Genomic DNA, 72,089 nt, shown 5'->3' with positions numbered 1-72,089 from the left:
GGGAAATGAGCCTGGGTGTGTGTGTGCGTGTGTGTGTGTGTGTGTGTGTGTGCACGTGCGTGTGGGGGAATGCTGGATGTTTGAGATCATCCCCAGACGCTCAAGACTGTTTTGATTTACCACTTCATGGAGAACGTGAGCGTAATCCCCTCAGGATTCCCCCTCTAGAGGTCTTTAGCTGCCATAAGCCACCATTCAACAGGCAAAACCCAACATGGGCTCTATACAGCCTGCTGGTATTACTGGATGATTGGGGAGGGGAGAAGGCTTAATCTGCCCTTGTGGCTAACCTGTAAGTGAATAGAAACCTGCGGGGAAGCCGGCCATGAGACCGGGTTTGCTGACAAAGTATATTGTTTATCTTCTGGCTACATCGAAGGAAACCTGGGAAGGATTTGTAAACCAGGAGATGAATGACAAATTATTCAATTTGTGTCTCATTAATGGACTTAATAGTTTTTGAGCTTTCATGGAAAAAGTACCTATTAAACTTCCCGGAAAAGAAACCGACCTCCAAGATTTGTAATTGTAAAAATAACTTTGGCCCTTTTACGAGGTGTTGATAAACATGAGCTGACTGAATGTATTGGATACTTAGAGTCAGATACTGACAGATTGTCGGGAGCATTTTGTCCAGCTACATCAACTTACTAAGTATTTTAAAGCATTTTCGATGTCTTCACAGCAATAGTCAATACCGTATAGTTGTATTGAACTAAACTGAAATTGATTCCTGAAATGCTTTTTGCTTGTGATTGGTACTGTGTGCCGGCTGAAGACCCCCCCCCCCCCCCCCCGTCCCACTCAGCAAGTTGAAGTGAGCAGACCACACAAGTTTAATGTGACCGCTTTATCACTCCCTCCAAGAAGGATTTAAGCACAAATTTTAAGGTTCTTTCCCCCCATTTAACCAAGAGCTAAGCCTTCATTAAACTGTGACCAAGTTATTTTAGTTGCCTGTACCTAATCCCAAATTTAATCCTAAATTACACTGGATTCGGTTTCCTAAAAAGAAATTCAGTCACCATCGCTGCAAGAACGAGTGGATTTTGTCCCACGGCAAAAATGTTGAGCAAACATTTCACGCCAACACGTGAAAAAGGCACAGCGCTGAGCTTACATAACTCATTTAATCAATTAGTACGATTCCATATTCCATTCTCTAAGTCGCGACGTGCTTTAACTACCTAACATCCTGACTCCTCTGTGAATATTGACTGGATCAACTAATTGGACGTCCAAATCACTTAATGTTTAAGTTTAGTAGCTGGAGCACATGACGCAATGAAGTGAGCATTTAAAACAAATATGTAATGGGGGGAAACATTTTTGGGGGGAGTTATATCTGGCATCTCGCGTTGACGCGTTTGCCAAATTCTCCTGCCATTCAAGCGAATCCAGATGATGCACTAACTCCCTTTTAAGTGCTTGATCTGAAAGCAAGTATTGTTAAGAATAATAACATGGATGTGGGATGGATAACGCTGACAAGGAATTAGGTGACCTGAATGCGGTGCAGTAGCATGCCCTCCTTTCCAGCCAAAAGATTCATGTCACATTGCACATATTGGTGGATTACTGGCTAGTTTAAAGAGCTTAGGATGAGTTCCTCTGGTGTGCGATCAAGTCTGAGCGGTGCGCCTTTTATAATGCACAGGCGGAGAAGAAAAGGCTCCGTCACACCGGCTCTCTGTCCGTCTTGCTCTCAAGGTCTCTCGTCATTTGACAGTCTGAATGGCTTTGTGTGACAGCTGTAGCGACGCCGCACTGATTGCAGCCCAAGCCACATGGCGTTACCATGGAAATGGCACTCAGGTTACTCCTTTGTGCTTCGCTTTCTGGCAAGTCGATAGCAGCCATACCTGCACCAGATGTATGTATTCGTAGCTGCAGGTTTAGTGGTTTCAAGTGTTCAGTTAGAGTCGGTTTCACTGTATTGTCAGTCCTTGTTATGAAAAACAAGCTTTTTCTTTGACTCGTCGACACAAGACGGTAGTGAAAATTACATTTGAATAAATAATCAACAGCACATTCATCTATCCTGTTAATACCCTGTACTTAAACATATAATTACTGGACATCTTATCTAATTATTCACCATTTAAATACAACATATTCATTCTATACTTTCAATACTGTGTTGCACACAGGTATTTTCACACGTATAGTTTGCCTTCATTGTCAAAAACTATATATATTATTGCTTTTGAGCATTTCTAAGATAAGTGGGGAAATTACAGTTTTGCAATAGTGAACAGAAAATTTATAGAAAATAAAGCGACAATGGTTAATAAGAGTAGTAACACGAAGTAAATATGAATAAGAATAGGACACTATATAGTAGGAACTCGCTCATCTGTCGGTGTATCAAGCATCTTCTTCCCACCCGCCTCTACCACCAAGGAACAGCTCTCTACACCAGTCTACCCATCCTATTTCACGTCAGTTTATTGATCGGTCCAAGTCATGTGTGAGGTGAACACCCAGGTATTTACAGGATAATCCAATTCATCACATCATTAATGTGCAGAGCATCGAGCTCACAGCAGTGGACAAAATCCCTGATGACCATCAAATACAAGTACTGCTCTGAAACCTGTTCACTTCATAATTTCTTGTTGAAAATAAAAACAACATTGGACTTAGTTTTCCATGTAACTATGTAGGACTACACATTTTGAGGAAGTCGATACATCAACCTTGTATAAAGCTTTTTATGCAGGGAAACATATGGGACAGATTGTAAGTCTGCTTTTGTCATGATAACGTAAAATAATTATGTTTAACTTGACTGGATACCGAAAGCTAATAATTATTCAAACTACTATGTTTGCAAGTGGACACCAATGTATTTAGATATCCATTTATTTTCTCGGCTGGCTCAGACTCACGTCGGGTGAGAGTCAGTCCCAGTTGACCATGGGTGAAGGCAGGATACACCCCGAACAGGTCTCGACACACAGTCACAAACACTCACATTTATGCCTTCAGGCAAAAATAAAATCACCATTCAGCCTCATTTGCATGTTTTTGATGAAACTGATATACCTGGAGAAAACACACACAGGCAGACAATTACTAAATTACTCCTAAATCACCTCCCACTACAACGCCAAAGATAAACACAATGATCATAGTTGTGTGAAAGTGTTTCAGTGAGCATTGCAATCATTTGCATGATTGATTGAAAGTATGGTATAATCAAAAATCACATGTTTTGTTGACTTATATCTTTTATTTTAAAGGGATTCTGATAAAAAAATTGTATTGAAAAGTGTGATTATTCTCTTTTTGTCCTAAACACTTATAGCTTCGCACAGCGATTTTGTAGATATCTTGACTATTGTATCTAATTGAGGTGGATTTGACAAAGCGAGTGAGACGAGCATTAAACTATATTTATATTTGGAAAATTGTTGTGATTACCATCTATCTGACTGTATTGATAAGAAGTAAAAGAATTTAAGTTTCTGGAGTCAGACCTTATGACAGATTCATTGTAATGGATCACATTAAACTGCACAAGTGTATTTGTTAACTTTTTAAATCCAACAGTTAAGTGTTTTTTTTGTTGTTGTTTTTTTGTATCACGTCGTCTTTGAACTAAAAGACAAGTACTCAAATTACACGCGGTGTGAAAATGCGCTTCACTCCTGAGTGGTGGTGCGTCACCGATTTAGCCGCCGCAAAGAACCCCAACGTGTCATCGAGCAGCTCCTCGGGACTCATTGCCACACTCCTCAACCTAATCTGGAATTGGTGACGCTCAGTTTGAAGTTGTCTTTCGGGAGAGGGGAGGCTGCGGGACAATTATCTTGTATGTCCTCAAGAGGTCTGGCATTGTGGAGGAAAGGCTGAGTAAAAGAGATCAGAGGAGACGGGTACACACAGAAGTACATCTGAGGGCTTTGTAGATCCCAGGTATTACCAACTGTCTGAATTAACAGGATACACATACTTCACTAGACAGTCAACATGTCACGTCTTAACAGCGTTTGGCTTCACCTATGAGCCAAAATTCTTACATGAAGCCCCATGAGCTCCTCGCTGTTTCGCAAGCTTAGATGAGGTCTTAAGCCTCCACAGAAGATGAATGCCGAGTGCTAAATTAATTTGAGGCATTTTCTTTTGTGCGCTGACAAAAAGCGACCAGGTTGGTGCTGGTTTCCATAGCTGATGACAGATCATTGGGCTGCAGTGTTTGCCCAGGTGTCGGGCCTCCCCGCTGCAGACAGCAAAGGGTTTGTCCAGGTCTCCGAACTTCACTTCACTGAAGCTTCTGTGCCTTAATCGTACAGATCGCTTCATTCAGTGTGGCCATGAAAGAAACTTTTAAACAAAAATTATTGGGACAAAATAACAGCGGCTCTACCCCCCCACCCCTCCCCGACGAAATGTCGAAACATGTCCTGCATTCAAAACATTTCAGGCTGCAGAAAATAGGAAAAGACTTCTTCAAATCACTTTTGAAAGCAATGTTTGTTTTAAAAGAGCACTTTTATAAAAACATCCGACCTTTAGAGTCTCATAAAGTGCTCCAGATCCACTTTGTACATATTGTGTATGCAACATAATGTGCACAGTACTTATCCTCCTACAAACTGCACTAATTAACACTATATTGTAATTAGAGTGTGTTTGTATGCTTGCTGCCGACAAGGTGTTTTAATTGCTGAGCAGAGAATAAAAAGCCATACCCGGAGGTGTTTGGCAGATCCCCGCAGTGTTTGGTGTGGTCAGGAATTTCTTCAGGTATAAATGTATGAGTATTAATATGGTTTTGATCTGTGTGTCAGTGAAGTTTGCAGTGTTTGGTTAAGTTAAAACTTTTGGAGGCCAGTCCAAAAGTTTTTATCCCATCACTCAGTGGTGTCTGCATTTAGAAGACTTGGGTGGAGTGATGGCTGCACAGCTGGCAGCTACAATGCGTCTGGATCTATAAATTCCCTTCGGCTGCCATGCATGACATCCCTCACCTTCACCCAACCCCGTCTCTAATAGAGCTTTGACAGGTCTCAGTCTAAATGGGATGTTTTCTGATCACAGCGCCTGTTAAATTCCTAATATATGTTGTGTAATGTTGTGTGGGGTACTAGCTGACTTTTAAAAGCAAAACATATTTCTCCTGTCGTGAATTTGCAGGTGCTCTGAGTCATTTTTTTTTTTTTTTTTTTTTGTGCCTGGTTTGAGGGGGTGTAGTTTCTCCCACAGTCGGTGTCTCCTATGATGTGTGGAGCCTTTTGAAAAACACTCACCCCGGACCTGATCATGTGCTCACACGCTCCCCCTGCAAGTTTATATTTGTCTCTCTTTTCACTTTTAGAGAGAGTTGATATAAGAGAGCAAAAAAGCCACTGAATTTCTTGACAAACTTGAGAACAGAGCACAAGTTTCTCCGCATTGCGACGGCTTACTGGACAAAAGAGTAAGGGGATTCATTTTTCCACGGGGTGAGCAGAGAAGAATCAGAAGTCTCTGCCACTTAATTTGGCGGCTGAGACTTACCCTGCAAAGTTTTGTTTTTCTAAGCCGCCAACATAACAGAGTGTGCCCTGCCGTCAGCACCTTAAGCAAGTAAAAGCGCTTCCTTTATGAACTAAACCCGCCAGATATTTGCTTTGCGAAGCCCAGCGAGAAGAAAAGAGGAGGGTTTGCAGTGAATAACTTTTAAAACACTGCGTAAGAAACGAAAAAAGCAGCAGGAGACATGAAAGAGCAGGAGAAATGAATTGAATGTTGTTTTTTTCCGACTCTATGAAAAAAGGGGGCGATGGGATCTGAAGGCCTCTTTTGCAAAAAAAAAAAAAAAAAGCCTTAGCCAGGTGATTCATCACAGCACTCTGTCAAAAGAGCTTTCCACAACATGAGATGAACAATGACACTGTGATTGCAGGGACAGGAGAGCTCTTGATTGAAAGATATCGGCTATATGTTCAGCAGAGAGAGAGAGAGAGAGAGAGAGAGAGCGAGAGAGAGAGAGAGAGAGAGAGAGGAGGCCAAAAGGCAGGAGCATGGGTGAGGGAGGAGGGAGGGAGTGCGACTTGCTGATGGAAATCAAAAATCTTAACCTTTCGACATGGGTGTCAAGAGAGCTTTTTAGGGAGATCCGCGTAACGGGAGCCTCCAGATATAAATTAACCAAAACAATTTAACAGCTGCTTAACTGTGAACAGAGGAGCTGCCAGGCAGATGGATTGGAAATGTAGCGAGAGGAGAGCAACCTTCACACTGCATCCTGCTTTTGTGTGACGGTGAGTCCTCAGCTGTGGAGCGATGCTGAACAGATCGTGGACCCCTGCCAGATCTCATCGTCTCACATCCAAGCGAGACACTGGGCCCAATCTCACAAGTATTTACTGACATATTATGTCATAGACTATTATATTATATTATATTATATTATATTATATTATATTATATTATATTATATTATATTATATTATATTATATTATATTATATTATATTATATTATATTATATTATATTATATTATATTATATTATTTTATTTTATTTTATATTATATTATATTATATTATATTATATTATATTATATTATATTATATTATATTATATTATTTTATATTATATCATATCCTATCCTATCCTATCCTATCCTATCCTATCCTATAGTATACCTCACCAACACCTGTATTTAACAGTTTGGGTGGCATAGAGGGTAGTAATCCCATGCCATTATACCAAAAAATAACAGAAGGCTGCTGGAGACTGGATATGTGTGTTTTTTTGTAGCTTAACAAATCCATATTTTCTGGCATTTCATTGGTGCAAAGGCTTTCAGTTTGTATCTAATGTAGTTTAGATTTGTATAGTTCATCACACTTGATATTTGTTCAGGTTAACAATTTGTCTCGGGGAGTTGGTTCAGGCCAATTATTAGTCTACACATACAGTACTTACCTGAATTGATTAAGCTGGTGTTAAATAGTATGGAGCCATTACTGTCATAATTAAAATACAGAAAGTATTTTGTTATCAAAGAAAGATTTTGATTTCATAGCTGCAATCCTTCCAGAGCAGTTTGTATGCCATCTGCATTTCCACATTGAAATGATTCTAGTACAAAAATGACCAAAATGCAGCCTGGTGAAGTGTTATTGGGTTCTATTTCATTGAAAAGTACAACTAAATTAAAATGTCTTTATATGTCTCTTGGATAAATGTTTCCCAACTAGATTTAGAGCAGATGAAAGGAAAGGTTGTAAGGTTTCTTTTCACCGTCACCTTTTTGATATTTTAATGAAGTTTGAAATTCAACACTTCATTCAAATACTTGGGGTTTTCTGGGTAATATTCCTCCAATTTCCTCACGTAATCCATCAACATGCTTTTTGGGATAATGTGTCACTCAGGTGCGGATGTGTGTTTGGTTTGACTTTGTAATAAAATGGCCACTTTTCTTTTCAATAAATGTTTACTAGAAAAGGCTCCATCACCTTACAACGACACTCCCGATAAATCTTGGTGAATAGATTGCTACGTGTGTGTGAAGTACATACATTTATTCTTGAATCATTTCTTTTAAATGTACATGTTTCTGTTCTTCACACCAATAATATACAATATTTGTATAACAAATACACCAGATACAGAAAAGCGAGATACAAGGTATAACAAAAAAAAAAAACAGTATGAAAAACAAATATAACTTAATTGCCTCATCGTAATCCTCATCTCAGAGAGACTAAAGCACATGGTAAAAATGACAATAACACGATGTTAGACTAGATTTACGAAGTGAATATGGAAGACTTTAAACTCTTAAAAGTAGAGATACAGACACACAAGCCGCATCATGAACACACTATAATCCGATCCAGTGTTGCCAGATTTTAAGACTTAACAGAGGAAATAAGTTGTAATTTTTGTTGAGCACAGCAGGTTTTGTTTTACCTCTACGTTAACTTCTTGGTTGTATTTTGCAGCGGTGAAAAGCTCGACTGATATTCTGCGCTTCTAATCGAATGGGTCTTGGTTCATATAAACATAACATACGTGACATTGAGAAATTATTTCCATTTTAAGTGAAGAGTTGCATGCTGCATCAACATAAACTTGAGGGTAATTTTCGGAATAATATGAATTTAAAATGATCATACACATTTTACAGGAAAACCCAGCACTTGTGGTTTGGATATGTAACCACACAAATGCACTAAACAAATGTTTCTGATAAATAATGTTGCACCAATAGACATTTTAAAAGAATTCAATATCCCACTGCTATATTTTTGCACACTGTACAATACTATATATAAAGTTCATTATGTGTGTATATAATAAGAATTCTTTGCAATATTAAAAAAAAAAAAAAAAAAAACCTGCTCTGACAACACAAGAGATGTCTCCATTACACTGCAGCTAAACCTGCGTTTGTTTTTCTCTGACTGCCGCCCTCTGTGTCATGTCTCATCCCCTCCACCTTTATTCTGCACGTGTTAAAAGAGTAATCACCTTAGATACTATTTACAGTCAGGGCCGAGGACTACCATTACCCTTCCATCAATATCAGCACTTAAAGTTCATAAAACTGTGCGGCAGCTCTCCAGCCTGTAATTTTCATAGTCCCTAATTCACGGTGAGAAGAAATAATATTACAGGGTATTCAGCTAAGTAGTGATGACACTCACGCGTAATTGTGAGAGACAACAAGAACTCTCACTGCTTACAAAAGCTGTAATACGCTAAAGCCGATGGTATATAAGGAAGTGAGTGCATCATGGTGGTACAGTTACAAAATATTCTATGTGCAAAACCCCCTGGGTGGGTAGAAAAATACTCTCTGCACATGTACAATGAGGCCACTTTATTAGGAACATCCTACTGTTTACACATGCATCCTGATCCTGCAGACAGTGAGTCAGCAGTGAGCTTCCAATCCACTAAACGTTAGTACTGGCAAAACTTTAATTTAGGCAGCTTCAAACATGATATGATTGCTGATACCCGGCACGTCAGCTTCGGGAGCCGTGAGATTTGTGACTGTGCTCGCTTGACTCGGGCCAATTTTGCTCCAATAAGCGTCGAGTTTGCGGCGGATCTCCGGATCAGACCGGTTGAAGACAATAGCAGCTCAGAGATGTACAGAAAGACACGCCTGGTAAACCCTGATGTGACCGACGTGCTGCTGATGCAAAATCTGAAAACAACTATCTTCAGCGCAGCTATCAAACTACCCATCAGACACAGACTGTGCGCGTTATGAATAGGGACATTAAAACATTGTGAATCTTTGTGCACCTCATATTACAGATGCTTGTATGTTCTTGTTTTGGTGTAAAGGACTCAGAAGCCGCTGAATAGACACTATTTAATTTTTGGTTCCAGTGCTTCATGACCCGAAGTTGGAAAGAGCGCTGTAAACATTGGATGGATTGAGGTAGCTGCCAGTGGCTCAACAGAAAGTCTTCTAAACACCTCATGACCATAGTTGATTTCATTGTTGCTGCAACAGGCGGTGATAGAAAAGGGTGAGAAGTTGAGTAGTAGAGCCAATCTGATCTCCCTCGTCTGTGAGAAGAAGCGGTGAAGCTGCATCTATGTTGTATCTTTCACTGCTCAAGGCTGAAGATACTACGACTGCACAAAAGCAAAATTACTTTTTGTGAACTACTTCAGGTCAGGCTGCTTAGAAACTGGCAAAAAACATGACTTAAGGCACATTTAAATGCAGGAAATTGACACGTTAGTTCGTGTGGATTATAAAAATACCGTTTTATTGAGCTGGTAAATGGCAGTGATAGATTTAATCACTTCTTGCTGTCATGAGAACCATTCACCAGTTGGTGTATATAAGATTTTACCAGCATTAAATCGAATGATTCAAAGGAGATGAGCAAGACAAAGCTTGTAAAGCTGCTGAATGTAGTTTATGTAAACAGTAGAGTTAGGTTGTTGTAGTGAGTATGTTTAAATAAGGATTTTTTTTTTCATTTTGTGGCAGATAGTGGATACAACAGACTCTACAATAAATCCAACATATAATGATTTCTTTATTTCTACAACACGTATTAAAAACTGAATGCGTTGTAATGGAGACAGCCTTGTGGTGGTGTAATGGTTCAGACACTCACCTCACAGTGAGAATATTGAGGCCGAATGGGGATCTTCCTGCGCAGAGTTCAGGCTCCTCGTCCCCCTGATTGGCCCATCTTGTCTTCCAGGTTTCCCGCGAGCTCGGATCAAAACACCTTGTAACCATTTGCAGGCTCTAACAACATCTAACAGGAATGTTTCACGAATCCCCAAATCCTTATGTGCTAATTAATAACATCTCGTCTTACAATAAAGACACTTCATGGAATATGTTGTGATTTATGTAGGCGTGCTGTATTTTAACACTTAGGCGGCGATGACACCACTTGGCCGAGGCAGCGTGACCTGAGGCGTTTGAAAGTATGCAGGAAAGGAAATGCTTTTTGGCTTTTTCACTGATCAGACAGAAGATACACCATAACCTAACATCTTTTGTCAGCTATTAAAGTCTTGTGACTTGTGTTCAAATTAAACTGAAGATATTATTTTAATTATTTTAAAAGGCAACAAAGCCAATTCTACTGCGAGATTTAGATCTGCACAATCAAAGACAAATATGGAGCAGATAATCAACGCATCATTTATGAAATATGACAGTATAGTTACATGAATGAAACAACTGTTATGGATTTTATCTCGTCTCGGGAGCAATTCCGCTCAAGCTGCAGTGTGTAATTGTTCGTTGGCAGACATGTTCGTAAGGTGAGATAAATATTTGCTCTCCTGGACGATGTAAATATATCCTTATCACATATGTACCTAAATGACATATGATCAAGCTGAGGGGCCTAATTTTCCCAGAAAAGATGAGAATAAAAGAAAAAGACAAAAAAAAGGGGGGGAGGAACTACCATGTGAACATTGACATGCAAAAAATAGGACCACAAATTTGATCGAAAGTAATTTTTGCAGTCCTGTTAATTTAGTTTAGCTAAAACTACATATATAATTTTTTTTTAAATTTCCACCAGCTACAGAAACATTTTCAAACAATATCAAGGACATCAACATTTGAGCATATTATGGAACCAGAGGTTGACTTTCTTCAGACCAGACGGAAAACAATGGCCCCCACATTTCTACCCACCGTATTCTGTGATTTCCCAAAGCATTGCATTAATTATTGAAATGTGTTTTAGAGAAACTAATGGCACTCTTTTCCCCAGACAGATGTCGATATGGAGGATCGAGAAAATAGATGTTGCACTATAAAACTGTCAAACAACTCTTCAGGGGATGTAATTGCCTCTTCCTGCACCCTGGTCTTGTCATTCCCACCCCGAGTGTAGACACATTGAAAGCTTCCTCATTTCCCTCCAAAAATCCAACCAACTTACCAAACTCCTCTAGACTATCCTGAGATACTCATTTCCCCCCACACAGCATCACACATGATTGAAAAGCATCTGCGAAATGATAAAAGGCACCGTCATTGCCAAATTAGCACCACATTCAAAAGTTGTGAAAGGCTGCTGAATGTCAACAATGGAGGCTGAGCAGCAAAAGCTTAATTATCCTAAATTTGTGTGCGTGTGTGTGTGTGTGTGTGTGTGTGTACGGTGTGTGTGGTTTCTACCCCAGGTTTACCAATGATGTAATATCAAATGTCTGTATTTGCCCGTGGATAAGCATTACATCACTGATATTGCAGGCTGGCACTCAGACAGAGATGCTTTACAGAAACTGGAGGCATCAGTGCAGCTGAAGCAGCAGTCAGAGACTCTGTTAGTCACTCAGTCTGCAGCTCCACAGTGTATCAGCACTCCCCAAAGTGATGCTCAGGATCCCTCAGTGGGGATCTACTGCAAATGCTTCCTCTCCAGTGGAAATCTGGGGTTTGACTGTGAATTATCACAACAACAATGTGCTGCTTTCAGACGAAATATAAAAAGTACACCTCACTTAATGGTTGTTTGTGAGGCTTTAACGTGAATGTGAAGCAGGTTTATAGTAAGCAAGCAACAACAATACCTGCAGCAACAAAACACCTCACAGCTTTGTCGTTTTCATTTTTTTTTTATTATGCTGTCAATGTCATGTTTCACTGCTTGTTTGACAGTATGTTGTATGTTATGTCCTATCAATTTTCTGACTTATTATCAAAGCTCAGCCATCGAACAACTCATGAGGAAAAGCTGCGACTGTCTCGTATCTCATGCTAATAGTTTATAGCCTAGCAGATGAAAGCATCGACTGATTTGAGTGTAAATAAGTAAGTTTACTACTCTATTCATCTGTTTTCTTCATGGCTTTATTCAGCTCATGGCTGCAGGTGACTATGGGTTGAAAATGGTTGAAAAATATTTTCCATGTAAATGCTGATTAAATGCAACGTGATTTTCTTTTCATTTGTCCTTTGCAGATATTGTCTAATAAAGAAAATGTTATGATACTGGCTATTTACTTCTGCAAGGCAATCATTACTGTGTAACTGTTCAGATTTTCGAAGCGTACCCAAAGTAACGGTTCATTAGAACACAGAGGGAAACGACTCCAGTCCCAAGACAGCTCGTTTTGAAAGGCGTTCTCCTATTTAGCGTGGTTGATGTACAAGAAAATAACAACAAAAAAGCCTGTCTGATTTTTTTTGAAGACAAAAGCTTTTAAGGCTTTTAGAGCCGTCTGATTTTGTTCTTACCCAGGTCTGCGCTATCAAATGTGTTTATTCCTTTCTAACATTTTTGGGAGAATAATCATTATGTATTCATAGCAACGTTGCCTTGATGAATCAACTTGGCCTTTTTGTGTTATTATGAAGCAAAATTAGTCGCATACGGAAAAGTGTTGCTGTTAACATGCTAATGGTGAAAGTCAGCGTGGTTCAGACTGTTAGTTTTACCCTTCTGATGATTTTATATCTCAGCATATATAGAAACATGAAAGTCGGTTTAAAAAGCGAGGGATGAACCTTGGTTTGAATTTGAGGCAATATTTCAAAAATAATGACGACTCACTTCTCGGCGGTTGGAGACGTTGGAGAACGTGAGCTGCATCTCAACACTCACTTCAGCATGAGGTCTGGAGGCAAACCTTGTCAGAGATGGGAAAACTTTCCCAACATGCCTTGTTATGATAAAAAACGACAGGTGAAGAATAAAAGTGCATTTTTTTTTATCAAGTGTAACAGGTGAGACAATTGCAGGCTGTTTATAAAAACTCACCTGTTTATGACAATTGACCATTGTTTCAGAAGTTTGACATTAAACCCATTGCCCTCCTTGATCCCCTATTGTTCTCCGTCAGCATCCCACCCGAAAGGTAAAATATGAGGCAGACAAGAACAAGAATAAGCGGAAGACAAGAATTACCGGCATAAACAATGACACACAGTCTTGTTCTTTGACTCACTGCCTGGCAAAAAAAATGCCTTGTCATTTATCATTTTTGTAATTCATAATCCTAAATATTCCACCCTGTTTGGAAATGCAGACCGAAGCCTTTCTAAATTATGAGTCGGGCAGAAGCCGTTTTTGAACTTGGCTCAAATTAAGTTTGCTTTCGATGATCTCATTACACAATTTAAGTAATCACTGCAACAGAGACTCACACACATACTAACACACACATTTAGAAGAAGGCAGTCGGGAATGCAATATTGTGAAGTATTGATTTTTCATTTTCATGGTTTGGTAAGTTTCCGCCAAAGCGTTTGACAGACTGTGGATGAAAATGGCCATGCCCTGAGTTTAATTACTTGCATTGGAAACACATCCTGTGTTCAAAGGTTTGGTGCAGAGATCATAAAAAAAGAAAAAAAAATCATCCCTGATCATTTATGTAAAACTTCACAGTGGCCCTTCATCTTCAACAACAGCCAGCTCTACTTAGCAAGCCACAAGAAAGTGTGGCTGACAGTTTGCAGGAGCGCGCCTGTAATTCTTCCTGATACCTGTGCATTAAGCTACCTCTCCTGCATGGAGGAGCACATCAAAAGCAAATTGAATTTAGAACTAAAAACAAGGTGATCCAGTGTATGGTTAAGTCTGCAGATGATAAAGGTCGAGCCGGAAATTTGAAACAGAATGAGACTTCAAAATCACCATAATGGAAATGCACAAAAAGAAAAAAAAGAAAAAAAACCTGTGGCGGTTTTTTCCCAGAGTTCTGCAGGTGTCATGAATGATGCGATGTGGACAACCACGAAATATCAAGTGACACTATTATCACCGCGTACCTTCCGCGACCAATATTCAAAAGGCAGTGTGTGTCTGCTATGTTTGTGTGGCAGAGTAAATTGATCAGCGTGTGGATGTCAAAGAGCTGGTGTTATTCCCTTTTTGGAGCCACAGAGAGGGTCATTGTTTTATTGTGAATACATGAATACAGATGTATGGCTTTCTTCGGGGTTTTGCTTTCGATCCCGAACGCATCGGCACCGACCGTGAAACGTGCCTGGTCCTGCGCGCTGAGCTCAAACGTACAGGAATTATGAAGGGTAAAAGTTAAAATGTCGTGCCACGCCGATACCCCCAGACGCCATTCAACCACACAGCCATAATTAATACTTTATTCCCCTGCAGTTGCCTTCATGACTCGCAGATGTGGAGAAGATGGCCTGAGATTTGGAAACCACATGTAAGGAGGCAGAATGGAAGCGAGGTGTCGTGTTTACTTTCATAAATATGGCAATCCCCCCCGATCCCTCCCGGAGCCCCCCACCACCATCACCACCACCACCACTACCACCCTCCATATAGCCATTCTCTACCTAGCAATTAAATCCAGTTAGAGATTATGCTCAGCTGCATCCCAGTCTTCACAAGAGTCTCAGCCTCCAGCCTGGTCTTGATAATAACTATGGTCGACGGCGTTTCAGCCATTCATTTGATAAAGTGCTTTTCACCTCGCAGCTTTCATTATCCACAAAAAAAAAAAAAAAAGAACGTGCATGTGTAAGTTTGTTTGCTCAGCTCAGGAGTGAGTTCATTAAACAAGTGTCACGTCATTATTCCCAAATCAATTCTTCAATTATGATCCGGCCGCTGTAATGCGGTAATGGAAGGTGACCTCCGATCTATATACCAGTGCAGCGAGGTGATTAGATGCTGTTGGAAGCTATCCAGAGAAAAAGAGCAATAAGAAAGAAGAAGAAAAAAAAAAAAACAGGGCTTTTTTTTTTCTTTTTTTTTCCCAGAGTTAGATCGATCCTGTTGACTGAAAAGGCTGTGGTTCATAACAGACCATGTCTGCTAGCAACAGCTTAGCTGGTCCACTGAGGCGTCTGTCTGCACATCTTTTGGGAGGATCTTTAAAGAGGGCGAGCAAAGAAGTCAGAAGGGGAAAAAGATGTTTATTATGATGACCCACCTTGACACTGTGAAGCTTCTGCATGGCACAAAAAAACATGCTACTCCAGGGCTACACTTTCAACCTACAAGCAAACACCTAAATAAACACAGCGAGGGGGATATGCACATAAGATTTCAGCTCGCTGAAGCTTGTGCGTTATTTCCTCACATTTTTGTTTAGAGGGGGAATAAAAGGGGCTGGAAATGAAATTATTAGGAAAAAAAATCACAGTGTTATTAAAGAACAGATTGATGCAGAGCTGATAAATGTGACACAACTTCAGTCTCATCATTATTAAATGTTTTTCTTTGTATAAGTAAATGTCTTTTAGCTGTTTTAGCCATTTTTACACAAAATGCAACAATTTTGCTGCAAAATCACAAAAACCCGACAATCTCACCTCACAGAAGTTTTTTTTTTTTTTCTGTGTTTTGGTTGCATGTTCTCCCTTTACATACAAATACTTTGGTTTTCTCCCACAGTCCAAAATCACGTGTTTAAGACTGTTTCTGCCTCCTCTCTTGGGTTTGGAAGATGGATCGATAGATACAAATCAACGCTTTACACATACATGTTTACATCAGGAAACACGAGCTTGGTGAAGGAAAACGGAACGCACAGCCGATGTCACAATTCCGAAGTTCACTCGCCATTTATTTGTATCTGCAAGAATTAACCTTGGCAATGTACGGCAAGTAGTTGTGACTATTTTGTTGTGTCTGCCTCTCCTCTGAGGAGGGCAGAGTGTTTGGTGACCTCAGTGATAAGGAGCAGATATCAAGTCTGGTTTCGGGCCTCAAACAGAAGAGTGGGAAAACAAAACAATGGAAACTTGGAACACCTGCTTAAGGCGCTGCAAAACGTTCCCTGGTACTATTGATAATCTGTTCAAATGTTGGTTAAATTTTATTTATTTTGGGGGGTTTTTTGCACCGCTGCATGTATTTACCGTGGTATTAATGTCTTTGTTAAACGTGAATAATATGCATGAGGCATTTTCACGAGAAAGCTAAACAAAAACAGTCTTCATATATATGAAAGTAATAATCGTTCAAAGGGCACTTTGCAGCACAAAAGAAGTCCCAAGAAAACCACCAGGACAGGTACTGTACGTCACATTTTCACAATCTTTTCCTGTGTATTCATTTTGTGATATGCAAACACACAGCCACTATCGGCACACGCCGCTTTCATTGAGCCTTTCAGTAAACAAGCACTGAAAACATCACATAAATATGCGGGTGATTGATTTTCTTTCTTTGAGGGACGTCAGCCGGCGCACAGATTAAGACAAACCACCAACAGATAAACTGAAAAACAAGACAACGCAGATTGATTCTACCTATACTGTCATTTGAGGCTTTTAAGGTGATCCCGATTATTATTTATGACCGGGAGTAGACAGCAGCAAGCAGATGTCAAAATAACTTGCAGCACATCATTTATAACACAATTATCCATCCGCAGACACACACTCATCCCCCCCCGCACACGACAAGCTCCTCATGAGAAACATTGCTCACTGTACTGGCATGAGTTAGCAAATAATTGCTAGTCAGGGGAGGCGGTAGCTTATAATATGCATTGGGAATTTTAATCTTGACTTTTAATAAGCTTTTGACCTTCTTGCGTCTGTAGCCTATAATTAGAAATTCTGGCTGGGCCAGATTGACAGAATGCTGTGTCTTAGGGGAGGTAAAACCTTGTGTGACTGCGGTCAGCAGACCTTCTAAATCATGCGGCTGCATGAGAAATGTTTAATCTAACAAATTGGTTTCTGTTTCCTCTCTTTTTTTTTTTCATTCTTTCATGCAGTAGGTATTCTGAATATGGAGGTGATGTCATCATCTCATCCTTTTAAGAGTGACTGTGGACCATATATTCTGAGGGGGAGGCAGAGAACCAGGACCTAATGGTCTCTCCTCCTTCAGCCAAATCTAATTGTGCCCTTATCTTCTCCAAGTTTAACTGCCCTATTGAGCTGTCTGGACTTCAACTGTTGACTTTCCTTCTGTGCGTTTTTTGCATATGTGAAGTTATTTATCAAACACTGAAGGGCAGCCGTTCTTATTTCTGCGAGTGACGGACGTCGGTAAATGAATTCATGGCTCCTCAAACAGCAGCGGTTGCAGTTGTCTCGCATGCAAGTCAAAGATGAACTCTCTCTTCTTTTGTATCTGTCAGGTGGCACTAAATTTAGCGACTGGCGTTTATTTACCTCGTGCCCTTGCTGGCGTGTCCTTGCTTAAATGAAGCCAAACAGGAGTGTCACCATGCAGAGGACAGCGCTGCCCAGCCTCTCGGGAGTTGATGGATACGGTGGGGACGTGTAAGCCTGTGCTGGGCACATTAACAGAAACAGGAATGCATACATTTATGTGCTGGAGCAAACAGCCTCCTGCATGCAGACGCACACGCTACCCAGACATTATGGCTTGCAGTAATCCACTCAGATCTCATAGAACAGGAAGCTGCGTGCACAAGCAGCCACCACAACAGACCTGTGCGCCTCCAGTCATACTGGTATTTGAGTTTGCAGCCTTGTGAAGGTATTCGGCCTTCCATGTAGCATAGTGGTATTTGCACCTTTGCTGGTTCAGGCTGTCAGTGTTGAGCGCTACACAGTCCTATGGATCAGTGCCTCTGTATGGATCCCCTGGAGCAGCCTCTTGTTCCTTTAACATTCCAGGTACATCCACACCAGCTCCTTCCTGTTGCTCCCCTTGTGTGCCGCTGATTGACAAGCGTCCGCTTCTCTCAGGCGCATAATCAATCTGCTAATTGGTGTCGGAGGGTCGGTTGCTGTTGAAGCGTCCCCCGCTCTTTCTTTGACTAATTTATCTTTGTCACCGGCAGACTCACAAGGTACATTAGTTGGGAAAGTTCAGACTCTGCAGAGCTTCGCCTGGCTCTGTGTGTGTGTGTGTATGTGTGTGTGTGTGTCTCTCTCTCTCTCTCTCTCTCACACACACACACACCCACACACACACACAGTAACGCCACTGCGCTTTGTTCATCGTTTTTTTTTTTCTTACTGCAATACATCACACAAAAGGCTGAGGGTAAATGTTAGCCTTGCACTGTTTCCATTGGTAACCGCGGCTTGGGAGGTAGAATAGGAGAGCAGGTCAGTCTCTCTGTGCAGGGTAATTGGTGAAAACAATGTGCTTTATCATAATTCAATTCAACAGTCAATATGTTGCAGAAGCGAAAAGAATTATAATTAGTGGGAGAACTTTAAAGTTGTGGAAGAGGGTGAATACAAATTGAGGATGGGAAGCGTTTCGAAGAAAATGTTGCTCAAACCCACAAAATGAGCAATATTGAACGCATGTGGAACCTGACTGATGAACAACAGAGGCATCTCTGCTCTCAGAGGGCTGACTGAGCCCTTGAAGCAGCACTTCACATCTGACTGATTTACAGGCCGTTTCTACCCAGGGTGCCAATCAAGCCCTGATTAGACCCTCACTGACTCGCTGATGATGGTTCAGACAGCAGCGGTCGTGTCCGCGGTCTCACCGAGCACACGAGATTGATTGCACGCGGCCGATTTAACCTACATTAATCTATGCGAATGAGTTAAGAGCAGCGAAGTTCTCATCTGTTACAGAGCACCTGTTTAAAGTCGGTGCAGCATGACGGAGGGGACGTGAAAAAGAAAGGCATTTTGCTTGCTCCCAGACTTGTGGATTAGGCCCCCAGTGCCCCCTATTGGCCCCCAAATCATCTGTTGATCCTCTCACAGGCTGATCCTCCACATTCATGAGGAAAAACAAGAGTTCACTGTGAGAAACTGTGAATTAACTGTGGAAAATTCACATTGAAGATACAATAAGACATAAACAGGCTTTTGAATGAAATTGCTCTATATAGCAATTTGTTAAAAAACAAAAAAAAAAATCAATTTGTTCTGTATTCTTATTGTTCCGCTCATATTTTCCTTTAATCCATTATGGTTTCGGTGTCTTTTGAGCTCTTTTAGTCTTTCTGTCTCCCTTTTATCTAACGTGGGGATTTATTAGAGCAGAAGTGGCGTAAGGTGCTCTGATGGGAGGAAATTATGGCATGCAGCAGATGGAGAAGTCCATATTATAGGGTTGCCAGCTTCCCCTCACTCTCAGTACGACAAGAACACTGGCTGCACACTGATCATACCCTCATTAAAGTTATTCACATTCTCCTTTTTCACTCCCGTATTTTTTCTTTGATGCACTCACAGCTCTTTAAGTGCTTTAAGCGCTGCGGCGGGCGACTCAGTAAAAGTCTGTTAACAACCACCTTTTCAACAATGGCAGGACAATCAGAAGATGATTTTATGCAAACTTCTTCCGAGATTGATCTGCCTCCATTACCTTCAATGTGATTCACTTTCTCCCTTTATATTGGTGCTTTAAATGTCTTTTCAATGAAAAATGCGGCTCTTTGGAAGTGAGACAGAGACGATGGTCGCATTATTATTATTCACCACTGCCAAGTGAAAGCTTTCTACCACCGAATATGTTATTTTTCGTGTTTTAATTTTATTACGTTTCTTTTATTACTTTTATGACCCTGTGTATTTATACTTTCAGCTCATAATTTGTGCGAAATAATTTCCTTCTTTGAAACAAAAACAGCTCTTGATTATAGAAATGATATTGACCAAACATTTCATATGCAAAACATGCTCTACTGTTGTCTTACAGAACAATCTGATAAAAGAAGAACTCGCCCCTTGTTGCCCTATCAAAGAACACGTATCTTAGCGGGTTCAAGATACGTCTGATCGGCCCACGTCGGCCTGCTGAGCGTCATACTGCACATTGTTTTTAACCCTGACACTTGCAACCAGCCGCTGACATGGACAAGACTGATGGACACACCTAATACTAGTCTGGATGGAGTTTTTTCTTATTTTATTTGCTCATTTCTAGTCATTTTTTTCTTTCTTTCTTTTTTTTTTCCATTTTATATGACCCTCTGCAAAATTACGGCCAAATAAGTTGTCGTGACTTAAAAACTTAACATGCCTTGATTTATTTAAATGATAATGTCTCCGACGATATTGTATTTTAAAGAAGAAGAAAAAAAAAGCATTTAGGAGAGCATACTCAACACATTTTTGAGCTCTGAGCTCCAGTCTGGTTGGCAGCTTTCTTGACAATGTAGCGAGTGGGTGAGTTTTTGCACACTTTCCTGTCAGTTTTCAGAAAACTACGCAAGTGGAGGATGTGGTGAAGTCTCACACCGGCCACGACCTTCCCAAAGCCTCCTGCGGTCGAGGCCGGCCTCTGATAGTTTGGTGAGATTATGGAGGATAAGACGGGGATCTAAACTGAGGAAAACATCCACATAAATTTACTGACATAGTGAAACATATTCTACTATACGGTTGTGACACAGAGGCTTCATATGGGAAATGGTGTGAGGTGGAGTTATTTAAGAATCAAAGGGAGATCTAAGGTGGGAAAACACCTTTCCTGCGAGAACAAAGCATAAACATCAATTTGAGCAGTGCTAAACAATAATCAATTTGTGCTACTATTAAATAGTGAGAGCCTTGAGCGAGATAATCTCTGTGAGATTGGCTCTGCTGCAAAGATCAGCCATCCCCTCCAGTGCGAGCCGGTTTTATTTCCTGTGCTTTTGATCCGCGGGTGGAACACGTCCTCGCAAAGCGAAAAGATAATGTACGATGTGATTTTATGCTCATACGTACATGGCACTAAAACTGCCTTCGGTACACTCCTCAAACACCTGTGCTGTCTGCTCTGTGATCCCCTCACCTGTGATCTAAGCCCTTTATAAACCCTCCACCCTGCAGTGGCGTAGTCGAAAGAGTGCTCACACCGTAAACTCCTCCTTCCTCCTGACAGGCCAGCCACTCTCCGAGGCAGTAAAGATAAAGGATGAGGAGTTTCCCACCTGCAGACAGGAAGTTGGGGATATGTTGAGATACACCGCAGCTAAACGCAAATACTCATGAGCCCTTCAACTGTATCATTTTAGAGAATAAACCAACATTCAGAACCACCAAAAAGGTCCTACTTCTGTGTGATAACAGAGAAATATGGTGTGTGGGATGTGTTCAGACAGGCCCCTGCACCCCCTTCTCCTCTATATATCCCATCTGAAGTAATGTTTGTGCTTCTCATTTGTCCTTTTGAAACGTATTTAGTCCTTTGGGTTTTATATTTGCAGTGGCAGGGGGGATTAGTCTGGGTTTGGTGAGCTGTATGTAGACTTCATGAGAGGCAGGAGCAGACTTCAGACTTTATGAATCCAGGTGGAGCAGCTTGGGAATCAACAAATGTGGATTAGGACACGAATTACGTAATTTCACATGTCACGATACCATGGAGGCAGCGCAGTGGTGCAGTGGTTAGCACTCTCGCCTCATAATGAGACTGTATCCAGTTTGAGTTAAGGCTCGGGGGCTTTTCTGTTCTTTGTGTGCACAGGGTTGTTTTATGTGTTGTTTTTTTTTTTTTTCCAGTTTGAACATTTGAAGTTAACTGGGGACTATAAATTGCCTGAAGATGTGAATGTGACTGTGCGTTGTCTGTCCCGTCACCCTGGTGACCCGTCCAAGGTACAAGCTGCCTTCACCCAGTTAGCGGAGATCTGCTGCAGCGACCTGCGACCCTGAATTAGATAAAACTGTAAACGAGATCGATGAATGATTTTATGTTGGACCATTAAAGCCCAAACCACCACGACATGGAGCTGTACAGATCAGATAGACAGATCCTATTGTGTTCTATAATTCTGACAGAAATACACCATAGTAATCAAACTGCCATCTATGCATTTCTGCTTTAATTCATTTTCTAGTACGTTTACTGATCAGACCTCAAAGGGTATTTAAATGCAAGCCCCATAGTCTGCTCTACCTTTCTCACAAGCCTCCACCTTGTAAGACAGTTTACCTACAGCCCCACACAACCACACCAACTAAACAAATCATAAAAACAGTTATGAGATCCCAGCAGCTGATTTGTTTGTCAGTCTTTCTTTTTCTTTTTTTTTTCCAAGCTGCCATAAAGCGATGCGGTCCTCCCATGATTCAACTGATGTTTCTCAGAGAGCTTTACCCTGTTTAACAAAACAAGAAACAAACAGCTTCAAGGAGCATCGTGTTATTCGGGGTGTCAGGGGTCATCACCGCGGTGGGAGCGAGAGGTGCAGTGCAGGCTGGCTGCTTATCAGACTCGTCCTTCAGAGCGCCGTTTGACATTTCCCATCAACGCCGACTCTCTCTCTCTCTCTCTCTCTCTCTCTCTCTCTCTCTCTCTCTCTCTCTCTCTCTCTCTCTCTCTCTCTCCCTCTCCTCACCTGGGCTCCCTCAGACACTCGGCTCCCAAACCAGACTGCCTCCATACTCTGTTGACACAAGCAGGCTGCTCCGTCAGTCACTCGCCTCATTAACTCCTGCGGGGATGTGGATCCCAGTGCAACACTCCTCACATGCACATGATCCTCGCACACGCATCTTCGCATACGAGTCAAAGTTGCCCATTTCGGAGGCAGCCATGTGTTTGTCAGTTTGCACACGCTGACATGTTTTGACGGGGGGGGGGGGGGGGGGTTTCTGCTTGTCTGCAGGATTCACTCCGACTGTCTGATCACATGAATTGATTCTGCAGTGTGTAGACAGGGTACGTGTGCTTTTTTAAATAATCCTTGTCTATTTGGATTACAGCTCAATAAGATGCACCATTTTCAGAGACAGTCCCACAAAAGTTAATAGAAAGTGAGATGGATATGTATCTTTGCTTTTTGCTGAAGGTGAAATTGGTTAAAAACATTTTTTTCTCTTTCAACTAGATAACTATAAAATATTACTACACTGTCCAATTAACTCTTGTTTTTTTAACTCTGGTGTACAAGTTTGAATATCTGGATGTGGATATTTGATACCTTCTGCAATGTATCCAAAGATACAACCTGCATGTTAGATCAAAAGACGTACAATTTGTATGATTCAACTTTTAATCTGCATCACTCCCTAAAGCATCAGTGGGAGCCACAGTATTTGACTCGAGAATATATTCTGTCCATCTGCAGTCACCACTCACGATAAGATGCGAGCTTCCTCGTTCCTTCCAGGCAATAACTGTGGTGTGTGGCAGCAATTTCCTGGATTAGTAAAATCTGAGTGAGCATACAAAGCACAGAGGATACTGCTTTTTGTGGAAATGATTGCTATAAGCATTGATTTAACGTAAACCGCAGGGAGCACGCTGCCACTTTCCCTTTTAGATCAATTGTGATAGGAAATTGACATGAAATTTGTATGATTGAAGAGGAAATCTTTAACTATCTCTGCTACAGGTGAAAACAGAATTCCGCTTTCTGGAGGAAAAACGTGCATGTGATCACATCAACTTGACAAATAAACGTTGGGTTGTTTCATCAGGACATATGAAAAAGACTCGATTGAGATGCGGAAGCCCTGCGTGTACCTTCCTTCACTATCAGACATCATAATGGTTACTGTGGTTGGCAGGGGTAGTGTAGTAGCCTGCTGAAGGGGTGTGAACAGCTTTGTTACTGTCTGTTATGTTCCCATTCCTCATATCAGTCAGGAGGGAGTTATTACCATTGTGTTTGTGGCCTGGGGTGAAATGGCACACACTCCTAGTACTCAGGGCTCATTATAGAGATAGAATCACTGTCCTGACTTTAATGAAAGCCAGTGCGGAAGAGTTCATGTTGAATCTCATCTCCAGGAGGTGAAGCTGCGTTTCTGTTACATACATGTCAGTGGGTTTTTTTGTTGTTGTTGGGTTTTTTTTTCGATTGTTGTCATTCCGTCACACAATTTTACAGTGTTAAATGTGACTATTGCCTCATCTAGGACAATTTCAACAAGCAGTTCACTGGATTCACTGCAGCGACCCCAAAAAAGGTGTCGCTGAAACTCACCTGCTCCCCTGAGCGGGATAAAGCTGTGCAGAAGGAGGATAGATGGATGGATGGATGGTTGGATGCTTCATATAAACATCTTCCAGCAATGAAATGTAACTGCTGCCAATAGATACAAATAAATAAACCATGTTTCTGTACGAGACATTTTCTCCACTTTTGAGTCACTCAACCACAGATCAGTTTCTTTGGAGGGCTGCAACATAATTCATGAAAATGAGGTTGTTTTTTTTCAAAAGCTTAAAGAGAGTGATCTCCGTGTAACACCAGGCAGACCAACAGATGCTACAGTTATGATACAAGCAGTTTCGTCTGCAGCACTTTTGGAGCGTGACTCATCCCAAGCACTAAAAATTGGAATATTTCAGCCTCTGAAGCAAAAATAACAGTACCAGTTTAATCAGTCTCTTGTGAAGTCACCAACTAAATAGCCTTTCCAGAAAGAAACATTTTCATGCTCAGATAAGCGACAACTTGTTGACCCACACATTCCTGATTGTTTGTCTTCATAAACTCAGGAGGTTTTAATGACAACATAGAAGACATTGTGCTTTAACAAAAATAAGAATAGGGATCATCCACTATTGTGATGACATTTGATATTAAATAAAAAGGTACCTAAACAGGTATTACACACCGATCCACCTTCTAAACATCTAAAGCCCACCAGGGTAGAGTTAAGACTTCTGTTTATTTATGCTTACATTTAGAGCAGGTTCAGGTCCCAGTGGACTATTTTCAATGAAGCTGCTATAGGTTTAGAGTGCTGGGAGACCATACAGTGATGTCACTAACTCTCACTAAAAATGTAATCAAAGTCAATAAAGAGCTTGATCTTTTCTAACATGAAGCCATATGCATTGTACACACTCACCGGGAAGCTGATCCCCTTGTATGGCTAAAACAGAGACAATCACACACCTTCACACGTCACAATAGATGATTTAAAGTGACCAACTCCCCTAACAAGCATATCTTCGGGAGGAAGCTGGAGCACTGGTGTAAACCCATGCACGCTCAGGGAGAATATGCAAACCCCACACATAATGGCCCCAAGTCCGCATTTGAACCGAGAGTATTGCTATTGTAAGGAAAGAATTCAAAGCACTACACTACCATGGACACATACAACCATGTTGACTTTGCCATTCTTGTAAAATCTGCAATGACGGATGCATTTCTCTGCTGCCTTTGAGAGAAGATTGGAAATGACTGGTGTGATGCAGTCAACCTTTGAGATGCCCCTGAACTACAACACAGAACTAGGATTGGAATGCTTCTTGCGAGTTCCTTCCAGTCCGTTATATTACTTATTGTAAGTTAGGGTAACTCACTTTAGTCTAACATTGGGGTTCATGTTTATCACAGATGTGAAAGTGCTGTAAGTCAACAAAAATAAAACAACCTAAGTTCTACAATGAAAATAATCATAATATTAAAGAGTCCCTGACAACTGAAGGGTTGTTGATGTTGGTTTTCTGTCTACTTTTTATATCACTGAAAATATCCTCACTGAGGAGTTCAGGCTACATTTGAGCTCAAAAGAAATCAAGGTTCATATTCAGACACCAGTCTCTAAACACATATATAACGTTGATAAAGGGTCCAATGAGAAGAACCTAATAACACTTTTATGAATTACTGAAATATGTGGAACTTAAATGTAATTATTGACAGTATCTCATCAGAAACAGTCAGGTACACCGACACATGAAATATGCCAGAGCCTTCACACCCCTCCTTCTTCTGTCACCATTGCCTAAGTTTGTTATGGTGTTGCACTTCACGACAGCCAGCTGACTCACCTGGTGGATATCGCAGGAACACGAGCCCCCTGCTCTCCACTCACTCGCCTCCTTCCCCTCCCACCGAGTTCACCCTGCCCCGCAGTTCAAAGTGGTTTTGCCTGTCTCGCCTCGGCGTTTAATGTTTAAGTATTGGGAGCGGCCTGAGAGTGCAAATAAAATGCCTTTACAGACTCCGGGGCACGCTGAGGGCTGTGATTCTAGATACTGTATTGTGAAATTTCCATTGTAGTTGACAGATTAGCGTCAGGCCGCCTGAATCTGTTCCGCTGAATTCGGACTGTTTCCTTCCACATAATGCTCGATGCGTGCAGCTTAGATAAACCATTGAGAAGAAGGTCATTCAAACCCTATTGATCTGACAAAAGAGTCCACATGTTCGTGGGATCGTCGACAACATGTCTGTGCTATTAACTGTTTGTCAAAAGTTCAAAACAGGATAAAGGCTTGAATGCGGACCCCACCTGCGAGGAGAAAACCACAAAGAGTTGTGGTAGGGCCGGCTTTCTGTTCGGCTGTTTGAAAGGAAACCCTATTTGCAGCAAAGGAAAACAACACGGAAAGCCTGACACTACTTATATGTTTGTGCGTGATTATTCTGTAGTCCTAATCCGTCTAACAATGTTACAAAACATTCAGACAGGAGGAGGCTTTAAAGCAGTAATTGGGGGGACTTACGCTGGTTAAACTCCACTCAACCACTTCTAGTTGCATCTCGCTTGTGCTCGATCGAGACTGTGGCACAAGAAATCAAACATGGGTGTGGGTTGAGTCTGATTCCAAGCATAACTCCTAATTCCTTTGAATGTCAAGCTGAAGAGCGGGCATTTTCAAGAAAGCAGGTGAAGGCATACAAGAGCGGTTGAAAGGTTACACAAGTGCATGTGAAGTCTGTGCATTTCGTCGGAGGGTGAGGGGGCACGGGGTTTGTCGGGACCTCAGAAAGAACCGGAAAATGATGAATCACTGGCCGTTTTCACGCCTTATGCTGGATTAGCCATCACATGCAACAGGCTTCTTAATATGAATTGTGTAATGCCCCCAATCCCTCCAGAATTATTTCATAAATGTAGCCTCCGCTTTGCTGTTTTGCCTTCATTGGCAAAGCAGTATAGTATGTCCATTTTTCTTTGTTTGAATCTGTGGTATTGCTTTTCTTTGTGCTCATTGTCAAGATAGTTAATCAGTTAAACGCTCACACCAAAATGATCTGATATACTTGAATTGTATAAACAGTGTGTTGTGGTTTATTCTCAATTTTAGTTACAATCTCCACCCATCTGGCACTGAAATAGGCCCAGACCAAACAGTGTGGAGTGTTTGCATATAATATTTGCCGCAGGTTTGGCTGAGAAATGGTTGATTAACTCTGAGAAGGAAACTCATGTTCATACCCATCAGCACGCCTTGCTCTCCGGTCTGCATAGTTCACTGCAAAGCCTACATTAATCATTTCACTTGGCATTTAGTTTTACCACTTGTGTTATTTACAGTATACCTCTCGCACTCAATTATTATTATTTCATCATTATCATTATTACTACTACTATTACAACTGCTTCTTCCGATTTCCATCATGAAGACTGAAAACCTCCCCTTCCTTTCTTTGTGGGTTTGAAGCGTCGGTGTGGCATGCCAGCCTTTAACTCAGAGCAGTGACACCTGAACCAACACTCTGACTTGGGGCCAAACTCTGCCTCTGGTGTCCCTCAGGGTGCCACAACTTCTGTCAGCTCAGTGTTTGAACAGCAACCTTCTGGAAGCAGCTGCTGAAATGTGCCCAAAGAAGACATCTCAAAAAAGGTCCACAAGTAAAAAAAGCAACAACAAAAAACCCAGAGATATCATTGATTTGTAGACCCGAAGCCATCATGTGGAAGATGACTGTCTTGCTTTACTGCAGCATGCCAAGTGCACAAGTCATCTTTTGGCTGAGAGTTGATGCTCGCAGTCTCAGTGAGCGGCAGGTCGTCTCACCCGCTCTGGATGCTTGGCACAAAGTGAACAACGCCACACTGGAGGTCAGCCAGAGTGGGGTTTAATGAGACTGAAGCCACACCAAAGGCTGGCATATCTGTCCTCACTTCAGAGCACCTGTGCCATGCTGTTGGTGTGATGAGAGCTTAAGTTGCCCCAAAACAACCCCTCTTCCTGTAATTACTCTTTGTCATTGCACAAAAGATTCTCTCTGAAGCTAAGAAAATATCCAATTGTAAACATGTTGAATGTTTTTACTTTTGATATGCAGCTTCGACACAAACACTTCACTAGATCTAATTATATTATTAACAAATGATTAATAACTATCTCAGTCGTAACATCAGTGGTGAATAGAGGCAGATTGGTCCATTTCTTTGCCAGGCAATCTCTCATCATCTGTATTTAAATTGAAAGTATAACACAAAACCACTATTGTATTGGTCTTATTCTTGTTATCATCAATCAGTATAGACTTCGGTAAACTAAGGGAGGTCATATAGTTTATTCTTGGCCCACTCCAGTCTTGACCAGCACATTTTTACGCACTATTTATGCCAGTTCAATTAAAATTAACGCTTTAGGTGAGTCGATAGTACCACTGTACTGCAAGTCTGTTCACACACTCCTGCTTAATGAATCAACCCTGAGTCATATTGCAGCAATAATGGAAATGTATGACAAATTAAACAACCAAATCGTTTCCTGAACGAGGTGCGTCTTTTTACAAACAAATTGGCTGCGCGCAACACAACGATGGTCACGTTTTTTTTTTCATTGATTGATTGATTATTTCTATAATTTGGTTGTAGAAAACATAAACAAAATGGAAAGATCTAATTTTGCTTGAATGTGTTGAAACTCAAGAAGCTTACCTTAAGGAGCATCTAAATGGCACAGAACGTCTCCAAATGAGCTTTCTTGTGTTGAAAAGTTGGGATATGATGTCAATCAGTGAATTAGCCTATTAATTTCCCCCAACAACCAACACTTTATTCAGTAAATGTATTTTTTTGTTTTAGTTGAGCAGATATCACAGCAAACAAAAAATTTAAAAAATCATCCAATCCAGATGTGCGCAGTGTGCGTCCAGACGCAGCCTGATTCTCTTGGGAGACGCTTCATGTGCGGAAAGTTCTGCCAGACTTACTTCAATTACCACACACACACACACACACACACACACACACACACACACACACACACGCACGTTGAAATCACTTCACCTGACTACACTACCTCTCAGCACTGTGTAAGTTGCGCTGTCTGCGCTTCCTTTCCCGTGAAAGCAGGCAAACGGGAGGGTGAAAAAGACGGTTTATAATTGATGTTTTCCCATGGAACAGCCCCTCCTCCTCGCAACACGGGCTGACCCTCAGGTGGAAGAAATCTTTTAAGATTTTTTTGTGGGATAACATCAGGAGGGTTTGTCTAGGCGAGCCAATCAAGTCCCTCCCCTGCTATAGATCGGTGCTATAATACAAAGCAGTAAAAGCGGTCGCCTCACACAAGCGGCTGCAGCTCGACTAGAGATCCCGTGGCTTTTAATTCCCTCACTACTTTTTTTTTTTTGAGGGGAGGGGGGGAACACCCTCCTTTGGTGTGCCCCGTTATTACCGTTTGTCTGAGGCGTTCGTTTCCGCACCTGCCACGGTATAGAGACCAAGCGAAGGCGAAGTGGAAGAGGAGACAAGGACACTGCGAGAGCCGGGAGAGGCAGACGGCTGAGATAGCAGCGGTGACTCGTTTTGAGATCTTAAAGGACAAGAGAGAGAAAAAAATGCTGCTCTGGACCAAAATCGTTTTTGTCGGTCTCATCTGCTTGTGCTTGGTGTCCTCTGGGATGGGATGCGGACCGGGCAGGGGCTACGGCAGGAGAAGACACCCTAAGAAGCTGACACCTCTTGCGTACAAGCAGTTCATCCCCAACGTGGCGGAGAAGACCCTCGGGGCAAGCGGCAGATACGAAGGCAAGATCACAAGAAACTCTGAGCGATTTAAAGAACTGACTCCCAATTATAACACAGACATCATATTCAAGGATGAGGAGAACACCGGTGCCGACAGGTTAATGACTCAGGTAAGGAGATAGAATAACCTTTTTCTTTCCCCCCCCCCCCCCCCCTCCTTCTAACGCACCATCACTGCGCACTGCAACAACCTCCTTGTCAGACTGATTGCGCACCTTAAGTGAAGTCTCTTTTACCCGCTGCTGAACTCTTCACACTGAGCCTTTTAACTTCACTGTAAAAGCAGATGCGTTTTATGCACCGGCATGGGAGTTTCCAAAGGCTGCAGTCTCGAGGCGAATATAGAAATCCAGCTGGAGAAGTGATGTGCAGGCGGACAGTCAGGACACTCGGCCTTCATGATTGTGACAGTATATTTAAAATATTAATGTGCCCCTCTCCTCATATCTATATTTGTATCTGAACGCGGTCGTATTTGTTGTCTTAGGGGCACACATTCTTAAAATATTGCATTTTGTAAAGACTTGCAGCATTTGTTGCCTATTTGAGCTTTACATCGCAGCTTGTTTAAGCGCATTTCTTTATTCCAGCCCTCACTGGAAGCTGGGGATGCGCACCGCTTCAAACAGCCGGGCTTAGTCAAGCATGGCGTGGCTCATTCAGACATTTTCCTGCACAGGCTGCTGTAAATTAGCCCTTTCGCGTGGTGTGCATCTGTGCGTGAACGCAGCAACATTTCTTTAGGAGTGTTTCCAACACTACCAGGACTTCATACATTGGGTGAGACACGGTCAGTGAGGGGAAAGAGACGCACGGGGTGCTTATTGTGCCTTTTACGTGCTCTTGCAATAAGGATGACATCTTTCTTAAAATACTCCATCCTCCCGAAGCCCGGCAGTTGTCAAGTCTTGCAGCTCAGTCTGTGCAGATAAGATGAGACTCGCAATACATCGGTGAGATGACTTGATTTCACTCCAGGCTGCAGCATGCCACGTCTCTTCAGCATGACTTTTAGCACTCAGATGCTTGTGAATTATTGAAAACGCTTGGGTGATATTGGCTCAGTAATAATAAAATGTCGGTGGTGGTGGTGGTGCTGTCGGCGATGAAGCCAGGCGCGCGCCGGAGTCCCTGAACCCGTGCCTCGCACCATGCAGGAGCACGAGCTCCGATGAAATATTCACTGTGCGTGCGGTCTCGGCGTCCCCTCTTAGCCCTCCCCACATCTCATCTGTCATACACCTATAGGTTCTCATACGCTGGGATCATGAGATTACAGCTGTGTGCGGGTGTGATTCCCAAAGTGTGGGTTCAGGGAACTCCCCTGGACGCTCGAGGAGGTTCCAATCACACATGAGAAAGAAACGGATTGATTCAGCTTCTAATAGTTTTCAGGGAGAGAAAGGGGGGAGGAAAGATTACTTAATGAAAGGTTTAAACCTGACTAAAATGTCTCACCTGCTTGATAAACGCGTGTGCTTGTAGTTTTTAAATCCACACGTACAAACGAAATATGAGATATTTTGACAAAATATGATTGGGCGGTTTGTCCGTGGTTGTCCAACTTGGTGGTCTGGTTTTGGCACTGTCGGGGATGTACTGGATTTAACAAGATTTATTTTTTTTGTTGATGGTGCATGAGCCGGTTTTCATTCAGCAGCGTTTACAGGAACAGCTTCAATCAAACTGGAGTATGAAATGTAGACGAAAAGGCTTTTAGACACCGTTCATGGCGTCTGAAACACAATTTGAGCTCTGGTCAGCAGGAGGCCATATAAGTATGCATGACAATGTAACTCAATCAGAATAAAGCTGGAAGAAGAGAATGAGTGTAGCTGCAGGAGACACAAGGCTTATCACACGGTCTTTACGCTCTTCCAATAGTCCTGACGGAGGATCTGAACTTTGTGCCAGGTGGTTTTTACGCACGGACTTTTACGCACGAGCTAATTGGACTCCTCCCGTGATCTTGTGTTTTTAAAAACTAATGCTGTCATCGTACGTGAAACAAGGCACGTGCCTGAAGCAAATTTGTCAGATATGTGCAATAAATCAATTCAACAATCAATTCCCTGAATTCTAGCCAAGCGTGTATATTCGAAAGAGCGCTTGAGCAAGCACCTATTTCCTTACTATTAAGTCACAGCTCACTCCCAGGAAAGTTGCCAGCAGATGCGTTTTACAGACATTTACGGTTAGTGTCCTGGAGTAATGGGGCCTGAGTTCAACGGGAGCATCACTTTCACCATCTAATCCACAAATTCTAGCTTGATGTTGAGTCATAAAATGTGATTAGCCTGAAAATATAGGTTCCTGTGAAGCAATGGGATTAGTAAATCTCACAAATCCTATTTGGATTGAGTGAACTTTGACTTGTTTTAGGAAAATTCAACAGAGTAATGAAGCAGAATATGGTGTCAATTAGGTTTTTCTTTCGACAAGATCGTGATCAGTTCATTAGAAAAATACTTAGGTTATCTTTTTTTATATACGCACATGGAACTGTGCCAGGCGCGATGTCAAACGCTGTTGTTTGGCTGAAAGAAAAAAGAAACTTAAGATGTAGTGTCAGATTAAAGTGATTTCAACGTAGATTTTTCTTCTTTTTTTTTCTTCTTTTTTTTGCAGTGTAGTCGTGTTAAGAGCGCGCAGTCTCTTCCCACACTGCAAACGAGTCGGAAAAGACATGCGCTGGCGGCTTGTTTGCACTGACAGGTAGCTGATAAGTGTTTCCTCTAACCAAATCATTTGTGAAAAGATTAAGAGGCAGGCTGTTGAACAACTTTACCCCCAGCACAAAGCGCCCGGACCAAGGCACCCTGCTGGGCTTCATGGTGGCTGAGCAGAATTTGGCTTGATTTGCGGCACACGACCTAATGAATTAATAAATAGGTTAAGCTTTACGGCTCTTGACTCTGACAATCCCACTCAGTATGGTGAAGGCCTTTTTTTTCAGCCGGGTTTTTCATTCAACACATTCTACAAGTGTGATATCCTCATAAAACAGAGGCTGATATATGTGAAACTTTCTGTGGCTCTGTGTGAACATTCTTACTTTAAGACCCCTGGCTGTCCAGAAGGGAAAAGGACAGTGGGTCACACATAGACGCTCCTCTGTGCCCCCCGAACAGTCAACGGAATATTTCACAAGTCTGTCAGTCAGCAGCCAAAAACACCTCCACTTAAGGAGGCATGTCACGTTTTCAGGACTTTGCAGGAGAAGAATAATGAAAGTTTCCCTCTGCCGTTGGGGTGAAAAGACTCTTTGTGATGTTTTATTTGACATATTGGTTCGCTGTCGAGAATAGTTGTCTTGGAGAAGGCCAAGCATCTTCTTTGAGAGCGCAGAGGTTGGGGTGCGACGACTCATTTATGGGACAAACTCCAGATATCTTAAGGAAGGCAGCTGCTCTTGAAGATCATCTTCATATCATCTGCATATCAATTATTTATTTAAAGAAAACAGACAAGTTGCCAGCCAACAAATGGCGCGCTCATTTCGCCGCCTAATATATAAAAGCTCATGAATTTATAATGCGTTAATGCCGTTTCAACGCGACACTTTTCGATAGAAAGGGACGCTGCTCGCACCTTTCCAAGACCAAAGCCCCATATGTTATAGGCCAGTGAAGCGAATGCAGTGCCTTATCAATATTTCATCGGCAGCTTTCTTATCCGAGATGTGCCCTCTGACGCTGCTGCTCACACTGAGAAATGCAAGCTCACATTGAGAATCAGTGCTGCAGTTCACTTTCAGGGTTTCACCCCAGCTGGGAGGAATCAGGGGGAGTGGAGGTGTGGGCGAGGCCTCACTGAATCCATTTATCCACTATTATTATTATTATTATTATTATTATTATATAATTGCATCAGGCATGGATGCGCACAAGGGATCTGCTGTGGTGTGTTTATGGGGGGGGAAACAGATGCATGTGATCTAACACTGTTGGAGAGTATCTGCTTGCCCTTGGTGAGAGTTATCCAACCCCCCCCCCCTTTTTTTATTACGCGCTGTGATCCAATCTGACACGATTCAGGTGTTTCATTGATCTGTTTCTTCTCCCTGCAGAGATGTAAAGACAAGTTGAACTCGCTGGCCATCTCGGTGATGAACCAGTGGCCCGGGGTTAAGCTGCGGGTCACCGAGGGCTGGGACGAGGACGGACACCACTTCGAGGAGTCGCTTCATTATGAGGGCAGAGCGGTGGACATCACCACCTCGGATCGAGACAAGAGCAAATACGGCACCCTGTCCAGGCTGGCGGTGGAAGCCGGATTCGACTGGGTTTATTACGAATCCAAAGCCCACATCCATTGCTCCGTGAAAGCAGGTACGGCTCCCACATGTCCACTGTCACCCACTTCGGATCTGTCATGCGCACTGGAGGGAAAAAACCGCGTTTTCCCATCAGGGAGATTAGTTTCTCACTGCAGTGGCAGCCCAGAGAAGAGAGTTTATCTTCTGAAAGAAAGAAAGAAAGAAAGAAAGAAAGAAAGAAAGAAAGAAAGAAAGAAAGAAAGAAAGAAAGAAAGAAAGAAAGAAAGAAAGAAGGAAAGAAAGAAAGAAAGAAAGAAAGAAAGAAAAAGTTTCAGCCAACACAATGGAACCATCAGCTGTGTGTGAAAGGAATACATTAATATTTAATGTAGTCAACTCAAGGTATTATTAATCCCAAGACACTTTCCATTCGTTGACACGTGTGTCCAAGGCAACCTGAGCAACAGCCAATCAGACGCAATAAAGGCTCAAAGAAGACACGTGTGGCACCAAAATCCCAATAAAGTGTCATCTACTGCGCATATCAATATATCTCATTGCGCATTTTGATCATAAACATCATCGAAATTATGCTGATGAATCATACAAATGCATCTGTAATACTAAACCAAACCACGTGTTCCAGTACAACCATTTATTTGGACAAAACTGTGCTGGTAAGTTGGGAATAGATATTTGTATGAATGATGTATGGGCGCCTCTCAGCCTGTGGCGTTATGAACATTTCCCATGCAGCGTATTTCTTGATCTTACATCGCCCCACACTGTCTCCTGGTGGGAACCACGACCACAATCACAAGGCTGCTGCACGGAGTGACCTAGAAAAGCAAAAATCGTTTAGTTCTCTGGCTTTTTTTTTCTTTTCCGTCGCGGAAATGAAAATAATCGCACTTAGGTGAGATTTATCGTTTGGAATTAGAGGGCGTTTTTATATCATCTTTATGTGAGGAAACGGTGAAGAAAGGATTCGTTTCAGACCTTTATGTTTCTTCACTTAATTTGTTTCAGCAATAAGGTTGAATTACTATTTCTAAGACCCTCTGTGGGGCTAAAACAACCCGCCCAGGCCTTCTCTGCAGGACACCTTTTTTGCGCTTAGAATTTTTTTGTTTATTTTTTTTTTTTCGCACTGATTGATGAACCATGGCGCTTTTTTTCTCCCCCTGAGCTCACAGACTTTATTGATAAATCCCTTATTTATCATTCAACACACACGTTTTGAGATCACAGTATGGGCTTGGCCGACGTGTCATTGGGGGTCATGCGACTTTACCAAAAGGATTTGGCGGAACAATGTTGAATTGGTCGGGGTAAATCTGGTTTTCAGTTGTCACCTTATTTCATGCTCGAGAATCTTAAAAGAAGATTAAAAGCCCCCAAATTCTGTGTAGGAACCACCCCCCACCCCCCCCCCCCCCCCCCCTCCTGTGTGTGTGTGTGTGTGTGTGTGTGTGTGTGTGTGTGTGTGTGTGTGTGTGTGTGTGTGTGTGTGTGTGCAGGACAGTGTGATCCTAGAGACTGGTATGTGAAGAGCTCCACCAAGGCCAAAATTATTGTCATCAAGACTGACAACAAAGCAGGGAGAGGTGGTAGACAGGGGGGCACATTGATGTTGCACAACAGAAAGCATTTAAGAGTCCGGGCCCTCATTTAAATTCAAATCTACAACTCGAGAGGCTTGGAAAAGTGGCTCCACTGGGTAAATAGTAGTTGTGAGTCGCCTATTTGTGTGAATTGTCACATAGAGGTTTCTGCACCTGAGTAAATATGGGGAAGAGTAGCTGGGAAAGGCGTAAGTGTTCTTTACCGAGAGTAGCTCGATCCACAAGCCGATTTAGAATAACAATGCCTGCCTCTTTATTGGGTTTTTTAATTAAGAATAGATGAGCCAAGGCTTTCAGTTTTGTTTTTCTTCTTCTGTCGTCTCAGACAACGTGGGCCGAGCCAATACGCATCTGGCATGAAGAATCCCGACAAGGCATCATTATGCAAAATGCATATGGCCCACCAAGATGTGTGGAGGCAGGAAAACATACAAACAGGGGAGGGATTGTGAATGAAACCATTGTCTCAAAGCACCTGTGATATTGTTTGAAAAGTCCCCAAAAAGTGCTGAAAAAAGTTCAAAAGGCTTGAATGTTTCATGGGTCTCTTTCAGGAAGGGATGTAAAAGCATAGTTGTGGTAGATGATCAAAGTTTGATGTAAAAAAAACAAACTTTTTTTTTTTATATTTTAACAGAAAATTCAGTGGCAGCAAAGTCCGGCGGCTGCTTCCCGGGTTCCTCCACGGTCACCCTCCGGGACGGATCCAGGAAGGCGGTGAGAGACCTCCGGGCCGGGGACAAGGTCCTGGCGGCGGACGACGAGGGAAACCCGACGTACACCGAGTTCATCATGTTCCTGGACCAGGACTCGACCACCACGAGGCTCTTCTACGTGATCGAGACCGACTCGGGCCAGAAGATCCGCCTCACCGCGGCGCATCTGCTCTTCGTGGGCCACGGGAACTCCACGCAGGCGGAGGAGAGGATGTCCGCCGTGTTCGCCAGCCAAGTGCGAGCCGGCCAGAAAGTGTTCGTGTTCGATCCCGAGAGAAGTCGACTCTTTCCCGTGAGCGTAAAACGGATTTACACGCAGACGCACGAGGGCTCCTTTGCGCCGGTGACCGTGCAGGGGACCGTGGTGGTGGACCAGGTCCTCGCGTCCTGTTACGCAGTGATCGAGGACCACGACCTGGCGCACTGGGCCCTGGCACCCGTCAGGCTCGCCCACTGGGTGTCCTCGTTGTTGTTCCGGTCCGAGCCTCACGTCGGTGCGCAAAACGACGGCGTGCACTGGTATTCCCAAATCCTGTATCAACTGGGGACATGGCTCTTGGACAGCCACTCGATGCATCCACTGGGGATGTCAGTATCCCCGAGTTGAAAGCTCTGCTCCGGGAACAGAACTGAAATGTAGGACACATGAACTATTCAGTAGATTAAAAGAAAAGATTAAATAATAATAATAATAATAATTAAATGAAAAAAAAAGAAAAGAAAAAAAAAACCGAACAGAAAGACAAACGTGACAAAGGCCCGCAGCGGAGTTGGGATATTTATTTGAGTGACTTTTTCCATGATGTGTCCCCAGCCCCCCCCCCCCCCCTCCCCCTTTCAAAGAATGAATGGAGCCTTAAAAAAAGTTTCTTTTTGAATAATTTATTCTCATGTGAACTCTTATTGCTGTCACATTAATGGATTATGAAACGGTGTGAGCAGCAAATTGTGCATAATCTATTTTTGTATGTCTCAAATGCAAAAAAAGAAGAAAAAAAAAGAAACAACGAAGAAAAAAGTGTAAAAAAAAAAGGAAAAACATTTTAAAAAATAATATCGCAAAGAGAAAGAAGATCATGTAGAACGGAGCTAACTTTGACAGGTTGTAATGTTCATATGTGCATAAATGTGCAACTGACTGTTATATTTTGGGGAGAACAAACTTCGTGGGGTTCCATAAATTATATTTTTATACACAGAATTGTAAATTAGATTTTGACAGATCGCTACCGAATCACATTTCGTTATTTGAAATAGTGTAAGATATGAGAATATATTTTAATTTAAATACAGTAGTTGGGAAAGTATTGGAAAAATCTTGTACTGCTTTGGTTTATTAAGAATTTTATTATTTTGTAAACTGTTGTTTTAAGTTGTCGGAGAGGGACAGATATTCTGCCTCGTGTCTGCATTCTCTGCTTGTTGGTTATTTTTTTTTTGTGTCTTTGTGTTTCTATTTTTTCCTGTTTTCTTTTGAGAAAAACATATTAAATGCAGATCCTGACAATTCAGTAACAGTAAAGTAGTACTGAAACAGTTTTCGTTAAATAAATTAATAAGTAACTCCTGTAAATGTACTAAAATGTTATTTTTCTTTTCATATTTTGTAATAGGGAAATAGTTTTATAGAAATGACCTGCGGCACATGCACAGTTTGGATAGTCTCTATAGCCAGACCATACCAGTTAACTTTCATAACAGGGCGATGTGTCAAAAATGTCTAGAGTTTATTATTTATATGTTTATTACAAAATGAGATAAAGAAAACTCTTCAAACTTGCAGTTGTTACATGTCTTTGTTAAACGAGCTGCACGGTAACCCCCCACCCCCTCAAAAAAAAAGAAAGAAAAGAAGATGGAGCCACGTTATAGCCACTGTCCACATACATTCTGATTAAACATAGCACAAGAAATGGGGGAAATATGTCATTGAGCATGCATTTGTGGGATGAGCAGTGCAGCTGAAGTTAAAGGAGAAGCTTTTCCTTACTTTTTGTGCTCCGTTTACTTTCACACGAGCCTAATTTGATCCTTTGGATCACATCGCAGAAGGAAATGTAACCCCAAACAACTGTTTTTTTACGCGGTAATTGAATTAACAGATCCCGCTGAGGGGAGGGCGGGTGAGCGAGTCAACAATATGCCTCCTATTTGGGGAATATTGCGCTTTGAACTAACCTTTTGCATGCTTGCGAAATGTTGAGAGCCCATGTCAGATTTAACGAGGTCTGCCCTCCGCAAATAACTCCTAACCTGCAGACAAATTAAACAGGAGTGTGTTTGTTGGCCTCTCTCTCCCTCTGTCTCTCTCTCTGGAGGTCAGATTGCTCCATCAGTGACTGACAGGCCTCCTCCTCAGATAAAGGCAGACTTTGTGGTCCCAGCAGGCCGAATCACAGCCTCCTCAGCCCCGACAAATCACCATAATCCTCCAGTATTTTCATAGAGACTTATTCTCCGCATGTCGCACCTAATGCCGAGCTTCCTCCTCCGGCTTGTGGAGGAGAGCTTTGCGGTATTACCGGGCTTCAACGTCTTTGTCGCGTTGATTGCGCCATCAGCTTCTTGCGCGGTGCGCGTGCTCCACCGTGTGGCGAGACGCTGGTACTGCAAGTCCGGACTTTACAGGTGCATCGCAAAACAGAGTTCAATGTTTTACAGGACTGGATTTCAGTGAAATATACAATAAATAATAATAAAAAAAGATTTATGACGCGTCAAAAAATACATTTCAAGCCTTTTTGAAGTTTTCTTTTATAATTTTAGCCTTAAAATATATAAACAATAAAGCATTTCACAAGGTTTTTCACAAGATCATTTTTTCCCCCGTTCTTTAAACCTGAGGTCAAAATTATGATAAGTAAAGTAAGAAGTGTAAGTCTTAATATTTGTCTAAAACGGACCTTCACTTGACATTAAAGCAAATTCAACTTTTGGAAGAAAGCGGTGATCGCTCTTTACAGTTGTGAAAATAAATAAATCCGTTCATCCATCCTATCCTATAATTAGTTGCCACAAGAGCCGATTCCAGTCAAAAGGAATCAAACCAAAGATGTCTCACTATACGGTGAGTGCTAACCACTGCACAGCTTTAATGTTGAGAGCTCATTCAGAGTATGAACTAATATTGTTTGGCTTTGTGTTGTGAAACGTATTCTATTAAAGCCATCCCTCACTCGGGACTTATCACAGGTAGAAAAGGCCCATTGAACCCGAGTTTTCTCAGCACTGTTGCAACACGAGCAGGAATTCCATTTCGGTCTCCCACATTGTGTTTTGTTGTTGATATTGTGAGGTGGAAACTTGAGGGAGGGACAAAGCGGCCCATCTCTCCCGGCGCTTGTGACCTTGGGTCCCTGTCAGATACAAAAGCGTCGGCGCAGGGCAGCATTCCTCGGAGCAGGTAAACAGAGCCTCCTCTAATCCCTCTGGGGGCCCTCAGTCTGCTGGAGCTCAACAACGGCTTTCACAAATGTTGACATTTGCAAACACGGAACCGTCTGGCATTCTGGAAAACAAAACTCGGCGGTTTCCAAGAGAGTTCTGCAAACGGCAACGAGCCACTCTTCCTCCGGGCTGCTTTCACCCTGCAGCAGGCCAGGCTGGAGGGAAATGGAAAGTCTGGATGCATCTCGACACACGGATGCACCTTTGCGTTGCAATTTTTGACTTAACCAACGCTAAGCAGATTATCTTGGAATAAATCTTAAAATGACGCATTGAGCTCACTGCATATGTATGATTTTATTCAATTTGGATTCCACAGCTGCTTTTAGCATAAAATGGTTTAAAGCATCAGCTTCATCCTTTATAAAAACCCTCGCCATTGCAACTGGTTCATTTTAACACTAAATCCACAGAGAACAAGCACTTGCAGCAATTTAGTTAACTGAGCGGTTACAACCCTGCAAGGAAACACATTAGTCTTAATCTGATTTGGACAATTATTCTGTTTTACTCCATCATTATCGACCAGTTCAGGCTTCAAATGAGAGAATCAAGAGAGGATCAAAAGGTTCATTAAGGTTTTTTTTTATTTAATGCATAATTTCACATTGAAATGCCTCCAGTTCAGTCATTTTAATCTAACTACAGGTGTTTCAATATAAACTTAACATGTACGAAAAACCAGACACTCTTAATCATTACATAAAATCAAGAAAGTCGGACATTGTGCATTAAAAAAAGTTTATTTTCCATCAGTTTATAACAGACTTCTTATTTCAGTGCATTTTCTTTTTTTAAACTTTCCAACATTTCAACTTGAATGATTTTTCAGCATCACAACAAAGTGCACAAAGATTGATTCCAACACAACACATGATGGCTTCACATGAAACATCAGAGGGTGAAGAGTAACAACGTCAAGAGGTTGGATTTTCACTCATTTGTTCGGGTACGTCACACTGTTCAAGTTGAGGGACCACGCGTCCTTTCTTTTTTTTTTTTTTTTTCCTCCTTCAAAATCCAACCAAACAATCAGTGTCATGAAGCCGGGATGACCCCTGGTGCAGTGAAAGCCGTAAGGCGGCTTTGCTTTAGAGTTAGTGTCTGCTCTGTGAACCCGGCTCTCGTCAACCTCCATCCAACCGGGCTAACAAACAACGGTAATCCAGGCAGGCCGCCCTGCTTGATACAGAAGTTTCAGGTTCAATCAACAACAGCAGGAAACCAAGAGCAACTTTCGTGAAAGGTAGGCCCGGGAAGGAAAAAGCAAGAGAGATGGGAGAGAAATGCGGGGTGAATCACAGCCTGGTTCGCAGCAGCAGCAGCTATTAAAAGTGAGGGGAGAGAATTTGAGTGAGATCTTCGTTCGGGGGCTGAAGGGCTGTAAAAACACACACCAAAAAAAAACAAACTGGAGTGTTACACGAACAGGTTGAGGCAGCGGTGATGTGACGGCATCACGGCTGACCCTCGGCTCCTCCCGGCGGTAAGCTGTTCAAAAATGCACCCAAAGTTAATCCCAGAGGTCGCTCTGCGGCGGCGCAGCGACACCCGGGGTGACTTCGGGTCACACGAGGTGGTGTGTTAAGATACAAATACACAACATCGACATGGCGGCGTGTGGGACCGCACCAGAGGCTTCACGTGCTTAGATAAGTGCCCACGGAGCGGGTCATTTGAGAACGGTGCTGCCGAGCGCCACAGCAGATTGAAGTCGTGTTTCAGCTCAGCTGGAGGTTTTGTGCATTGGGTCGTGAGTGGAGAAAAGTCTTTAACTCGATAAGTTCAAAACAGCAACGCGTGATGTCAAATGACCTGCTGGCGTTCTGATCAGCACCCCCCAGAAATACATAGTCAACTTAAAATCAACTCTGGGGCCTCGTGGGCCGCCGTCCTGCGTGTTCTAACGCTCTCTCTGCTGCAATCCAAGGATGACGTCATCATCAGGCTTGAAAAAACACAAACAAAAACAATAACAAACCCCTTGTTCAGTCTTCACCGAGCGGATCTCTTATCCGTTTCTCTCCTATCTGCTCTCCACACCCGGAATAACAGAAAGTCACTGCCTCATGTGGACTTGTTGGGTTTTCTCTATAAGAGTGCCCTGAAATGACTTTATTGTTTTCAGCGTTGTATAAATAAAGTTGCATTGAATAGATATATTGCATTCAGGTGTTGCAACTGGGAGAGACCTAAAACATGCAGGACTGTGGCCCATGAGGCCCTCTGGTCGAGATTCTCATTAATCTACATGAGAAAAGTACTATTAAATGCTGTCTCTCTCAAATTGGTCATTTTTAGTTGAACTCCCCGCCTTCCTGATACTTTTCACATAAGATATTGACGTTAAAGTTGGGATCCACAGTCAAAAAACTCTTAACTTCTCATTAGATGGTTTGAAATATTTAGTGTTTATGAAGACGTGTTTATTTTCTCAAGGTCATAAAAACAAACTTGTCAAGGATTTTAAATACACACTCAAGTGCAGAACTCCTGATACGAGCAGTGAATTCGATCTCCACGATTCAGATTCCATTTCCGATTCTGCTTAGCGACTTGCTTCTTTAATCAATTCCTTTTTAGTTTCTCTTTATTAATTCTTATTTGGAAATAAAACCTGCAGTATGAACAGCAGAGGACGAAAACGCGACATTCATTCAAAGTTATCTCTGCTTGTGTGCAAATGTTTCTGCATCGTGGTCATATTTCTTTCCTTTGATGAAGTGTGGAAATTTGCGCTGAAGATCGTATTGTTTGATTTAATCTCAATCACACAGAATTAAACTTGGTCCCACAAAAAACCCCTAGATTATTCCCGAAGCTTTCTCCTTCACAGTTTGGAGTTCGCCGAGCGACATTAGCATGCCCGGTGTAAAGCCACTAAAACACGTCAAGCCTCTGGTTTGGTCACTCACTTGCATTCCAGAAGACGTTAAGACATTTAATGGTGAGGTAGATCTGACCTGGAAGAAAGAAAAAAACCCAGAAAGAATGATTATTCCAGGACATACGCAACATTTCAGCCTCACGACTCATCAAGTGGACCTGTTGGGGGTGGAAAAAAAAACAAGTTAGAGAATTTGTCCCAGCTGGTTTTATCGATCGAGCTCAACACTACCGTATATTCTGATTTTACCACAAAGACAATCACATTAACATCTGACATAGTCATCTGTTAAATCTGAGAGTTCCCTCTAAATATTAATAAATAAATGTAAGAATCTCTGAAAATTGAGATACATAATGGATCCAATGTGAATCTGTTCTTGCATTACAAGACACAGCGTCTTATATCGATATCACTAGGAGCGGCATTGCCGACACGCCTCCAAATCCACAGGATTTACCAGCACACTATTTACAAGTGTAACCCATAGATGTCGGGACAGTGAGTACATCGAAGCGAGAGGACAAAAACCTCCACGACAGAAAACAAACAAAAAAAGAAAAAGGAATAAAAAACACAAAGAGTCAGTGAACGGCCAAACATACAAAAAAAGACTTGAAACCACTCAAGATTGACAAAACAAGAAGGGAACGTTATGGGGCATGTTCAGACACCTCACTACTGCCCCCAGTGGTGACAATCCCACACTTGCATCTTCTTTTTTGTTTTTTTTCCTTTCTCCGTCAATTTGGTGCGCTCAGACTTATCTCGGTTGATTTTTAAGGGAAATACCACAGAATTTGTGAACGCGATCCCACACATGCAAAAGGGGCCGAAGCCAATAAGGACTTGTGAAGGCGAACTAACACTTCTCAAGAGTCGGGGACTTCAACCTGATGTCATCCAGATGCACAACTGCGAGAATTAGTTGACAGTAAATAAATGACGGTAGACTTTTAATTCACATTTATCTCTCGAGTCCAAAAATATACTTATACTTTAGGTTTAATCTTGCACATTAGTATGACATCCTGGTTTCATTTGCAGGCCAAATTCCCATGTGAATTCCAAAGCAGATAAATTCAGCACTTAAATTAAGTGATATTTCCCTTAAACCTTAAGAAATAAGAGTATTTTTTTTTTTTTTGGGTGTCAGATTTAGTGTTTAAAAACTGCAAAAATCGATCGACCTGCAGATTGTAACAATATCATTTAAATTGGTTTTTAAAAGTTGTATAATATGATGCAAGTTGAACTTACACAACATCTAAGGCACAAAGGAGTTTAAGTGTCACAAACCATAAAAAATACTTCATCATGGAGGCACCAGACACATGGACATCACAGAAAACCACACATCTTTGGGCTAAAGTTCAACCGGCTTCACATACCTGCACGTTGACGGTATATTGGCCACGTTTTTATTTTTTTTTCTCTCTCTCATTTTTCCCTTAAACTCTTTGTCTTATGAACAGAAATGTGGTCCAGTCAAGTCTCTTTTTTGGCTCTGAAGTAGAAACAAACCACTTATAAAAATGATTTTTGTCTGGACACATCAGCAAAGATTTACATATTAAAAAAAAAAAAAAAAGGTTTAGCTTTGATACAACTTGAATAAAGAACTAAAAAAAAGAAAAAAAAAAGAACATAAACACTGGGAGAAAGTTCAGGTATATTTATGTACATGACTACATAGATAATGGTTGTCCCCTCGATTTTATCTGTCACCTTCCGTTAAATGTATTAATTCTTAGCTCTTGTACAGAAAAAGTGGATCGACTGTTTAACGGAATAAAAATGTTGTGTATTAATCGCACAGGCTCACATAACAGGAGCCTCAAGCTTTAAACTGTATGTCGGTTGACGATTGTGTTTTATGACAATCAACTGGAAGTTTGACAAAGAAAACTTTTAGTGTTAAGAGAAGTGAAGCGTTTCCACTGATGAAGGAGCATTTTGCAGATGAGAGGCCAAATTAAAAGAGAAACAAAGTCATGGAGCATGTGAGCAGCATGTGGAGCCTCGAGTGTTGAAGATACCGATGGTGTGTGTGTGTGTGTGTGTGTGTGTGTGTGTGTGTGTGTGTGTGTGTGTGTGTGTGTGTGTGTGTGTGTGTGTGTGTGTGTGTGTGTGTGTGTGTGTGTGTGTGTGTGTGTGTGTGTGTGTGTGTGTGTGTGTGTGTGTGTGTGTGTGTGTGTGTGTGTGTGTGTGTGTGTGTGTGTGTGTGTGTGTGTGTGTGTGTAAAAGTATTAGTTTAATTCCACCTCACTTTAATTGATACCACACGCTTGATATTAAAGGAAGTTTCTCTCAGTGTCACTGCAGCCAAGCAATGAAGCACGAAACCCGACAGGCTCACAATGACAATAACTCCAAGACAAGTGTGTTCTCACAGACCTATGGAGAAGCATGTCTGTCCAACAAAATGAGAACAAAACGTTAATTCTCCCAAACACAACAAGGTGTACTTTTAAAAAAAATCCACTACCTCTGCACTCTGTCACAGCACACAGAGCAGTGATTGAATTCAAACCAATTCATAGTCATACTTACAATTAAAATATCAAATACCAAAACGCAGCAAATATTTAGTCAAAGAAAAAAAACAAAAAAAGACACGTCCAACAAGCTTTAAAAGACAGTCAGGAGAATGAGCCAAAACAATAAGCTACAAGGGAGGATTTAAAGACTCAGCATCAGAAAATCTACACCAGTCACAACATTGACCCTTCCTCAAACACTGGGAAATGAACCAAGAACAATGGAAATGTATCGCTACTGTGCCTGAGTGCACGGCATCCACAAGATAGCGCCATTGGCCAAAAAAAGCCGACTGCAGGCTGCCTGGACTGAAACCAATGAAACAACAATCCTGATCAAATGCTGCCATCTATAGAGGGAGGACACACCCGCACACACTATGCGAGGAAGGAGACGCCGCCTCGGCCATACTCTGCATGGAACCTCAGCACGGCACACAAACAATAGGAACAGATTATGAAGCCTCTGTATGAAAACTAGTTTGATGTGTTTTTTTTCATGAATCTATCTGATGAGGGGAGCAACCATTATCCCATGATAGCTTCTCCAAAGGGTCTGTATAAGATGCAAACATTACCACCGAGAAAAAAGAAAGGAAAAAAAAAAAAAGTTCCACAAACTACATCCAAGTAGGATTGAGGGTCCAGTGCCTTTCCAGTGCTGTTTTACAACTACAGTCATGTGGCGGGCAACGTCAAAACAAAGGCATGCTGGGAGGTAATGTCTTTGTGTTCGCTGTTCCCAAACGAAAGCGGCTTGATGACGAACGGAGTCTGTGTGGCCGACAAGTTTCAGTGAGCCCACAGGGAGATGGGAGACATTTTCCTCGGCCCGGGGCGGCGCTGCGAATGAGAGGGTCCCACGTCGGAACGGAGCGCCGTCTTGCAACGACCCTCCCTGGCTCGAGTGCGCTCCTCATCCGTCAATCAGCGACACGTCGATGTGGGATAAATCAATCATGTGCCTGCGTGTGATTGCGATAATAATGTTTGAAACACTACGGCCTGAGAGAACAATGCTTACAGCACTGCACAGCAGCTTCAATCTTTCTCCACTACACTGGATGAAAGTAAAACTATCAACGATGGTGTTTACAGAGGCGGGCGACAGAGAGAGAAGAAAGTTTAATTACCGATGGAAGCTCATTTGGAAACTGGCTGCGTGCTGGGGACTGGAAAATTTGGCCACTGCTTTCCTCTGCTGGGGCATCATATTAAACATCTGCGGCACAGAGGAAAAGACACACTGAAAACACCTGCATGCTTTTCTCGTCCGGTAGAGGGAGTGAGGGTGGTGGGGAGAACAAAAATGATTTATTTCTGGAGCCTAACATACCTAAAAAAAGTCAACAGGGGGCGATACAGCACCACACACACAGACGATGCATTGCTTCCAATCCAGTGGGTCCATGTAAATATTTCTTGAGCGTTTTTTCAGAAATGCATCTTCAATAATAACGATGCACAAACATTTGATTTTGTACAGATTCGTGTGGGTGGCAAGCCAAGACACTCAGACATATAGAGAAACACAGGGAGTTCATTACCTCGATGGGCCCGATGGACCGGAGGAGGTTCATCAGCTGCATGTCGGTTGTGGATGAGGAGAGGCCCTCGATCGACACAACGGACCGCTCGCTCTCCACCACTCTTGGGCTCTGTCTGGTGGGCATGCCGCGGCCTCGACCCAGTGGACCGCCTCCTCGACCTCGACCGCGGGCCGACATGACAACCTACGACCGCACAAGTGGGGAATATTGACCACGTCGGTGGAATTTTTGAAGAGAACGGCAGCAGCAAAAATACAAACAAAACCTTTTTCTGCCGTTTGATAGTCACGTTGACGTGTTCAGATGCTTAGCTCAAAGGTAAAAATTTTAAAACGCAGCTGCTTTCCCCTCGCACTCTTCAGGCTTCCGCGCAATTGACTCATCATATTTCTACATAGAACATCAATGTCAAAACATGATGCAGGTGGCATGCCATATCTTCATATGAGCTTGTGAGTGAGAGATACGCTTCCTCCGCTGCAGAGGAAGAGGAGGGGGAGGGAGATTCCCCCTAAAAGAGAGGAGAGGAGGTAGCAGGAATATGTTTATGTGTGTATCGGAGGTGGGGGCATAAAGGGAAAGGGAGCCACGCGAGCGTTATGGTGGCTGCCTTACCCTGTCAGTGTCAGTGAGTACGGTAACGGTGACAGGAGCCTGGTGGTGACAGGCGTGCAGAGAGGCCAGGGGACCTTGTGTAGCCCCCCGTGTTACGCTGTTTTCAGCTTGTCAATATCACCGCACCTGGCACATTGTCCTGTCTTATTACAGCTCCTGCTCGATTGGTATGTCTCCTGAATGCCAAAGCAATGCCACCAGCATAGGGCAACTTTACAGGAGACATTTTGGCACAGGCAGTCTGCCCTATTAATAAATATGTTTTGGTGAAATGGTTCCCGGTGTCCGCAACGCCAAAGAAACCGAGGGCTCAGTTATGACATACCCGGTTTTGCTGTGGGTTGCTCATGCCTCCCCGGTTCGCCTGCGGTGTGCCGCCTGGTCCCTGTTGCTGCGGTCCTGTCATTGTAACCTTCCTCTGGATGCCCTGATTGAGCGGCGGTGCTGGCCAGTTGCCTTGTGGCGGTTCAATCCCAGTGGTGGCCTCAGGCTCCTTTCCACCCTGCATGGGGATGATGAAGGACAGCATCTCCAACTTAATCTCAAGTAGCAGGGAAAGAAATAAATAAATACTCATGCCCACATTCAAGCATTTTTGTGGATGGCAAAGAGAGATGCAAGGCCACATCTACAAAGCAAACTAAAAGCCTGTCAGCATCAGGGCAGGATTCCTATCAGACGGGCTGCAGAGAATAAAGATCAACCCAACAAGGTGATGGTCTCATTATCAAATAAAGTCACAGCTCGACTCTGTTGACATGCAGCAAGGAATTGAAGGTCGTTTCTTCCCCAACTCGGCAGAAGGATGTGACAGATCAATACAAGGGAAGAAAAGAGGCGATATCTCTGACCTGTCTCCAGCTGAGAGTAAATGGATTAATCCCTCCTATAGAAATCACAGCTCCTGATTGCACCCATCAAATGCTAAGCTGCATTACACTGGAACGACAGCAGCTCGATGTGTACCCCATCCCCCTCCCACACCCCCGTCCTCCTCAGCTTTTGTGTCTTGCGCCGCTTTGTATTATCCCTGATGAAAATATAATTTGCCTCTTATCTGTGTGCCTAAGCCATACAAATCCAAATCCTCAAAAGTGGCAACTTTCTTACACAGGTATTATGTTACTCTCCTCCCCTACCAAAAAAGATTAATTACAAGGGTTTCGGATTGGCATCTTTTGTCGCCTCGCACCTGAGAGATGGGTAGACAACGCCACTGAGGGTTGACAGAGAGAGAGAGAGAGAGAGAGAGAAATAAGAAAAGAAGAGATAACATTGTCAAGCTCCCGTTGATGACAGCAGAACAATGTGAAAGCATCTCAAGCATCTTCCTTTCACTGCATGCCTTAGCTGGGTTTTTTTTTTCATAGTCTCATCTCTTTCTGCACTTCACATCCCATTCCCTTTTTTTTTTCCCTCCTCTAAGATGCGGTACATCTGATAGCTCTGCGCAGGTTTCCATTGAAGCAATGACACCCAGTTATCTTCATCTGCAGCCAGCCTGTGATTTTTGGCTCGGAAGCTTGATCCTTTGGGATGAAGTCGGAAAGCAGCTTATTTCAAATACTATCACATCCAACCAACAAGTCTCATCAGTGACAAGTATAAGTGTTTAACATGCAAGCCTTTGTGGTTTTTCAATAAAGATTAATGTGCAATTAGGGCCCCGGCAGTAACTTCTCAAACTAGTATAGAATAGACAGCCGTGTTAATTTCGGACTTTATTGGAGTTACCATCAATCTTATTTCGTCCCCGTCAAGGCCTCCGTCTTAAAAAAGAAAAAATGATTTCAACCTTTAAAAGCAGTGACGAGGTGTCCCCGACTCAACAGATAAATGTCACACCGCCCGCTTTAATGCCTACAGCTTTCCTATACTCTTAAGGTAAAACATATGGGAAAGTATTGTGGCTTAAATACCAGTTCTCAAAGCTTTAGAGAGGGAACTCCTAACAGATCAATTTTGCTAAAATGACACAGACATCACTGTGTCAGTCCCATAGGTTAGATATCATTTCAACTACAAAACAGACAGTGAGGGCAATCAGTGGCATTTCCTTTAAAAATGATCGTTTCCCCTGTGGTATAAAACCTGCTTCAGAGAATCAAATAAATGTCATACCAAAACCTAAAAGAATGTGTCAGATCATTAAAGAAAAAAATAATCGTGTGCTCACCGCTCCACAAAGTGTGACGACTCGGACTTTTTGTGCCACCTGCTGGCCCTCCATACTGGGGTTCTTGGCCCGCTGCATCACAGTTCGCTTCGACCCGGGTTTAAGTCCTTGAGACATAGCCAGCGAGGGGATCACTGACGGAGTTATAGGTATGTTGTTTTGTGGAACTTGAATGGGTTGGATCTGAGGAAGAGGTCTGTTTGGGTTCCTGCGTTGCTGGGGGAACTGTTGCTGATTTTGTTGGGTCCAATTCCATTGTTGATCTTGATCAGGCCCTGGAGCCTGCTGCCCGCTGCCTTTCGCCATCTGCAGACGCGCCTTCACATTGGGACGCAGTAAAGGAGACTGAGGAGGGCCGCCGGGCGGATTGATGTTGCCTAGATTAGGGATCTTCAAAGTGTGATTAAATGGTTGTTGTACTCTCTGAGGGAATTGTCTGGCCTGCTGTGGCTGCAGCTGCTGTGGCTGCAGTTGCTGCGGTTGCTGTGGCTGCAGTTGCAGTTGCTGCGGTTGCTGTGGCTGCAGTTGCTGTGGCTGCAGTTGCTGTGGCTGCAGTTGCTGTGGCTGCAGTTGCTGCTGTGGTTTTTGTTCCTGCTGTCGCTGCTGTGGTGGAAGCACTTGTTGCAGTGCTTGCTGATGCGGCTCTGTGCTCTCCATTTGTGCAGGAGCCGGGCCCTGATTGAGTCTTTCAAGTAGCTCCTTCTTCCTGACACCAGCCTGCATCTGTCGCCGCAATTCTTTCCTCCTCAAGATCTCCTCCCTCAGACGCTTTTGCTCCTCTATCTTCATACGATACTGCCGCGTTTCCTCATCTTCATCAGGGTCCTGTGGCATAAAACACAAGTTGAAATACAGTTTCTAGTTTGCACTTAATGAAAGAGGAACTGTGGGCCAGAGTCCCTTCTGAATCAAACTGCTGCTGGCTATCAAGCAATACCCAGAAGACAAAACTGTACGGGTCTCTTCTTTCTCACCGAATGACAAAGATGCAATCAGCAAACACTCAGAAAAATCATTATTACAGTAAATTTGCATTTTGAATGGGTTTTTCAGGTCGTTGACAAAGCGCTAACGTCATTCTAAAGCTGACCTGTGGTTTGATGTTGGGCGGCGTGCTTGGGATCTCCTTGCGAACCACCGTTCTGCCTGCTCCTCCGGGCTGCATTTCAGTCCTTGCAGCGACTTGGCCTCTTCCTCTGCCACCATCAGACATCCGCTGAGCGATCTGCCCAGGACGCATCCCCTGTGTTGTCCTGGCAACAGGTTTGATGTTGGCAGCATGGGAGGTGGGGGTGGTGGGGTGGCGGGCACTGTTCGTGTTTGTGTTGCCAGGTGCTACAGGGAGCTCCCGTAGGTTGCTGTTGCGCTGCTGCATTTGCTTGGGCATTGGTGTATTCTGAAAAAAAATGCAAAAAAAAAAGATATTTCTTTAAATCACTCATATTTTAATACATCATTATTGTTGCTTTGTATTTTCCTCCATGCTGGGTGTTTTTATAAGGAGGGACTAAATAAAGTGGATCACGTAGAGTCAAGACTTGCGCGGCGATAAAAATGCAACAGTTAGAGCAGAAAATAGATGAGCTCATATGTTAATCTCTCACCATCCTCTGCCTGTTGGACATGTTGCGCTGTTGGGGGTTTTGAGGGTGGGGAGTCATCTGCCTGGGGCTACCATGCGCCTGCTGTTGATGGAAAGGATTCTGGCCATGGTGGAGAATGGGGCGAGGCTCGCTGAGGTTTAACTGTTGCTGCTGATGGTGGGATAACTCCTGCCTGTGGTGCTGCTGTGGCTGGTGCATGGGCTGATGGGGTGACAGTGGGTTGTGATGTTGAAGCTGGGAGACAGGAGGCCCATGCATTAAGCCCTGAAAGTAGAAAAATATAAGCAATTAGAGTTTCAATTTATTTCAACCGAATTGATTTCTATTACACTAATATATATTAATTTCAACAATGTGAGGAGCAATTTCCACATAATTCAGCTCTCAGTAATGTCCTTTGGTATCAAAATAGCGGAACTACAATAGCAATCCAATCACTAGAGGGCGCTCTTGTCTGTGCCTCCTGACCAAATGCAGAGCTGCCTGCCATGCGGCTTTGCCCACAACACTTCAGTGGCAGCAAATACAATTAATTGTGTTGTACGACCACATTAGGAAAGCACAGCCAAGAATCATGACAATGAGGAAGCAAACAAAGGACAAAAATCTATTGGTTGTAAAAAAGCACTTACTCTTAGTCGTACCTGCATCCCAAACTGAACTTGTGGCGGGGGGAAGAGGTTCCCCTGCTGGCCAAAAGGCTGACGAGGGCCCATGAAAGGTCTGGGCTGGTTAGGGGGGCCACCTTGTTGATTCAAGTTCATCATTCCCTGGTGACTTTGGTGGGGAGGGAGGTTGGGTCTTGGGGCTTCTCTCTGAAACAGTCCTAGAGGGCCCTGAGCCGGCTGGTTAAAGGATGGTCCTGGCGGGCCGAAGCCCATGTGACTCTGGCCGGGCAGCTGCTGCGCCTGGTGGTGGAGGTTGTTGCCGCTGCTCATCAGAGGGCTGGGGCCCTGGTGATCAAACATGTGCTGCCCCGGAAACCGGCCTGAATCTGGGCGCTCTGTGAGCAGACGAGTGAGGGGAATAATCACAACGCAATAGCAGAGATCAGAGTTTGTTTTTCCTGAAGAGTTAATGTTAAAATACAAGCAACTCTATTTGTAGATGTATAACTTTATGGCACAGGTTGTAAAAACAACAACAACAAAACCAACAACAATTAAAAACACAGCAACTCTATTCAGGTAAAAAAAAAAAGCAAACAAACGAGTAGGGTTATTAAATCTGCATCAACACTGAGTATTTGTTCAATTCTGTTTCCATCGGTGATATATATATATATATATCCATATGTATACACTTATGTGTATATACACACACACACAGATACAAACACACACACACACACACACACACACATCATGCATTTAACATGAGTGGTGCTAATAGAGCAGCACCATAAAGCCAGCAGCATACCCTGTAGGTATAGCACCAGTGGTAATGATGAATTGGGTTAAATATGCTAAGAGAGCTTTGTAACCCTCATCAAGGCTGGATGTGAGACTCACCTCCCATAAAGAGTGGCTCTCTGTCCTGAGGACCTTGAGGTGGCTGGTTTCTAAAGGGCTCTATGTGATGAGGGGGCCGCTGGGGCTGACCAAAATTACCAGGCATGTGTTGCTCGAAGTCTCCCGGTCCCTGTGAAGACACAAAAACTCATGAATTATAGGCCATTCTGGGAACTCAATAATCACAAACAAATTAAACTAATGAAAAATGGGAATATGTGAGGCACTGCATCGAGCAGGGAGCGCTTGTAATTCATGTACCGGGGTCTTTAAAGAGATGCAAAATCTTAGGTTGTAAACATCAATATGCATGCCAATATTAAAGAAACCCTTCAGCGTGAATTTGTGAGCAAACCTGCATTAATGTTATTTGGAGCTTTGTTGATAAAGCTTCTAAGAGCCTATCTCTAACAAGGAAAGGGCATTTCAAGAGGGGATAAGTGCCCTCATCTTTGTTTCAACCACTCCGTATGTTCGACGGCTTTCTACTCATTGCATGCACGCTACTCCCAATCTGTCTTCCAAGGAAAACTAGATAACAAGCATTTAATCCCTCCTTGGAATTCGAATCCCCCTCATAACTGTCTCCTTTATTCTTTTAAGTATCCATCTCTGTTGAAAAATTAACCTGCTATTCAACACGTGGCACTTCCACAAATGGGCGGCTTGCCTCCTCGGAGCCTATTGTAAATTACTTAAGATGCTATCAAGGCCTAATCCATCTTTATTCCACTGCTGTGTGGAGGTATTTAACGGGGAGAGGTGTTAGAAAACGAGAAGGCCAGAATCCCAAAAACTTGCTTAACAAAGTTAATCAAAGGAGCTTACAAAGACAGAATCACAAAGGACGCACCGATCATACCGTTCTACAAAGGTCAGGCAGGAAGGTTTGCACAATGAGGACTCTGGTGTCCATATAATACCTCTCAAAGAGCACTGCTCATCCTCTCACTTCTAATCCCTGACAGTCTGTGTGCTGTTCAATATGTACTTGACGTCGGGACAGTTCTGGAGGGATAACCAAGATGAATACAACCGAAAGAGGCCAAATGTCAAAGTATTTAGTTAAATATGGAAATGTTAGTTTAAAGAGACCTGTTATTGCATTATCAATAAAAAACTATTGGCAGTTTATTGAAATAATTTGTATTCACCACATAAACCACATTGTGGAGCATTTATCTATCATTAGACAGGCTTGAAATTCTTTCCAACTGGGAATAATACAAATCAAATCAACAATGTCATCAAGAGGTATCACCAGCGTACAAAAGGACAGAGGGTCCTAAATCTGGCTCACACAGATGGTCCATTTTAATTAGGTTAGGTTCTGTTGTCCATTCTTCTCACAACCTCCCTGCAAAGTTCCGACAAAAACTGTACAAATGTGCAGAAATGAAATAAGGCAGTTCGGAAGGCGCAGAGTGGTCTTCATCCAATTGTTCTTGTGTGTATTTACTCTTTACTTTCAAAAGATTAAAAACTATTAACAGCTTTTTGAAACCATCCTTGCTTTGTGCCATATGCCGCAATGTATAAAACTATACTTGCTGCAGGAAAGACATCCGGTGTCAAAACTAGCAACGCCTGTGGTACCAGCTGCAAAGACTTGCTGTGGCAATCATTGCAAAAAAGAACAATGGTGCATATATCATAACTGTAATCTTTCTTTCATCTCCACCGGGGCAACATAACACAACAATATGAACCCTGAAATTAACAGTAGAGGGCGCCATCATTTCTCATGATGAAGCAGTGATAGCTAAACTGCATTAACATTTGCGCTTTCCTATGAAGGCGAGTTCTTAAAAAACTGTGCAAATGTGGAAGAAGCATGCGATTGCTCATTTCAGTTTCGTGAGAAACAAAAGGTAGTGGTTTCTTGAAAAGTAAACTAAGAAAAGATTCTCAGTTGTTAACAGGTTATTATGCTTTTCGATTTTTTTTTTTGAGACCTTTGAAATTAGTTAATTAAATGAAAGGATATCTGAAATTCAAATCACTGTTGGACAGGTAAAATGTTGCCTTTATTCACCCTCTTTGATGACAGATTGAGAACATTTCTCACTGTTGGCTTATTCTGAATGTAATTAAAACAAAATTTTTATTTTTCATTTTATTGATGAATCATTTGATTGAGATTCAATTCTGACAATTATTAGCTTCAATAACGTTGAGGCAAAAAAAAAAAAAAATGACTGCATAAAGATTCCTAATAATGACTTTAATTGGCACTGGGATTAATATTTCAAAACCAGTCTCCGCCAGCAAAAAAAATGTAATTCAGTAATACTAGAGGCTATGACCCCCCCCACTCGCCTGGCCTTTTAACAATTAAATTTGATGGGATGATAATGTATGATAATCATGAGTAATCAGGTGCCCACTGATAAATGGATTGTTGCCGGCTGGTATGTCACCTGCATTTCAAATTGTGTCCTTGGCAACACCAGCTTAAATGGGATTGACAGCTGGGGAATCCAACACTATGCTGTTCATCAGCCCGGTTGTCTGCATACGCTCCCCACCCATCTTCCACTGTCTGGTAAGAGCTAAAGCACCTCACTGCATCTGTGCTATTGATCTCCACTACAATCACAGACCCAAGGAAACAGGAATACCATGAAACAGGCTCTGAAGGTTAAAAAAGAAAGTAAATGAAAAGGAATATTTTTTTATTTTTTTGACAAAGATCAACTTTGCTGTGCCAAAGCCTGGCTCGTTTGGCAACACTGCTTCAAATCCACATGAATGCAATTGGATGCAGCAATTTCCCCAACAGCTAATTTGCATAAATCCATATAAAATGCACTTTCCAGAAAGATGTCAGTCAGTACCAGCACCACCTGATGCCTGAGCATCATTAACTACAAGGATGGCGTAACTTAAAAGTGCCTTGGCTGACTTTCCAGTGAGCCATATCCCTCAATACAGTAATTACGTTAAAGGCATTTCTGTTATCCCCTGGATGGGTTCTTTGCGAGTGAAATAAAGGACCTTTTCTTACAAGAAACTACTGACTTAAGATCCCTTTTCTCCGACGGTGAAATTCAGCCTTCAAAATACATGGTTCAAAATAGCAAAAGGCTCACCCCAGCCCCATCAAACCACCACCACGTTTCACTAATTCAGATACCGCTCAAAAAAAGGTCTCTGTGCCTTTGGCACAGAAACTTGTGGAAAGTGAATTTTAACAGGCAGTTTATCCTGGTTTCACAATTCCATTATGTGCCAAGATGGCTAGTCTGAGCCCCGGCCCATCCATGAAGAGCTGCTAAGTCCCGCTACTGCAGACCCAACCTCAAAAAGTCTACTGCCTAAAGCCACTATCACGCCTCTCCAGTTGTGCAGTCAAGAGTCCTATCAGTGTTTACAGATTTACTTTAACAGTATTTTGGCCGGGGCAGACAGTCTAATTGAAGCAATGATATTGCCCTGACAAAGAGGGACGCCAACCGTGTGAGGGAGGGAGAGAAAGTGAGGCGAAAGGGAGGTAGAGGAGCAGCTGCTACTCACAGGGAACCTCTGAGGACCCACAGCAGGTCTGGGCTGGCTCTGAGCAGGAGGCATCAAGGGCACTGCAATGAGAGAGAGAGAGAGAGAGAGAGAGCGAGAGAGCGAGAGAGCGAGAGAGCGAGAGAGAGAGAGAGAGAGAGAGAGCATGCGAGCGAGAAGAGAGGGAGAAACAGAGAGCAAGAGAAGGGGGTGGACGGGGGAGGGGGAGGAGAAAATGAAAATGAGAGGCAATAGGCAGAAGGGGGTGGTGATAGTGGAAAGGAAGGAGACCATTAGACATCTCCACGCTGAAGGCACTTATTCAGTTAAAATGTAGCGTAGAGTTGCGACTCAAATCTTTACACTGTCGGGCAAAGAGCAGGGATAATAAAAAGTGAAGAACGAAGTAAATTCAACAAACAAAGAGAAATACTGTTTGGGGAAAAAAAAAAAAAGAAGACAATTCAGTAAATTGGGAGGCTTATGTTGTTGGCACTCAGCTTTATAGCAAGAGAGCCGTCAGCATCTACAGGCGGTAAACAGATACAAATATATGCAATACGTCTGAAATATATCACACGAAAACAAACACATGGACACAAATGCACAGAAAAATCCTAACCACAGGCACTTCTTAACCCTCAAGATGCCATATTTCTCTCAGGAGCAGAACCTGAACCTCGCACACTAACTAACGCAATTTTATCTCGGTGTGGATGGAAAAACCCATCGAAGGAAATGAAATGGTGATGCTGCCAGACCAAGGACATTTTTTTTTTTTTAAAGGAAAATCCATTACTTGCAAAGGAAACTTTTCTCCTGTCACTAGGCCGCCAACAACAAATTGACATTCTTATCCAGATACCTTTGAACACGTTATGTGAAGAACGTGCAGCCAGAACAGGCTGCTGTTCCTCAACAGAGCAGCTTCCGAAAGAAGCAGCGCTGCAGTTTTGCCCCTCAAAATAGAATTTATGTGACTCCATGTAAAGAGAAAACTTACAATATCTATTAGACAGGCTAAAAAAATGCATGCACGCAAATTCTACACTCAGGGCTAGCAAACTGCTCCCTTTCAGACACAGTGGCGAAAATGATTCATACATATACAGTATGTCATTCAATAAAACTAGAATTACAATGTGGCAACCAGGTTTTATTTCAATCGGAAGGCTACTGTCAACCTGTGATGACTGCTATATGGACACAAAGCTCTGCTTTCTGGCAGGTTTTGAATTTTCCATTTTTCTGAAATGGCCTGGAAGTGATGGTTATAAGAAGTGTGCATTTCAAATCATAGTGACAGGAAAGGAAATCAGGTTTGACGATATATGGGGCTCTGTGGGGGTAATTCAATGAAATGAGATGGTTGAAGTCGTTAATCGCAAAAAAAAAGGCTAATTTTTCAATTACAAGTGCTTACTCAGCACAGTTATTTGATGAAGCCACTTCACAATATGACCAAGCATTTACAGCAAAAGCTTGCTATTTATGAATGACAAATTGGTTTTTAAACGGATGGTTCAAAAACCAGACAGTAAAATAAAAAGCCCTTGGTTCGAGGTGGATTCTTGTACCTTGTACAGGGGTCGACGCCGGTCCTCTGAAGTGGGGATTAATGTGGATGTTTTTAGGCTGCGGCGGCTGTTGCTGGTGATGCTGGGGGAAGTTGGGTGGCGGGGAGCTGATCATCCGCGGTGGTTGCTCCATCTGGGGTCGCAGTGGCGGAGATCGATGGGACAAGTGGGGCGGGATGAGGGGCTGAAGGGGTTGCTGGGACAGCGGACGCCTGTGCTCTTGGAAAGGAGGGGGCCCTCGCGGGCGCGAGGGGTGGTGCTGCTGTGACTGCAGTTGCTGCTGGTGAGGCTGCTGATGAGGATGCATTCGGGAGGGGGGCTGTTAATTGGGAAAAATAGGGGGAGATCGGAGAGGAGGGAAAACCAAAACAACTTGTCAAAACACATTTCTTTGTGAAAGATTCTGATATTATTAGTTGCAGCCATGTGAAGACACAGCCACAAATAAATTCACCGGCCAGAGTCAAGACTGTGTCCTCAAATCCCTTCACTTTAGTCCCTAAGAGGATGAAGAGTACATGTTCCTCGGTCACGTCAAAATACTGCCAACAGATAAAATGCTGGAGCAATAATTGTAGAGTTAAGTGATGTTGCGAATGTTTCTTTGATAATTGGTCAATCCGTTTACCAAACAAACAAACATGCCAGCGACCAAATTAGTCAAATGGTTAAACCTGACAGCGACAGTATGTTGTAAAAAGCAAAGACTCATTAACTGCAGTGGGCACAATGCTTGTGGTGTTGGCATGTCATCCATGTGCCATTAAATTTTCATTCCCAACGATATTGTTTTGTTGTGAATTTTACAGCCTATTATCATTAATTAATACAACCTAAAATAATGCACTGCTGGAGCTGAATGTCATTCAGCCTTGAGATGAACCACTATAAACCCTCTTGGGTCCCTCCAGCTGTGAACAACTGGAAAATTGATACTTGGGTTTACTACCTGAGGCCTTGGGCTGCGTGTTTAAAGAAACCAAACACATTTGCAATATTTTTCATGCGCTGCAAAGTGAATAAAACTATGACTTCAAGGTCTGGTTTATATCTTAACTGTGTGTAATGTTATGGAGCATCAGCTAAAGCATGTTTTTTTTCTCAACACAATATAACTATTAAATTACTATGGGTACAACACATACTCATATCTGCTGCCAATCCCATAAATGCATTGTATTTACAAATGTAGCGTAATTTAAAAGATAATATATTGTTCCTATTAAACAAGATTTAGCGCAAAGAAGTATTGTCACAACACTTTTTGTTCCTTTTTCATATTTTTTTTTTTAACTATGCCTAAAATGTTTAGAATTTCTGACTGAGTTACATTACTGTGGTGGCCCGAGTGTAGAGAGCAGCTTCTAAAGAAAAGCTGAGCCTTTAAAATATTTTGATCTCATTAAGTTGTTTTTTTTATCTCTTTAGAGACTAACCAGTGTTTTAGTTCTGAGTGATAAAACATGATGCATTCAAATAATTTTCTGTTTAAATGCATTCAATTGGACAACTGGATAATAGGTTACCTGCATGCCCATGTTTCCGATGAGCGAGAGCCTCTGGTCCATCATCCGTCCTCTGTTTCCTCTGAAGTCTCCCATTCCAAAACTAGGAAAGCCTCCTCTTCCTCTGCCTCCTCGCCCTCCTCCTCCTCCACTTCCTCCACCTCCTCCTCTCCCTCGGCCTCCATAACGATTCTGCCTCTTCTGTCGTTCTTGTTCCTCAAACTCCATCAAATCTCGCTTCGCCTTCTCTGAAAGTTCTGATGTTTAAAACAGCAAAAGTGAGCCTCAACTTAAAGACTCTGGAAAACAATTGAAATACACATTTATGTCACATCACCCACGACAACAGTGTGGAATAATTTGTACCGAGAGTTTCTGGAATGTTCCTTCTTTTACTTCCTGCGTCTGCCAGTCGCACCACAGCACCGTCCTTCCTCTCAGATTTGAATCGTAAGCGGCCAGACTCTTCATCATCCTCGTCCTCTTCATCAGATTCCTCCTTTGGTTCTTCAGGTGGGGCTTCACTTTCAGCCTGGTGAAATGGATTATTTTTTTTACATTCATTTCACAAAGTCAATCATCTTGACATGTAATCTTCATTTGTTTAACTGAGTTTCTTTATTAAACCTTATTATTCAAAGACATAATGTACATTTTCTGCCGTTTTATTGCTGCTGAACTCATTCAACAGCTTGAGAAGCCAGTTGTGAAATAAACACAGATGCAGCATCTCAGCATACCTCCTTTGTTTCATAGACGTGCCTTCCCTCTGTTTGTTCTTCATCCCGCTGATCCTCTCTCATCTCCTCAGGGTCTTGTTCTTGTTGGACTGTATTTCTCTGAAGAATCCCGTCACCATACGAAGCTTGATATTCTTCATCCTTTATTGACGGTATAGATAATGTGTATTGATAAAGCAGTCAGAGCTCTTTGATAAGCATTCAGCAATTGCTGACGACATCTCTGTCAAAGCTGGAAAAAGCTATCTTTGTGTGTTTCTACGGAAAATGAAAACATCTAATTATGCTTGGCAATGTAGTTACAATGAAAACAAATAAAGAAAAGACAACAGACGAATGACTAACCTGAATATAGGACAGTTCAAAGATAATATACGTTGCTAATAGGACCTAGCGCATATAAAGTTTGAAATAAAATAAAAGACAGAAACCATGGCCAGTGTACACAATAAAATATTACGGTGAGGATTTTAGGGAGGCACCAGGCCATCCCCACCCCTTCCAGACTCAAATTACCATAACAGTGGGAGCAAGGCTTCATTACTATTCCTGACAGCATTTGAAATTCAATGAGATGTAAATGTTTGACATGATATACAGAAATGCAGGCACAGATAAAAACACTCCTCCCCGCTTCAATGATGGTGAAAATATCATTGACTGACTTCTCACAAATCACTCGGTTACTGGCCGCACCGCAAGCTCATGCCTCCATGTTAGAAATGTGGCAGAGATGCAGACATTTCCAGAGATGACAAATCAGTTTACCTACTCCATAACAAGATCTCAGCACAGGCCACGATGCAGCCAGCTTGCTTAATCTCAAATGCGCACCTCAGTCATGAAAGACATTTTCCAAGCAGAGAGTGACACACTGCTGATATAGGAGTTGGTAGTTATTCCACACAATTCAGCGGCATAGCACCCTTTAGCAAATAACTAAATAAGGTCAGACAATGGTGTTTGGTGTTGTGCTCTATTGGCCCGTCAACATCAGCCTATATGAATGCAGAAAAAAGGTAAATAAAGACAAATGGGCAAGCAGCCCCAAAGGAACACAGCAGCTTAATCCGCTAAACTGTTCCACATAATGTTCAATAAATATCACAGTGAAAGAAACATCAAGGCCAGCCACCTTAGTGACCTTGTAAACAGTTATTGGACATGATTCAAATACACTTCTGCACGTCCAAAAATGACCCAAAATCCAAAATGGGCAGCCACTTGCGCTAAGAAGGTCAACATCTTATCTTTGTTTGGAAACGGGAGGTAAGCTAATATATCTCTGTCAGGTGCCAAACACAATCACACCATGGTAAATGGACCATAACAGGCATTTGCACATGTCTTATCTGTGATCCTCTTAGCCTGGGCAAAGAGGAAAGGGAAACGAATGAAAGAGAAACTCACATCAATCATTACAAAACTGTATAGAGTGTCCTCGGCAAGGTCAATAATCTTTTCACCTGCATGAGACTTTATCAGATCCAGTCGAAAGCGGGAGATAAAAGCCCCCCACATTAACCTCTGCCGATTGGCAGCACATCCCCTCAACACAAAGCAGCTTCTTACTCCCCTAAAGATACAGGGCCCAAGGTCACAATGGCACAGGGATTTGGAGGCGACAGGCAGAGCATTACCTCACGCCAAACAAGCCGTCAACAAAACTTTGTCAGCAAGATGGAGAAATTAACTGGCAGGAAGTGATAATGAATCTAATCCTCGCCTGCCCCCTCCCCCCCCCAAAAAAACGCAACCGACATCTCCTTCTCCTGAATAGATTTTCAATCCCGACTGTCCTCTTACCCAGACAAGAAAACTGACATTATCTCTCTAGTACAATGGAGGTTGGACAGGAACGGGAGAATAGTGTGTGTGTGTGTGTGTGTGTGTGTGTGTGTGTGTGTGTGTGTGTGTGTGTGTGTGTGTGTGTGTGTGTGTGTGTGTGTGTGTGTGTGTGTGTGTGTGTGTGTGTGTGTGTGTGTGTGTGTGTGTGTGTGTTTACATGCGAGTAAGCAAATGTGAGAACTCACTTGAAATTCACCATCGATAGGCTCATTGATTTCAATGTCTAGCACTTCATCCTGGTAGCCGTCATCAGCCAGCCCTCCAGTGTAATCCACTTGGTCTTCAGGCATCTCTGTGGGGTCGTCCTGGCTATATTCCCCCGTGAACTCCTCTTCCCCCTCTTGCTGGTATCCCTCCCCCCCTTCATAGCCCTCTGCACCCAGGTTCACAACATCATCTGTGTAGTCTGTCTCCTGCGACTTGTCCTGCTGCTCATAGGATGTACCCAAGCTGTATGTGGCATTGAGGCTGACATCCTGACCGCTGAAAACAAACAAAAAACAACAACCGTGCCAGTAAATACTGATGAAGCACTCACGTAGAAACTGGGAAGAAAAAAAAAAAAAAATAGTCGGCTCTAACTTGGAAAAATAACTTAAAATGCACTGCTGTGGGAATTTGCTTACATCATATTCAAATCTTCATCATCACTTTGAAGAAGGTCGTCATTCAGCTCCTCATCTGATACTTCTGAAGGATTCTGTAAACAAAAATATACCATTATAAAAAGGTGCGCGTATGTACACTTAAAAGGTGTGTGTATGGAAGGCAGGGGACAACCTCCAGCCCCAGAGGATGCTCTATTCCCATGTGGTGAAGGCAATCTGGGCAGGTCAACACTGTGCTTTTTTGTCCACTGTACTTCCTCCTGCTTCACATCAACAATTCCCCCTGTGGAGGAGCCACCTGCTCCAAATCCACTGCTCACAGCTATTTTCTAAATGTTCTACCAACACAATCGCATATAATTTTTTTTTTTTTTTGGGGGGGGTTGTATTTTTCTTCTTGAATACAGGAATAACAGATTTTCCATCCGCAAAACATACAAACCACACAAAACAAGAGTGAAAATCCAAATAGTTTAGTTTATTCTTACCTTTTTACCTGACAGCCAGTCTTCTTCTAACAAATCCTCTTCAAAATCACTGCCAGGGAGAAAAAAAAAAGCCAATAACAGGTTAGCCAAGTAAGAAAAAAAAATGAATCTATTTAATTCTTTATATTTTACTTGGCTTCCAATGGTGCAGTTATTCTCCCAAGTCTAATGTTAGGTCAAATCTTTTTTGTGTGTGCAAATTGTGAGCATGAACCAGCCAGAAAACATTTCCATAATCGTGATATTCATAGTAGATAATCATATTGCTGAAGACTAATCATGTTACCGTGCCAAATATCACTGCCTGTTTCCACAGTGGTACATAATGTGCTTTCCTTTTATTTACAGTCTCAGAGCTTGGGCAGGAAGCAAAAGAAATAATTCAACTTCTCCCAAATATCTTCAGAGAGAAACACACAAAATAAAGTAAGAAGTTGTTTTTTTTCTTAGCTTGACATAAGAGTCAAAGGTTTTTAATAGATTTTGCATAGAAAAGCATGACTGTCTTATTGCTTGATTTAGTATATCGATATAGAGAGATGTTTCACTAAAATACCTAACTCTGGATTTCCATTGCTTCGTCCTAATTCAAAATGTAATTTAGTTGATAAACATTGTAGGAGATACAACCTCACAGAGCTTATAACACATTTCACTCCCCCAGTCCAAACAACTCGCACTTGGATTCCCCCCCCCCACAAAACAAGATAGTATTGTCAATGGCTGTCAGGCATTTTACCTGTCCTCCTCCATGGTGGCATATGTAAGCGTGAGCAGGACAAACAGTCTGGATTTTACCATTGGTATTGTTGATCTACTCAGAATGTGTGCTGAGAAACTATTGACGCCAATCTTAATGCACATGTTCAAGCTGGGTTTGCCCTACTTAATAGGAGCCATTAAAAAAAAAAATGTAATAAATAAATAAAAATCTAATTTTAAAGTGCTATTTTCAAAGACTTGCAACACTGTTGTCTAAACAAATGTTTACTGTTTTGTCCTTGTCGCAAAGTGGAAGCAAGGTTAATGTCATGAGGAGCTTTGTGATCTTTTCAGACCGAGTACGGTAAATAATGTCAAGCTGAGTGACTTGCTTGAGCTGAATGTAGTTTCACATTGCTCCAGTGGAGTGATTATACGCCAGTTTTATTACGTGACACAGTCTACATGGCGGCTTTTTTCGATTTTCGAGATAAAGTATGACCAAACTGCACTGGATTTGCGAGAGGACATGGCTACATCTTTAAGTCATGCTGTTTTAAAAGTGCTGTCGACTTAACCACAGCCACAGGGAGAGGGAGAGAGACTCCTATCTGAAAGCTCTGAAGCCCCAACTAGTGGTGGGTAGCGGCATGACAGTTGAACGGCACCTTGTCAATAAATGAAACACAACTGAGGTGGCAAACATTTAATTGTTTAGCAATATAATTGTGCCCACTTCTACTGGTTTTTTTTAACCCTCCATCATAATGATACACCTCTGAAGCTGCTCTGATCTTCTCTAAATGGTAAAGCCACGCTCAGGGTGGTGTCACACAAAAAACAAAAGGCCTTGTTTGACCTCATTATTTATCCAGTGTTCATAAGGATTTAATATTCAATAAGGGCGATCAATACTGATGACAATAGTACGTTGTCAAATAAATACAGCACTGTTGAGATAAAGGAGAATGACAATCATTTTTACCTCTCTGGATTGTCTTCACCTCTCCTCCTGCGTGACCGTTCCGCACCGGGTTTGTCATATTCGTCGAAGTCGAAACCTGCAACGAAAAACTGTTTTATTTACAATGGCTACACAAAGCATTACAATTTATACTGTACAAAGACACTGAACACAAACTGTACATGTTTCTTTTGCCCCAACCCTGTGCAATAGTGGAGGCCAGCCACCATACAGATGGTGTTTCAATTGCAATTTTCACATATTTTTGTAAACTCGATATTTATCATCTTTTAGCTATTGCGCCTCATCCACAAACAAAACCCTGATCTTTTCATTTGTCACAATACCACCTCCTGTTAGATGACCGAGTGATACAGATCAACAACAACCCTTTGGCCTCCTGTTGGCTTATATACACTCAGGTGTATGTTGCTTTATGACTACTTAACATTCGTCACAGTGGCCCTGCTCAAGGGAGATCAGTAAATAGCAGATAAGGCAAAGGGCAACCTTTGATTCCCAAAGGGATAAACCTCATTTATGGGGTGTAATAAAAAAAAAAAGAGGGGGGGGGCAGGACAAACAGAGGCAGACTAACAAGCCCTCTGGAAGCATTGACCACTTGTTAATATATTAAACAATTCTCGCTTTAAAACTTTTTTTTTTTTTTAATTTGGACACATTAAACAATAATCTGATGCTATCACATATACAAATTAGTAACTAGATGAACATCACGGGTTAATTTTGGATGCTACTCATAATTGGGAAAGAACAACAAAAAAACAGTCATGGCTCCTGAACTACTGAATGTTTCATTGATTTATTAACATAATGATCTTGAATATAAGTGAGGCTGACTCCTCATGATTGTTGGGCCTGAAATGGGCTACAGAATAATAAGACACTTTATAGCAGGGATGCAAAGTTGAGACTATTTTTATTCATTCTATAATAATGACAATAATATACAATATATAATAATAATAATAATGATAATGGGTATAAACCTCAGATGAACATAAGGTCACATTCTAGTCTAATTGTTATTACAAAATATATTCCCTCAATTTCTGTCTTATTCTTTTGAAGAACTCATATTCACACAAACCCACAGCCTCTCTACCCAATTTGTGTCACCATATGATCAGTATTGATCTTTAGCTTTTTGTAACCTTTTCTCGAAAACAAAGCTGTTTTCACTCGCTTTGGTTATTGCAAATAATTAATAAACTGAAATAAATAAATCTCAAGATGGTACAGCAAAAGGCCTGCATAATGAGACAGTGGGCAGGAGCATTGCACTATAAACCTGTAAAACTTGTTCTTTTCTTTGTTGTCTCAGAAACTAATTGTTTCTGAGCCTATTTGTCTTAACTGCTATGCAATGTATACAAAAGGGATGCAGACTATTAAACAGAACAGATTCTTCTGTGATCTTGTTTTTTGTACCTCCCACATTTTCACAAAAAACAATTTCTGAAAGAAAGGCACAAAACAGATTTTGAATGATCTATTCGAAATATTGGTGTCCAGATAGATAGATAGATAGATCTACATCAGAGATGCACTGCAGAATGAAAATTCGATGCAGGGTCAATGACAAAACACATACTTACTGGAGATAAAATTACTTAAAAATCTCTGACATATCAACATAGACATATCTATTGTTGCATTCATGAAAATTGTACATTTGCGATTGAACTAAAATGTGGTAGATTAATACCAACTGTGAGGAGATGACATGAAACTTTCCAAGATCTTACAAAAAACCCTGATTATATAGACTTGTAGAATTATTAAGCAGTAATAGTAAAGAAAATCTAAAAAGTTGTGCATTGTAATTATCAGGCAAAACAAAGCACACTTCAAACTTTACGGCCAAATAAGAGTGGAGTAATTTGGCTCCTGTGATGTGTACATTTGTTTAACCATGTGTATAAGAGTGAGTGTTATATCATTGAGAGCGGAAGTATTAGCCAATAGTAAGTGGATCTCAAGTTACCGAGACCTGTGAACTATCCCCCAGTGAAACACATCTGAAACCCTTCACTGCTTCGACCCTTTGCTGTTATATAAATGGTTCAACACAGGAGCCAAAATACTTTTCCAAAAGACTATTCTGCTCCTTATATCTGTAAAAGCAAAGAGACAAAACACTTGACCTTATTTCATTCTGACTGCAGATTATAGCTCAATGTAATGTAGCCGCTTCAGTTTCCCCCCCCCCCCCAATATTGCCTACTATTGCCTTGTTTCCACAGTCGTCACCTAAACGACTCCAACATGTGGTGCCATTTTGCAGAGCAAAATGGCAAAAACTTAAGAAAAGAGAATGTTTGTGTGCTTAACAATGAAGTTTAGTAAGAAGGCAAGTATTATGGCAAGTTTGAGCTCACACAAATCTGATCATATATTCAGAATTATTGTGAAGTGGTTCTGTGAGTCAGCATTGCCATAGATTAAAAAAAAAAAAGTTTTTATCTTGTACACTTGCAGTGAAAACAACTAACTAACTGGAAGATTTTCTTGTACAGGATATTTTGGTAGACTGAACATATTTAGTCAACTAGAAAGAATCTCCAGCATAATGCAAATATTAGAGGACCGGTACCAATTCTACCACTGACATAAATTATAATATTTTATCAATTTAATTTATGATATGCAATATTTGAGGATACATTATCTGACTTATTGTATTTACAACTCAACTAGGACCTCAAATATTGGTTTATAATCAAACTATTGCGTAACTGTATTTTAAAATGGCTATAAGCTTTCCTGTATTCTGGAGAGGATCCTGGATCTACTTATAAGTAGTGCTGACTCAACTGAACAATTACTTCGTTGAAGCAGCTGTCAGATTTTCCTATCAATACACTTAGCTGGCGCCCAATTGTACTTCGTCGTTTCAGGTGTCAATCGTTGATTATTGAAGTGGAAAATTGAGCATTTAGATATAGTTTTCATATAGTGTACCTCATAGTGGTCACTTCAGATCTGCGCGCAAAATAAAAAGCACACTCAGCCAATAACATTGGAAGTATTTCGCACCTGCCTCCGTCTGCTACAATGGTTAGCTTCTTTCTGACATAACAAGCGCTGGGAAGCAAATGCACACACTCACATACTAACACAAATCAACAATTTCTTCCGTTGTTACGTAATTACAGGAGTTGTACACAATAACACAATACCACCGCTGGTGTGCTTGAGTTGCTCTCGGTTGTAGTTTGAAGTGGAACAACGTGAAATAATTGCACAGCACGTTAGCAGCTAGCATACATGCAAATACGCTATTAAACTGCAGCCATAACAACTCAAATCAGAAATGTAATGTTATCCTCCAGTGTTAACTTTTGTATTAATACAGATCGTTATTACTGTAGATCTTCTGTAAGCCATTATTTGCGCACGCATGTTATTTAACGCCAATTTAGCAACGAGTAACCGTGTATTATGTTAGCTGCTAAGCTAACTCACGTCACTCACATTCATATAAATACTATCGTGGAAAGACTGGCGATTGAATCAAGTTGATTTTTCAATGAAGCATTCTTAAATAAACAAAACTGAGGGCTCCCATGTGGCCTGTCGTCGCCGAGGCCGTGTTTTGAACCGACGTTGGTACGAATGAGCAACATTAGCTCAATTTAGCTCCGCGGCTAACTTAGCATCGCAGATTAAAAACCCTCTGGCGGGACTTACCCTGAGCGTTAGTCGACATGTTGCAAGGCCCGTCCCGCGTATAGTCGCACTACAGAGCTGCAGAACACATTTAATTCTAACTGTTTCAGCTTAATAGCCGTACAAAAACATTGGAAGCCGAGCAAGGGAGCAGCTTCACCGTGGCGGAGGTTCCGATCCACCGTCAGGACAGCAACATGGCAGAGAGGTGTCCGCTGCGGTGATGCATTGTGGGAGGAGAAGCTGCTCCTTCCCTCCACCTGCTAGCTGCAAAACAAATGAGATCTGCATTAGTTAAGGTAAACATCACTGTAATGATGCAGTATGAGACTACTACTACATGCAAATCATTGCATTTTATTCAACATTGCTGTCAAATTGTTAATGCATGCAGCTGCTGGAAACAAACCTTATTGATAGCCCGGTTTACTGTATATTGTATCAATAGATAACCAACCTCTCTCGTCCTAAGTTTGTATATTCTTGTATAGTAATACTGTAATTTTATGTTACTTGAACAGTAAAGCGGTGACCTGGAAGCAGATTTTTACTCTAGTTTTTGAGATTCATTTTCATATAATGCTGTCAAGCAAGGAATAAAATTCAACATACACTTGAAACTGTAACTTCTCTGATGACCCTAATCAAAATCGAAAATTACTGCCTCTGCAAAGGCGGGATTTATAGTAGATCTGTGTCACTTTCAGTTGTACAAACCTACATAAAGTCACTTCTATTGATAATTTATTCACAGCTTTATAGGTTATGCATAGAGGATCTATCCTTTGACTTTGTTCTATCACACTAACACGGCAAAGGACATAAGATAAAAGCAAACTAGACACCAAATACAATTTGAAATGCCACTAATCCCTTATATTGTTATTCTGAATCAGCACTATGCATATGATCTAAACCCAGAGACAGATATTATTGTGCTTTTCACTTTATCTGTCTTCAATTGTGCTTTGGGTTTCCTTGAGCTTTAAATATTCAATGTTAATTCAATTTTCATCAACATTTTGGAAAATATGTGCTTCAGGTGTGTTAATCTCGCCCTCTAACCTCTTTAGTATTTTTTCAAGGTTTTCAATAGAAGATTTAAACCTTTTATGATGAGGAAATCCTTCTTTTTATTTCCATTTTTACCTCTTTACACAAAAGTGTATTGATGAAGAGTTGCATTTATCATTAATAATCTTTGTAATTATAATAGTTTGAGGATCTTTTTTTGGAAACAAAGTTGATGATACTGTTTAATAATGCCTTAAATTTTTTTTCTAAGTTTAGTGCTTCTGCTAATTCGCTTAGTACGATTTAATGCCTCAGCAAAAACTATCCTTTTTCTTCTCTTTAAATAATTGTGTGTGTGTGTGTGTGTGTGTGTGTGGATAGATGAATACAATTGGACAAATTGCTTTACAATTTCCTGGAAGAAAATTCCAGTGAATAACAAAAACAAAATGCAACAAAAATGAAAAAATCAGCACCTCATGAAATTTTTTTTTCTGTTCTAGACCATGTTCGAGACCATGCACTCGAAGAAAAGTTACCATTGAGTCACGAACGTCTTCGCCTTCCGATTGATTTCAAATAGACACTTTAATTTGTGTGACTTTCCACCATGAATTCGGAGAAGGATACACACATGGTCTGACTAACCACTGCTTAATATATATAGATTCCTACATCTTTCTTTATCTTCTGTGGCCTGAAGCTATTCCTTCCAGCAGACGATGTTCTTAGGCTAGCCACTGCTGACCTTCAACTGGCTTTCAGCTAAACTCCTCTGGCCTGTTCCATATCTAGCAAGAACTTTTCTCTTCGACTTGTTTTTCCCTCAATTTCTGCTATCTTTAGAGCTTTGACTGTCTACCAGACGGATAGTAGTGGGGAACTCTTACAACCAACATCCAATGTAATCCCCTATCCTTCAGTATAGCGCCCCTCATCTTCCCAACGGATCATCATTTCACTCATGATCCTAATACTGTTTCATATCAACATATGGCCTCTGAGATTTGGGGATTTTTTCTTCTCAGGTCCTCCTTCACCACCAACATTTGTTTTTTCCTGCAGGAGCTTCTCCACTTCTCCAATAAACTGAATAGTCTAGGCTGATATTTTATTTGTCTGTTGCACTTTATTTCTCTCCTGCTCCAAGATGTCAGCGAGTGCTCTGAGGACCTTGTCATAATGCCATCTGTATCTCCCCGGGCTAAGTACAAAGACAAATCACTTACTCTTTCTTGAAAGCAAACAACCCCAAGCTTTTTGGAACAAAACTGTATTTATTGTACTGCTGAAGAATTGGTTTATTTTCCTCCCTGCAAACTCAAGAGCAGATTTGTGAGTAAAGATAAGTCCCTACAAAAGCTGATGAATACTGTGGAAACTGCCTCTAGCACCTCAGCCTTATGATTAGCAAACAAAACATGAAGCTAATTGATTTATTAAATAGCCTTTCAGAGCAACATTGCTGTTTTTCACTGAACTAAAGACTACAACTCATTTTCATTGATTATTTTTGCTATTTAAATAGATTAGTTGATGGGAACGCTTCAAAAATATATTCCCAGGACACTAAATGTACTTTTCATATGAAACAGAGACTTTCAGTTAGGACTGAAAACTAGAGGTCTTGGTCAGATGACTACACTATAAATTATTGTCTCAAGCTCACCACAAATACACTGGACTCTGAACACATACATATCTAGGCATTAGATCTATGTGTAGCAGCCCCACAGTGGTTTAGTGTAACACGACTGACTCAATTGAAGAGTATTCCCAGTTTGAGTCTGGCTTTGTGGGAATATTTCTGTAACAATATTTTCATATTCAACCTATGCATGTTCCACATACCTACCAACAATGTCTCTTAATGGCCCGGAGGTGTGAATGTGAGTGTGCATGAGGCTGTTTGCCCTGTGAAGGACTGGTGACCAGTACTGGGTGTGCTGTGTCTTCACCCACAGTGAGCTGGGATCAGCTTCAGTGCCCCCTGGCTATGGGTTGGATACAGTAGGATGATGATAGATGAATGGATGGATGAATGTATGTACAGTTGAGTGCGCACACAATCAAATTAAGAAATGGCCAGATGTCTCTTTTATCTATGCATGAAGTCAAATAATGCTCATGGGCATTATATCTACTCATCAAAGGTTTGTTCAAATAAATCAACCTACAATCATTGTTTATATAAATGGGTTATTAATATCCTTAATTTTCCAGCTGTACATTGTTAATAGGGAAATGCCATTACCACTAATAAAGTGTCGCTAAGTCAAATGTGTATCCCAAAAAGCTTTTTCTCAGAGACAAATTGTCATTAGACCAAAGACTTCTCAGGGCTGTAAAGAGGTTCTGTGCAAACCAAACCAAACCCAATCAAACCAGATCAAAACAACCACACCATCAGAATTTCAATTTGTCAAGCATTTGATGTCTGACAAGTAAAAAACAGAAGTTGATAAATGAATAACTCCAGGCTCCATTTATCCTGTCAAAAATGTCTAATGGTCATATCAC

The 72,089-nt window shown here is 41.9% G+C and overlaps 2 protein-coding genes across 3 annotated transcripts; one reads left to right on the top strand and one right to left on the bottom strand.

The window, feature by feature from the left end:
• Positions 1-29,816: 29,816 nt before the first annotated feature.
• shha (sonic hedgehog signaling molecule a) lies at positions 29,817-37,212 on the top strand (the record flags this gene model as incomplete). Its single annotated transcript, XM_080514917.1, has 3 exons — positions 29,817-30,116; positions 34,076-34,337; positions 36,527-37,212. 3 exons carry the CDS (start codon positions 29,817-29,819, stop codon positions 37,210-37,212), a joined length of 1,248 nt encoding a protein of 415 aa, XP_080371043.1.
• A 3,570-nt stretch (positions 37,213-40,782) lies between these two features.
• Positions 40,783-68,709, bottom strand: rbm33a (RNA binding motif protein 33a). 2 transcript variants are annotated; one of them, XM_080515024.1, is made up of 19 exons: positions 68,577-68,709; positions 64,884-64,959; positions 63,197-63,245; positions 62,727-62,800; positions 62,286-62,583; positions 60,253-60,393; positions 59,879-60,044; positions 59,534-59,769; positions 58,008-58,326; positions 56,452-56,513; positions 52,936-53,065; positions 52,057-52,427; positions 51,425-51,688; positions 50,911-51,216; positions 49,821-50,645; positions 47,970-48,146; positions 47,027-47,212; positions 46,613-46,701; positions 40,783-46,444 (listed from the first exon to the last, which is right to left on the bottom strand). In XM_080515024.1, the coding sequence occupies exons 1-19, from the start codon at positions 68,593-68,595 to the stop codon at positions 46,396-46,398; spliced, it is 3,837 nt and encodes a 1,278-aa protein (XP_080371150.1). In that variant the 5' UTR covers positions 68,596-68,709; the 3' UTR covers positions 40,783-46,395. The 2 variants fall into 2 exon arrangements, with proteins under 2 accessions (XP_080371150.1, XP_080371151.1); XM_080515025.1 differs by having other exon boundaries at positions 52,069-52,427.
• Between the last annotated feature and the right edge of the window lie 3,380 nt (positions 68,710-72,089).

The sequence above is a fragment of the Blennius ocellaris genome (assembly GCF_963422515.1).
Source record: "Blennius ocellaris genome assembly, chromosome: 19".
Classification (NCBI taxonomy): domain Eukaryota; kingdom Metazoa; phylum Chordata; class Actinopteri; order Blenniiformes; family Blenniidae; genus Blennius; species Blennius ocellaris.
This window is presented reverse-complemented; position numbering and strand designations above follow the sequence as displayed.

Coding starts and splice junctions, on each gene's coding strand:
- rbm33a (XM_080515024.1), bottom strand. Junction 63,246..64,883: donor GGTGAAGACAATCCAGAGAG/GTAAAAATGATT, acceptor TCTCCCTGGCAG/TGATTTTGAAGAGGATTTGT. Junction 50,646..50,910: donor CGCCCAACATCAAACCACAG/GTCAGCTTTAGA, acceptor TTTATGCCACAG/GACCCTGATGAAGATGAGGA.